Below are 60948 nucleotides of genomic sequence, written 5' to 3' on the forward strand. Positions count from 1 at the left end.
CCAATCTGCTTCTCCACGCTTCTCCAACTCCGATTCTCCAAAGGTATCTCCTTTTATCTCTCTGTTGGGGTCGTTTTTGGAAATTGAGAACACCCTTAAAGCTTTGTGTTTTTTACTCTTTCCTTGAGATGGGTCTTTGGATTTGAATCTTGTTTGTTTACAAAATAGATCAATTTGGGGGTGATGACACCAATTGATATACGTTTCGATGAGGCTTTTAGGTTGGCTTGATCTGTGACATTAAGCTTTTGATTGTGTAGGCCAGGCTGAGTTCAAGTGTAGGCAAATCTTTGTCTTCGTATTTCTCTTTTGTTGTTCCTCAATCTGGGAATGATGATGATGATTTGGAATCATGTCCTCCTCTTCCTATTAGAACAGACAGCTATGAGTCTATTGAGAATTGTAAACCTGAACATGGGCAAGATAAAGCTGGGACCTTTGTATCCAATGGTGAAGATAAGGACTCAGATAAGGGCCGTGAGTTACGTGTTTCGGCGAAAGTAGAAAGCGGTAGCGATTACTTGGAAGGGGTGAAGCAGATGAGAGAATTAACAGAAAGCTCTGTTTTTATTACTGCTAACTTGTGTGAATTCTTGCAAGCGTGTCTTCCCAATATTGTCAGAGGATGCAAATGGTTCTTGTTGTATAGGTAAAGGAAGTTTATTTTTCTTCTGTTGTTGAGAGATTTTAGACTTGTTGTTTTGGTATTAACTTTTTTATTTCGGATGAAGGGCAGTACGTTGAAACATGGCATATCACTACGTACGCTTCTACGAAGAAGCGGAGAGCTTCCTGGTCCTTGTTTACTGGTTTGTTTATTTGACCTTTATGCTCTGTGGTTACATTTTGACAAAGTTGAATGGAACAGATCTTAGTTTGTGATGATTGTGTATGGTGCAGGTTGCTGGAGACAAACAAGGTGCAGTTTTTGGCGCTTTACTGGAATGTCCACTTAGACCTACTCCTAAGAGGAAATATCAGGCAAGCTAACTAATTGTCATAATAATTTTTTTCTCTTGGGGTGTAATTAGTTTCCTTATTGCTGATCACCTTCACATGTTTTTGTATGATAGGGTACAAGCCAGACATTTTTGTTCACAACTATTTATGGTGAACCACGCATATTTAGACCTACCGGTAACCAGATTCTATGTTATAATTAAGTACTAGTAGATTATTAGGCAACAAAACAGTGAGTTGGGAGTGACCTGCCATTAACCTTTGTATATGAGCCACGCCCAACACCACATGGCCCTTTTCATTTGGGCTGTTTCTTTTTCTTTTCATTCTCAAGAAATTGTATAGATAGAGGATGGATATATAAGATAAGAGTATAGAGAAAATTGAAAAGTAGATTTTGAGGAGAATGCTAAAGTTTCTTCAAAATTAGTTCGTAAGAATGTTTGGCAACGATTGATTTTATCGGAATTTTCCCTGGTTCTTGTCAATAGATTTATCCACACTTGTTACAAGAAGTGTGGAAGGAGGAAAATAGAGTAACGTCTTTTATCAATTGCCCCTACATTGTGAACCAGGCCCTATATACATAAAGCAAGCCCCTCAAGTATGTGTATAGCCAAGTAACCTCTCTTATGAACTTGTGTGCAGGTGCCAACCGATATTACCTGATGTGTATGAATGAGTTTTTGGCATTTGGAGGTGGAGGAAACTTTGCTCTATGCTTAGGCGAAGATTTGTAAGGCACAATCTGGTTCAATTCATTTTGAAACTTCCCCCATTTTAATCGTTTTGATGGTACTGAAACCAAACGTTTGTACATGAACTAGGTTGAAGGCAACAAGTGGACCTTCTGAAACATTTGGGAACGAATGCTTAGCTAGCAGCACGGAGTTTGAGTTAAAGAATGTCGAGGTATAGCTCTATACATATATGCAGTATGTGCTGATATCGAGTTTCCACCTTGTTCAACATATTATGCAATCTTACTTGGGTCTTGAAGTTAATCAGTGCAAGTTCACGTTGTTTAATGTGCAGCTCTGGGGATTTGCGCATGCGTCTCAATACCTCTCCTCCTGATCTTGGAAATCCCTTTCTTTGTCAAGAATCAAGATACCTCAATAGAAAGCAAAGATAACCGTCTTTTTTATTTTTTCAATCCGTTAATTGTTGCAAAGTTATGATTAGGCTTAAGACAGTTTTTTTCAAGCTTTAATCGGTTGAAACTTGAAAGAGTGACAATATTACATGTTTGTATCTGTGAATTACTGAATCTCAGTTACAGTAACTGAGAATACTAATTCAGCTGGGACCTTATTGGAGATTAATTTGACTGAATTCAAAGATAGCGCTATTGTTTGTTATCTAAATCAGATTCACTTGGTATAAAATAAAAGGAGGTCTCAGGATGGCACATACAACGTTCAGGTAAGTTGAAATCTACTTGCCGTGTTGTTTTTAAACTCTGTGAAATCTGAAATTCTATATTTCGTTTGCGTGTATTATGGCTTTAAATGGTTGGTGCATACAATCCAAAGTTAGCTAATAAATTCTCAAATATCTAAACTATCGACTAAATTAAAAAGATGAGATTAGAAAATTAAACTTACTAAATGAAATAGAATAGTTGATTCAGAAAGAAAATAGCTTCCTAAGATTGAAGAGCTTGAATGGTAGAAAAAAGTTTTTCTCTCGTCGCTCTGATTTTTTTTCTTTTTTAGAATGTGATTTTTTAAAATGTCATCATCTATATTAACATTTTTGAAGTACATTTTGGTTTTGCCCTTAAAATTTATCTTATTTAATTTGTTTTTTTGCAACATTAACCCCTACAGATTTTCCGAAAATAACATTTCTACTTAATTAACCCATATAGATTTTCCTAAAATAACATTTCTACTTAACTCCATTAATGGAACTATATTAATCGATCAAATTTATTTACGTTTATTGCCATACACAGCATAACACCATCATTTAAGAGATCGAGAATAAATGCTCAAAAATTATTTTAATACATCTTTATGATAGTTGAATGTAAATCGAGGGACTTTGAGAAACAAAAGATTACATTCTCAATTATACTTATGACGAAGATAACGTTTATAAACACGATAACCCAAATTAAGAAAATCAAATTTTAGCAAATATATAACTTTGTAAGCAAGAAATACATTTATTTCTATGTATATCTCCTTTAGAAACTGAATATTGTTCCGCAGGATATTTTTGAAGTACAATTTGGGTTCTGCCCTTATAGTTATGATTATTTTTTTTTTTTTTTTACAACTTTAGTCCTTAGTGTGATATTTACACACCTAATAAATATTATTTCCGCAATCATTCAATTATAGCAAACAGACACTAATAAACTCTAGACAATATAGCCAATGGAAACTAATTAAAAAAAAAACTGAAATCAAATCTACATTTCTTATTCGTATTATACATTAACTAGATATAGTATAGAAATTAATTACTATAACAACTTAATGAAATATTTGTTGCTTTAATCATAAACCTTTTGCATTAATTCAAAATTGCCATATATATTTTTAGATTTTTTGCTTGCTTACCAATATATTTTCGATCTCATATCACATCTAATTTTACCATTTTCAAAGAACTATATAAATAACGTCTCAATAGCAATACAAAAATGCATCAATTCATATACTTCAAGTAACCTTCCCGGTTGAGACACTTGATTTGGTTTTGGCGATCAACAGGTGCACACTTATTCCTTTATTAATTTATTGGTACGAAATGTTTATGCTTTCTTTATTTCATCTCTAAAGGCATCTAGCAACAAATATAATAATAACATTTGTCCAATATATTTTGTTTCTAAGAAATATCAACTTATATCTAAATACATATTTGATGAATTCATATTTTTAACAAAAAAGCCATTGTAGTATATTTGTTAAAATCCAAAATTATGTTTGATAAACATAGCCTTGTATTCCGGGCTCAAAGCCTGGCAGCGGAATATTTTTGTTGGTGCATCGTTCTATCTCATGTCTTCTACTATGGAAGAAATCTAACAACAAAGTTATGATATCATAACGTTCGTCCTACATCTTTTGTTTCTAAGAAATATTAACTTATATCTAAATCTATACTAATAAAAAGTAGGAGCTATAATCCTAAAGCCGTCCACATAGGATTTTAAACAACCAATAGAAATTTGACATATCACTTATTAACATTTTATACAACTTCCAGAATTTTCTATATTAAGAATTATTTTAAACAACCTATCATGATTTGATATGTTATTCATTAATATTTTTTAAATTTACAGAATTTTTTAGAGAAAGGAAAATTTTAAATTTACGGAAATCAAAGAACTAAGCACAATATCCCACATCGGCTAGAAATTTTTTAGGCAATGTTCAGAACCAGTATAAATAAGATTAATATGCTTCCAACAACGAATGAGTAAGAAGCTTGATTTATCAGGCGTCCAAGTTTAAAATTTTTATTTGGTTGATCTGGTTTTTTATTTGATCAAATTAAAACTTTAAACAGTTTCAAAAAAATGTTATAATATTTAAAAATTTGAAAAGTTTAAATATTATAAATATTGAAACTTTTAAAAGTTCTTAACTTTTAAAAAGTTTTTAAATATTATAAGTTTTAAATTTTAAAAGTTTAAAATATTACAAATATTTAAAAAAATTAAAAGGTTCAATTTTATATTTCGAAACCTTTTAAAAGTTTAAAATATTATATAAATTGATGCAAAACATAAATTATCTTATTTATCTACATTTGTGCTTTCTATTTCTTATGAGCTGTAAAACATATTTTTGTGTATGATTTTATAGATGAGTTGATATTCTTTCATTGATTTTATAGATGAGTTGATATTCTTTCATTAATTTTTTATTTTTGGGTCTAAGGAAGAAGGATTGACATCGCAAGACCTTAATTTGATTTTTGAGTCAAATTTTGAGGTTTAAAGAAGAAAGATAGACGACAAATACACATGTTTTATTAGATGTACATAGGCATGACCAGAGTTACGGTTGTCACGGTTAAGGTTTATTAACCATCGGTTATGGTTTGAAATTTTTGTAACCTTAACCAGAACCGTTAAACAAACGGTTAAACGGTTACGTTTAAATACGGTTACGGTTCAAGCGGTTACTGTTATATACGGTTACAGTTATTGATAATATGATACGGTTGATATTATTTGATGATATAATATAATTGATATTATTTATTTATAATTAATATGTTCTTATAGTGTACTCATATTTCTATATATCATATGATTAATATTAAATAAATAATTATTAGTATATTTTATTATGTTTTTAAATATTATAAACCAAGTAAGGATTTTGGTTTGAGAAGTTTCTAAACGCGTGGATCCAAAACCAAATAAGTATATGGATAAAATTGTCAATAATTGGGTGCATTGACTATGCTGGTAATCATGAATTTCACAAATTTTATGAAAAAAGAAATGATTTTGTTCTTGGAGTTTGATGGGTTAACAAGTTGTGTGGTAGTCTAAAAAAAGGTTTTTCATTGGAAGAATGTGAAGAAGTTGACGAGGAAGAAGAACAAAAAGAGTATAACGAAGAACCAAACGGTAAAAGTTATGATGAAAATTAACACAAATTTGACAATGAAAATGACAAGAAAGAATATGAAGAATAAGAAAACATTGAATAAAAAACACGAAAACATAGGTGGTAGCGATCAATTAAATATGAAAACGAGTTAAATTCATGATTATAAAATTGTTTCGTTTTTCTCGTGGTCAAAGAAAATGGTTTAGGATATGTGAGGGCATCAGTTTGATTTGCCTCGCCTCGACGTCAAGTTAAATTTATGATTTTTTTATCAGATTTGATTTTATAACACAACTGATTTTTATATTTTAAAAAATTGTGTATCTGAAATTTAATTTTTTTCCTTAGTTCTAATTTTAATTTTTTTATGAGATAATATTTTATTATCGTAATCAATCATATATAATTTTTATCAAAATATATCAAATAAACTCACGCGTAGCGTGTGTTCAAAACCTAGTATATTTAATGAATTCATATTACAACAAAAAATCCGTTGCAGCACATTCGTTAAATTCCAAAATTATGTGTCAAAAACATGGCCTTGCATTTCAGGTTCAAAGCCCATCAGCAGAATATTTTTATTAGTGCATCAGCAGAATATTCGTCCCATATTTTTTGTTTTTAGGAAGTATCAACTTATTTAAATATTTATTTTATGACTAGCAATGTTTTACTGACTCAACTCTAGCAACCTACCAGAAACCAGACAATACATCAACGAGCCACTAGAACATCCTCCTCTTCATCAACTTGATTGTACGATCACACTTTGCCTTTACCTGCATTACAACACATATGAGATGCGTGAATATTTCATAAATACTCAGTGAGGCAATCCTCGCATCTACCAGGCTATACACACAAGCAATTGAGATAACTCTAACCATCAAACAACAATCAACAAACAAACAAGGACATTGCATCGACCGACGCCAACCAATGCATCGACCGACACCAACATGGGTTGCATCGACCGATGCAAGCCTGCATCGACCAATGGAAGACTCACCTGCAACGACTTACACGAACACCGCATCGACTGATGCATGCTCGACATTTCACGAAATCCCTAATTGCATCGATCGACACGTCCACATAGCATCGACCGATGCGCCTAGGTCAAATCGTGTCGTCCTCACATTGCATCGACCGATGCACAAAATGCATCGATCGACGCACATGCCGAGCATCGATCTTCCCCAAAAATTCTTGCTGGATCTTCGTTCCTAAACCATCAAAACACGATCCAAAGCAACAGAGAAGCCTCACAAAGACCCAAGTGTCTCATAAACAGTCTAACAAGCCAAGGAAACAACCACATAACAAATAAACGCGAAAATCATAGAAATCTCAAGCTTAGATAAGCCATGATCCTGCACTCACCTGTGCCAAAGATGGTTCTGACTCTAAAACTACAGATCTACACCCCTATTAAGCTCCTACAACGATCTCAACTACAAATCTCACCAAGAACAGCTACAAATCTCCCAAAAACTCACCAAACCGGCCTAAGGGTTTTCCTAACCCAAAAGGCAGCGTTTAACTTACTCGCTTCGCGACCAAACCGGCCTTGCATCGACCGATGCAACACCTGCATCAATCGATGCACATCCCAAACCGGAATTCCGGTTCGCGGATGTTACAATTCTCCCCCATCAACATAGATTTGTCCTCGAATCTCGAACAACCATCAGCCAAGGACTCCCGTGCAACCGTCTCCATGGTCTGCACTCCTCCGACCGGTCTATGAAAGTCACCTCTAGGTGATAGATTCACGTTCCAAGCAGGCATTATTTGCTCTTGGCTTTTGGATTTTCCTTGACTCATAGGTCTGTGGTATTTTTGTTAATTAACTCAAATCAAAATTTGTGTTCCTAAAATATGTGTGTGTCCTTAGGTGCAAACAAATATTATTTGATGTGTATGAATTGAGTTTTCGGCTTTCAGATGTGGAGGAAATTCCGCTTTGTATCAATTTCAGTATGAAAGATTTCCCTTTGATGGTTCAAACTCAAACCTTTGGGAACAAATACTTAGCTAGAAGAACAAAGTTTTAAGTTAAGAAAATGTGTCGGGGTGAAGCTGACAAGCTTTATGTGCATAGTATGCTGTTCATACTTTGATCTTAATACCTGTCCTGATTTTAAAAATTCCCTTTCTTTGTCGAGAAACGAGAGATACCTCAATAGAGAGCGAAGCGTGCTGTCTTTTTCAATCTCGTTTTCTTGTTTTAGAGTAGTGATTAGGCTTGAGACAGGTTTCAGGCTTTTTAATATGTTGAAAGAGTGACAATATTACATGTTCTGTATCTGTGTTAGTGACAATACTATTTCAACTAAGACCTTATTGAACGTTAGTGAGAATACTAATTCAACTAAGACCTTGTTGAACATTCTCATTTGTTTGCTATATATATAAGATTCATTTGATTTTAAGAGTGGTATCTAAGTATCGCAAACACAACTATCAGATGAGAATGGCAGTCAAAGGGAATGTAATAAAAATGAAGATTATAGGTTTGAACAAAATACATCTAGACAAGAAGAAAAAGAGGAGAGTGAAATGTATACAGAGGAGAGAACACGAGAAAGATTTGTTCTTTTTAAGACCTAAGCGAGGAAGCCAAGCCTCTCTCCGTTCTTCTTAGCAAGCCTGATTAGCCCTTGTCTCTGTTTAGCATCTGCACCAATCGATTTGCAGAACTCTGTGATCACCTGAAAGAATAAAACCCAAATTCCACAAAAATCATGGTTTCTGCTTTCTTGACTAGTTTTTTTTTTTTAGATCTACTTTTCAGACAGAACAGTGAACATGGTCTAACTGAGGACACAAACAAACCTGAGAGTGTAAAGCAATGGCTTTTCCTCTAAGCTGATTGAACCTCTTCTTGCCAACTATGTTGCGTGTGACAACAACTACTGGTGCAAATAAGCCTTTGCCTTCGTTTACATTCTTCATCATAGGAACTGCTCTGATGGCCTTCCGTGAGACTCGGACCTGTTGCGGCGGCGCAACCGTCTTGGAGAGCAAGTTTTGGTAATCTTCGCCGGAGATGGAACTTCCCCAACCTCCGTAGAAGGAAGTTCCTAGCAAACCTTGATTACATCCTGTTGCAGGAAGTGAAGCAGCAGCCATAATCGAATTAGCTTCTCTTTGACTCTCCGATCGATTCTAATGGTAGAGAGAAAGAGAAAGAGAAAACTGATTTGTGTGGTTTTGGTTTTTGAGTTTCACATTATTTTGGTGTGGACGAGGTTTTGGGTGTTGTTTTGGTTTGGATGGAGAAACCATAGCCACAAATATGATTCTGGTCTTACGCGTTTTATTATTATTGCGTTTAGGATTTTTAAGTTTTATTTCCTACATCAACCTTTCTCCACCGTCCGATCATTTATTATTTTCTTTTTTACTTTGTTAGTTATATTAACTTATTACTGCTTTTTCTGAATTGATATACGAAGAATCTTTAAAAGGAGATTACAAGAATTTGGTAGATTTGATAAATAATGGGTATACACATCTGTATACAAAGCAATTGGACACTGCCAAGGTAAAGTTTGAGAAGAGTGGAATCACAAGGATTCAACATACTAGTGAAAAAAGCAGGCCAATATTAGCACATGAATCGATTCGACGAGGACACTAATTCATGTTATAATTTTCAATAACAAATCTTAATCAATGTTCATCTATATAGCGACTAGGAATGAAATAAAGTGTAGCATTAAGGGAAAGAAAGAAACACCATGAATGGGAAGAGCTTTGTCATGTTCATAACATAGCATGCAAATTATATGCAAGTTTCAAAAGCTTAGTCCAATGTCATAAAACCAAGAGACATGCAAAGAAATTGACAGACTGTACATTGATAATCCTTGATGCATCATCCCACACATTCCAAGCGCATTAGAAGAAGATCCCAAACGTGTTCTCGCCACTGTAACTCATGTACAGAAACCCGTCTTCATCTTTGTGCTCTTCATAAATCGCAGACATTATAGCCGCTGCAATAAGAAGGATAACGCTACTACTATTAGTTCCACAATGACATAAAAGATATGATTCCTTGAACTGGAAAAGTAGATGATTAGGGAAGGCGTGCTTATATCTAACCAGTTGGTGGTAGAATGTTCTTCACAAAAATGAATATGGCTTTCTCAGGACTGAGCTTGATCCGCTTCCGTACAACATAAACAAACTGGCCAACAGTCAGATCAGCTGGAACCAAGTACCTGAAGTTTTGCCCAATAAGTCAGCCAAATTCATTATCTCAACAAGGCATAAAGAACCCTAAGCAAATAAACCATGAAGATACAGAATCTCTCAAGCAAAGCCAAGACTTACTTTTTCTTATCGATGTCAGGGACATCACTCTTCTCGGCTTTTTCACAAATGACCTGCACAAATTAAAGACAGAATAAGGCAAAGGTTGCTATGCACTTTCTTGAAAGAAGATAGAGAATTATCATTCATACAGGTATTCTATCTGGATACTTCTCCCTGATACGAGCTGCTTCAGCCTGTCTCTTTTCTGTAACATTCAAGACCAGAAAAACACACGAACCGATTAATATTTCCAACAGATTAATCTATTTGCATCTATCCTCAGCAAAAACAAAAACGAAACCAGCAGAGAGACTTCAACATCAATAATCATCTCCACCTGAACAGAGATTCTAATGTATTTGCATCCTCAACAAAAACAGAACAATGTTCAATCGAGACTATGTTCAGGGACTGATATAGCGTTTCTAAGCCCGTGAACAACAGACAAAATCAAGAGAGATATACGTCAACCTTATTTCATCTTCGACATCAAACATTCTTATCCACTTGAAACAGAGAATATAATGTAAGTATTTGCATCATAGAACATGTTTCAATCACGATTGCTGTAACACTAATCCAGGAACTACTACACAGACTCGGCAACGAAATCAAGAGAGACAAGTGAATCATATCATCGTCAACAAAAATTTAGAACGCAATCAAAAGAAAATCAGATTCAAGGAACAATTCATGCAGAATCAAAGCAATTGTAATCGAAGAAAACCTGAAACTAAGAAACCAGAATTTGGGAATTTTTAAAAACCTACTCGCTAAAAAAACCCTATACGATGAGAGAGAGAGATACACAAAGATTGATCGATTAAGGTTAAATCGATAGATAAAAGAGATGAGTAGAAAGGGGGAAAAATCAAACGAACCGAGAGGATGTTCATGCTTGAAGGAGCTAATCGCCATGATTTTCACGAGTTTCGCAGTCGCAGCGACGAAGAGAGAAGACAAGAGAAGCAAGGGTTTGTTGTTAACGTCGAATTGGGATATCGAATGAGATATTTAGGTATTTATATATATATATACAGTAAAACCTCTATAAATTAATAATGTTGGGTCTATTAATTTTTGTTCTTTTGAGATCCATACTGAATATTTAAAATGGTGAATTTCTTTATTATTTTCATAATAGAAAAATGTGTTACGACCATTACCGATCTCACAAAGTATAAATTCAGCTACTAATGGTCTCAACTTCAGAATTTTCTGCCATAACTAAAAGTTCAAAATAGACTCCTTAGCATTTCTTTTTCGTATCACATACTGACGAACCCAAGCCATTCACAAAAATCCATAGTCAAAAAAGTATTTTGCATATCAAATTTCGACCAAAACCCCAAAAAACCTCATCAAGTCACTGAATTCCTAGCCACCCTCTTCCTTGGGTACACATACATCCTCCTCAGCTACCTTAGCCTTATCATATATATTTGAAGAACCACTCCAAAGGAAGGCTGAGCACATATTTTCTTTTTCCTTAGAACACTTCTTCAGTGGTAATGACTGATATTTAACGAGCTGAACCGACTTGCATCAAAAATCAGTAATGTTTGCAATGACTGATATTTAACGAGCTGAACCGACTTGCATAAGTTAAATGCCGACTAGTCCAACTCACTAATCTATTTAAGATCTTATCCAATAATGGCTCATAATCAAGCTTAGTCGTTGCTACCTGCCTTGGTAGAAAAATAGTAATTTCTCATATGAAAATAAAATTATTACAACTAACTTTTATAACCACGAAGTTGTGGCCTAGTGGTTCTAGCTTAGTGGAAGAGTCGCCATGTTGGTCTGGCCACTAGACCATAAATTCGTGGCCGCCCACATAGTGACTCTTCCACTAAGCTAGAACCACTAGGTCATAACTTCGTTGTTATAAAAGTTATCAGCTTTATCTCTCTACCCATATGGATATGGGCCGCCCGATCCTATCCATGCGTTACCCTTTCTCTATGTATTAGGATCGGACTAACTTTCTTATTAGTATGGTAACTCAAAATAGAAAAAGTTTCATAAATATATATACCAGTTATAATAAATAAACTTTTTGATAGTCCAAAAAAACTTTATAGATAAATTTTTATTCTGTTATATTACATAAACTTATTTTCTTAAGCAACTAAATACAAAATTTATGTATATTAGTAAAGTAACTTATATATTTTTAAGATATTCAAAATATAAAATAAAAAATTCCTATATTCTTAAAAAAATTAAAAAAAGATATAAAATACTTGAAAATGAAGCATTTGAAATTCCGAAAATAAATTATCTTAAATTTTTTAATTTTTTGAAACATTATAAATTTAACAAAATAATATAAGTTTCTCAAAAAACTTACAAGTATTAGGTAAATTACATAATTTTAGATGATAAGAATTAGTAAACTCTAATAATATTAATATTAATAGTATTAAATAATTTTTAATATTACAATAAGTCATTAAAATATTTGACTTAAATGGCTACAATATGTTACTAAGATATATATATACTAGATAAGGCCCACGTTATTACACGGGTAAAAATTAAAATTATTTAGAATAATTAAGTAGTAATATACATGTTGTAGAATTTATCTTGTAAAATTTTAATATTGAATATAAACCTCTCATATTTCATTTTAATACTCTCTCAGTTCCATTATATAAGAATTTTAAAGCTTTCTTTTGCTGTATTTTATAATATTTTCTCCAATTTCTACGTACAATTTCTATTAATATAACAATTTATGAAAAGTGATATTTTTGAAAATCACCCTATTTTTAAATGATTTTTTTAAAGATGATACATATTAATATTTGAAAAAAAAAATGAACTTAAATAAATTTCATCGTTAGACATTCAGTTTAGTAATCACATTACTGTCTATTCCATCGTAAACCCATAATTCACTTCTTCATGGATTAGAGTTAAAATTTTAATAAAAAATAATATGAGCATCGTATGAGATAATATGTATATTGGTTAGTTTTTTAAATTTAACAATAAAAATAATCAGTAAAAAAATCAGTTAACATCCACAAAAATTTTGGAAATCCAAAAATATCCTAGATATTATTCTTCTATATGTCATAATTTTATAAGTAATACTTTTGTCAATTCTCATTAATTAACCAAAATATCTTTCCTACAAACTCAATTTTTCTATTATTTTTTAGGTTTTTCATTTTACTACATGCATTAAAATCTTTAAGATAAAACATGTAAAACTATAGTAATACACATCATGTATTAAAATTTTTTCTTTTTAAGTTTATATTACAACGATAAATATAATTAATATCTGACTAAAATTATCTTAATAACTTATGTTATTCTTTTTAACTTTGTTATTCATTATTTATTGATTAATATACATGCTTAATAAATTATGTTTTTGATTACACATGTCAATTGTTATCAAGAACACACATATAATATAAGTAGCAAACAATGGAAATATATTGATTTTGTTAGTTTTCCTTTTTGATTTAGAAAATAAATTTTTAAAATATAAACATGTAAAATTCTGTAGATATAATTAAGTTGTCTTACTACGTTTATAAAAAAAAAATTGACATGTGTCAACATCTGAATGATACAATTGACATGTGTCACGATCTCGTTAATTCGTAATTTTCTCATCGAACTTTATATAATAAGATATATATATATATATATATATATATATATATAGGAGTAGATAGATACTATATTTTGTTAAGATTTTGTACAATATTACAAAATTTTCATTAAAGGTAGAATATACAAATCTAAGTTTAATATATTAAGAAATTAGGTAGAATATATTTTCATATATGGATATCCTGTTTCAAAAAGGTTGAATATATTGATTTTTTAATAATTAATATCATAAATATCTTAATTTGATTTGTTAAATACATCCTAAAAAGTGTGTGTGTTGGGTTTATATACTATCAAATTTGAGCCATTAGAATACTTGACTTAAATGGCTACAAGATGTTACTAAGATATATACATTGTTATATAGGAATAGCTAGATACTATATTTTGTTAAGATTCTGTCAAATATTACAAAAATCTCATTAAAGGTGGAATATACAAATCTAGTTTTAATATATTAAAAAAATAGGTAGAATATATTTTCAAATATGGATATCCTATTTTAAAAAAGATTGAATATTTTGATGTTTGGGTATATATACTATCAATTTTGATAAAATAAAAATATGCATTTCAAGATCAAGAAAAAAAATATACAAAAAAATAGAAACTATTTCATCAGTTTTACTTTTGAATCATGAAATCTGCTACTTTATTCATGTTTTTATGTGTTTTTGTGATCTCTGTTATGAGTCATGCTCAAGGTAATATAGTCTTCTTCTTTCGATTGATGAGATATTCACATAATATGAAAAAAATGATTGTAGTTTATAGCAAAAACTGTTGTTATGATATATTTTTTCTCCATAATTTGTTAGATCATCAATTCACAATCTAATTTTTCTTTTTTTTTTTGTTATAAAATAGTTGATGTCAGCGAAAATAAAGATAGCATTGTTGGATGGTTTCCTGGATATTGTGCTTCTTCTTCAACATGCAAAGAAGCCATCGGAAAGAAAAAATTTCCTCATTGCCAGTGTCTGGATACAGCAATGCCGAGAGGACATTACTGTTATTGTTTCCGTCATTAGTTTACGTTGATAATGTTTACAAAGAGTGTAGTCCAAAGATTCAGATTAATTTACATAAAAATTATTAAAAAAATCTATATTATTCAAATTGAAATTTTAAAAATTCTTAAAATTTAATAAATGACAGAAAATAATAATCAAATCTCTTATCAATTTTTTCGTTACTTTTTATGTTTAAATTGGATTTTTTAGTTGAAATTCCAAAAGCCTATTCTCATTTTACAACTGAGATCGACTAGAATTTCAATATCATATCATAACAAAATAACAACTTACTTCCTAATTCACTCAAAAAAAATACACAAAACTCATAATTTGAAAAACCCGGTTTTACCCTTAATTGTTGCCCAAAAAAAAAAAACAAAAAAAAAAACTCAAAAAACAAAATAAATATTCCCTTGCAGAGGAAAGATTGACTTTGTGGCACTCAGCCCTAGGCCTCTTTCGTTTCGTCTCCACACGCCTCCAACGTCAGATTCGTTATTCATCAGCGCCTCCATGATCGCTCCCAATTGAATCAATCAAAACCCCTTCTCCCGTAAATCATTATCCTTATCCTCTGTCAGTATCTGAATCTGCATCTGGAAGCGTGATTACATACATCATGTATATAACTGCTTCATCTTCCGCTACTTCCTCGATCCTTCGAGCTGCTTCTTCTCGCTCTTCTTCTCTCTTCTCCTTCCGATCGTTATTGTCCCCCTCCGTCGCATCTCATTCGTCTCTTCTCACTCGAAGATCTTTTGGTACCATTTCACCTGCTTTTCGCTCACTTCCTCGCTGGAGCCATTGCTTTCACTCAAAACCGTCTCCGTTTAGCCTTACCTCTCAGATCAGAGCCGTTTCTCCTGTCTTAGACCGTCTCCAGAGAACCTTCTCTTCCATGGGTAATTTCTTCGATCGGATGGATCTAGCTTTAATTTTCCGATTTATATAAGCTTTATGAAAATTGAGATTTCTGTGATTGTTTTGCGATATGGAACTGATGGTTGTTACTCTAGTGATTACCATTTCATTTGTTTTTTTGTTTTGTTTCAGCGTCTGAGCATCCGTATAAGGGGATCTTCACTACTCTTCCTAAGCCTAGTGGTGGTGAATTCGGAAAGTTCTACAGCTTGCCTGCTCTGAATGATCCACGGATTGGTAACGATTTTAACATCTCTGTGAACAATTTGATTGAAAAAAGTTACAGAAGGATCAGAATCTAAGAGAAGTGCTCTGTTTGTAGATAAACTGCCATACTCTATCAGGATTCTTCTTGAATCTGCGATTCGTAATTGTGATAACTTCCAAGTAACCAAGGAAGATGTTGAGAAGATTATTGACTGGGAAAAAACATCTCCTAAACAAGTCGAGATCCCGTTTAAACCGGCTCGTGTTCTTCTACAGGTAAACTACTGTTTTGTGTAGGGGATGCCAAAATGAATTGTCTCTTATTTGTTTTCTTAACCATTTGTTTTGTTCTGTGGCAGGACTTTACTGGAGTCCCAGCTGTTGTTGACCTTGCTTGTATGCGTGATGCGATGAACAAGCTGGGCAGTGATTCCAACAAAATTAATCCCTTGGTACTTTTTTTTTTATTTCCCACATATCGATGCTATCTGTTTAGCTTAGGGTTCTTCTAGATTTCTTATGTGTACAGTGTCTCTCAGGTTCCGGTGGATCTTGTAATTGACCACTCAGTTCAAGTTGATGTTGCTCGGTCTGAAAACGCAGTGCAAGCAAACATGGAGCTTGAGTTCCAGAGGAACAAGGAAAGGTTTGCTTTCCTTAAATGGGGTTCTACTGCGTTCCAGAACATGCTTGTTGTGCCTCCTGGTTCTGGTATTGTGCATCAGGTAACTTTTTTTGCAGTACGCAAGTCCATTATTTGTTTCTAAACTTGTTCTAACATTGATATATAACCTTTTCAACCACATGATTCCAGTGTATTGAAATGTTGCTTTCATTATTATCTTATTTTTGTCTGACCTATTGTTTGTATTTGGATTTTTTGGCATTGATTGTCTCAATTTAACCCCATTTTGATCATTCAGGTCAATTTGGAATATCTTGGAAGAGTTGTGTTCAATACCAAAGGCCTTCTATACCCAGACAGCGTGGTTGGAACTGATTCACATACCACTATGATTGATGGTTTGGGAGTTGCTGGATGGGGAGTTGGAGGTATTGAAGCTGAGGCAACAATGCTTGGCCAGGTAAACTAGTCTGATTATTAACATTACCCCTATCCTATGCTGGTGAATCTGGAGACTATGTTACTGAATATATATTAGATCACTATATTTTACGTCTCTTCTGCTCCATTTTAGTGAGGCTTGTGAACCTTTCTTATGCTGCAACTCTTTTTGCTGACAGCCCATGAGTATGGTATTGCCTGGTGTTGTTGGATTCAAACTGTCCGGAAAAATGCGCAATGGTGTAACAGCTACTGATTTGGTTCTAACAGTGACTCAAATGCTGAGGAAGCATGGTGTTGTTGGAAAGTTTGTTGAATTCTATGGTAATATATATCCTTCTGAGCTCTTGTGTGTTTTGTGTGTTTTCGGAAAATGATAAAGCCTACTTTTTTTCGTCTTAGGTGATGGTATGAGTGGGCTCTCCCTAGCTGACAGGGCCACAATTGCCAATATGTCTCCCGAGTATGGTGCAACCATGGGTTTCTTCCCTGTGGATCATGTTACTCTACAGTATCTCAAATTGACTGGAAGAAGTGATGAGACGGTGAGTGTTTGGCTATAATCTTCCTTCTATATATATATATATATATATATATATATATATATATATATATTCAGATATCTGGTCTGATAAAATATTTTCATGGCAGGTGGCCATGATTGAAGCATATCTTCGGGCAAACAATATGTTTGTTGACTACAATGAGGTAAATCAGCCTCATACGTAATATTTTTGGGTTTTAAGTTTTTCATATCGTTTCAGGTTTTTATTTGACTTTGCTTTGTGAATAAATTTCAGCCTCAGATAGACAGGGTTTATTCGTCATATCTAGAACTGAACCTGGATAATGTTGAACCTTGCATTTCTGGACCAAAGAGGTATGGGTTCTGTTAGTTTTTGTAATCACGAAGCTTATTGTCTGGTTAATTGATCATGACCGTATTATCGATATCTTCTTTGCAGGCCACATGATCGTGTTACTTTGAAAGATATGAAAGCTGACTGGCATTCATGTCTCGACAGTAAAGTTGGGTTTAAGGTATGTAACTAGATGTTTCGTTTTGTGTAGGACTTATATCTTAAGCATTTACTCGTTCTTTAGACTGGCTGGCTGTTGGTGCACATTTTAAGTACCATTGTTTATTCTTGAATTTACATTTTTTACAGGGTTTTGCTATACCTAAAGAGGCACAAGAGAAGGTGGCAAATTTTTCGTTCAATGGACAACCAGCAGAGCTTAAACATGGAAGTGTTGTGATTGCTGCAATCACAAGCTGTACTAATACATCAAATCCCAGCGTCATGCTTGGTGCTGGTCTTGTTGCAAAAAAGGCTTCTGACCTCGGCCTACAGGTTGGTTTTCCGAGATCAAACTAGAAATCGATCTGATTCCTTGACTTTTCTTGATCTTTTACCAAAAATTTGCCTCTTCAGGTTAAGCCTTGGATAAAGACAAGTCTTGCTCCAGGCTCAGGAGTTGTTACAAAATACTTGTTAAAGAGGTATGTTGTAGTTTTTCAAGTTCTTTGTTGTTAAAGGCTAATTCTTTCTTTTGTGCGGGAAATGTGAAGTGTATATTATATTCCATGCAGTGGACTGCAAGAATATCTGAATCATCAGGGTTTCCATATTGTCGGCTACGGTTGCACTACCTGCATTGGGAATTCTGGAGAAATTAATGAATCAGTGGGAGCTGCTATTACTGAAAATGGTATTATTGAGATTCACAACTAGACTTACTTTGGACCTTCTTATATTATTATTATTATATATATGTGGTTAACTGTATGGTGTTATTGATTCAAAGTTTTTTGTGCTTGTTAGATATTGTGGCGGCTGCTGTGCTGTCTGGGAACAGGAACTTTGAGGGGCGTGTTCATCCACTAACAAGAGCCAACTACCTTGCATCTCCTCCTTTGGTGGTTGCCTACGCTCTTGCTGGCACGGTAATAAATCACGAAAACTTGTCAAATGTTTTTTTGTATGTGATAATGACACATAACTCATCATCATTTTGGTAATTTAACATTCTTCTTTCTTATTTTCCAGGTTAACATTGACTTTGAAACGGAGCCTATTGGCACTGGAAAGAACGGCAAGGATGTCTTCCTAAGGGATATCTGGCCAACCACTGAGGAAATTGCTGAGGTATATAGAACTTACAACCAAAGAACAAATTTACTTCTGGTACACAAATATTAAATTAGTCTTTTGGCGTATGGATCAGGTTGTTCAGTCCAGTGTTTTGCCTGACATGTTCCGAGCAACATATGAGTCAATCACCAAGGGTAACCCCATGTGGAATAAGCTGTCTGTTCCTGAAGATTCCCTCTACTCATGGGATCCCAACTCAACTTACATTCACGAGCCTCCATACTTTAAGGACATGACCATGGATCCTCCGGGGCCACACAATGTGAAGGATGCTTACTGTTTGCTCAACTTTGGAGACAGTATCACTACCGATCACATCTCTCCAGCTGGGAACATCCAAAAGGACAGTCCCGCTGCTAAGTTTCTCCTCGAGCGTGGTGTTGACCGTAAGGACTTCAACTCATATGGAAGTCGCCGAGGGAATGATGAGATAATGGCCAGAGGGACTTTCGCTAATATCCGTATCGTTAACAAGCTCATGAATGGTGAAGTTGGCCCCAAGACAGTTCACATTCCATCTGGAGAGAAGCTCTCAGTCTTCGACGCAGCCATGGTTTGTGTTTATCTAACTTAATTTTGTATTACTGACTGTACGTTGATCAAGTCTAATGTCTCCTTATCATAATGTTAACTGTATCAGAAATACAAGTCAGCTGGTGAAGACACAATTATTCTCGCTGGAGCTGAGTATGGAAGTGGTAGCTCACGTGATTGGGCTGCCAAGGGACCCATGCTACAGGTTCAGAGCCACTTCCCTCGTGTTTTTTTCCGCATAAACCTGTCTTACTGTTTTATCTGAAACAAAAAAATTTGGGATTGGCAGGGTGTGAAAGCAGTGATTGCAAAGAGTTTTGAGAGAATTCACCGAAGCAACTTGGTGGGAATGGGAATCATTCCGTTGTGCTTTAAGTCTGGGGAAGATGCCGATACTCTTGGATTGACTGGTCACGAGCGCTACACAATCCATCTCCCAACCGACATCTCAGAAATTAAACCTGGCCAAGATGTTACTGTCACTACTGACAACGGAAAATCTTTCACTTGCACAGTCCGCTTCGACACTGAGGTAAAATACTTCAATCTCCAAAAATGTGAACGCGAGCAAAAAAAGCATTACAATGTTAACTAATACTGGTAAACAAAATGTGCACAGGTGGAATTGGCTTACTTTAACCATGGAGGCATACTTCCATACGTCATCAGAAACTTGAGCAAGCAATAGTGAAGGAAACGACTCAATTTATGGAAAGCATAAATAAAAGAGATTTTTTTTCTCTGTTGTCATTTTAAAAGGCAGATAATTCTGTCTAAGAGGGGTTAGGTGAAAAGGTGAGAGGATCTCAAGCAATATGATATTTCTTTTGTACGGTTTCAGTGGTTTACTACATGTTTGGGCTCTCCTATGTTTAGCAACTTGCATCCGCTGAATATTATTTGTTTTGGAAAGGAATAAAAAGCGGATCTCTTTAAATCTTCGAATTTAAGCGAAAAAAACCTAATGACTCTAGCTTGTTTTTTTTATATAAAATTCCCAATAGAGATATTAGAAAAGGAGTTCAACTCTCAAGTATATGAAGAATACTAATGACTCTAGCTTCTTTTTTTTTTAATCTATTGGCTCCTTCCTACTTGCTCCCTCTTGGATGAGGTGGTGCTTGAATATAGAGGTTTTGAATGGGAGGACATAAAAAAAGCAGATCACTCTTTAATGTATTCTTCCTATCACTAAGGGTCTGACTGGTTCAAACGCTGCGGTTGCGGAAGATTGCTGAAGCGGGTGATTGCGGTTTCAAGCGTTATTAAGCGTTTTGAATGACTGGTTTAGCGGTTTAAAATTGGTGCATTTGCGGGAGGTTTACGACTGGTTGACCAGCGGGTGCAATAGCGGTTGGAACATAATAAATGTGATATCTAATATATAAATGTAAAAACACCAAAAATTTTATTAAACTTGATTTATAATTAAAATGCATTAAAATAATAATTATTCAAAAAAAATTCATATTGAAATACTTATTCCTTTATGCATTTGGTTTTTCACCAAAATTTTAATCAAGTAATTTGATAAATGAGAAAGCATATGCTTTAGATCGTAGATCTTTTCTCTTTTCTCTTAGATCGTGGATCAGTAGTTGCATCGGTAGGAATGGTCAAGTGAGAGTTGGGAAGAGTCATTGGTGATTTGTTTTAACATTTTTCACAAATAATCTTATTTTCTTAAATTTCTGATGAAATATTATATTTATTTAGATTTTTTTGAACTTATGTGCGATGTGCCATTAAATTTACATCAAGTTTTCCGGGTTATTGTTAGTTGGAATATTTTTTCTTCTAATTGTTTATTTTATAATCTCTGCAATCATATACCTACTTCATTTTCTCCCATCCTTAATGAGTAAAATGGTTAGATAGAAAATATAACAAAAAAAATTTCATTATTATTGATTTCTTTTATGTTTTTTTGCAAAAAAAAAAAATCCAACCGCAATCGCCCGCAACCGCAAACGCTTGCGGGAAGCAGCTTTTGGAATTCAGTGGTTTGGAGCGATTGGGAGCGATTAGGAGCGATTGGAAGCGGTTTGTATGATTGGTTCTAATCGCTAGCAACCGGTACCACCCGCAAACGCAGCGTTTGCGGGAGGTAGCGGGAGAACCAATCAACACCTAAGTCACCATTCAAAAATTTTTATATTTTTAAAAGTTAATGCAGATGAACTGTGTGCAGTTTAAGTAGTAAATGTTACAACTCGTGACTTTGGTTCCTCTACCACGCACAAGTCTCGAGATATCCAAAAGTAGTCATTCTTTTCAAAAGAAGTATATCTCACCAACTCTTTTTGTCTAAAAACAGAAAGTCTTCTTCGTTTTCCACTTTGTTTCCTAGGTTTCGACCGAAGGTAATTGATGTGGGCGTAAGATTGGGTCCTCTTTAGCTCCAACTGGTGACCAGTTTTTAGAAAAAGAATGGACAGGAATGTGTTGTTCTTCTTTGTTCCTCATTTTTGTTACCATTTACAAGTAACATATCTTCCAAATTCTGAAACATGGACCCCACACTATTCTTATACGTTCTTTTTTTTTTAGGAATCACAGAATAAATTTGTTCCTCTTCAATTTGTTAGTAGAACAAACAGGAAAACAAATTAATTATTATTTTAAAAAAAAATAATTCATGCAAAATCTAATAAATTGTAAAAAAAATTGATGATAACGTTCAAAGGAAAACCTCACGATAAAAGAAGGTACATGATAACGTTAAACTCTTCTAAACTTATATCTTTTGATTCAACTAGTTCCACAACTTATATTTTAAACAATTTGTACATATCCAATATCAAATTCAAACTCATCTTGATCTATCTCATAATTATCTCATGAACTGTTTAATAATTTAAGTCTTATAAAATACAACTATAAATAGTCTTCAGCACAAAAGGCCATCATATAGTAAAAAAACCCTACGATCGAGAGACGTAAAGGTGAAAAAAATAATCATACAATATTTTTTAGCATGACTTCTTTTGTTTTTTTTTGTGTTTTGCTTACATTCTTGTGTTTGGTTTTATTAATTTATGTATTTGATTTTGATCTTTAGAAAAAACTTGGATTATGGCAAGTTCCCAAGAGAATAGTGGATCATCACGGCGTGGAGGTCTTTGAAGAAACAAAGGCAAATCAACCACTGCATTAGGGATCGATACCGAAGAAAAGGTATATATGTTTTGCATATAATTATTTATTAAATTTCAATGCATATAGGATGAATGAATTTAAACGAAACATGATTACTGAGTATGTATATATTATAGTATGTGTGGAAGGAAAGACATTGTCAAATTATGCTTGAACTCGTTATTACGGAGCTAAAATCAAATGACCACTCGAGTAAAATGCCGAATGTTGCTGGTAGAAAAAGAGTTGAAAACAAATTATTTGAGTTGACCGGAGAGAAGCTTGTTTGGGATAGTAAGATAAAGAGCAAAATCGAGTACTTGCATAAGCTTTGGCAAATTAATAGGCAACTGATGGAACGCACGGGTGTTGTTGTTGATCCGTCCACTGGACAAATAATTATGTCAACATCTTGGTGGAATGATCGAGTTGCTATAAGTCTCTTTGTTATCATTTATAATATTTTTATATGAATAGAAAATTTTATTCTAATATGTTTTGAATCATTGACAGGAATTTGGAAATAAAGATAAATTTGTTCGGGTTTTGAAGAACAAGCCTTTGCCCTTCAAAGATTTGTTGGACCAGATATATGGTCAACATGATGCCGATCAAGATGAACATTACTCTCCGTTTACTTTTGGGGCACATCTCCAGGAGACACAATCTGCTTTGGCAAACACGGATGATGTAGTAATACCAGAAACACAAGAGGATGCATCAAAATCAAAAAATTGATGAAGATGATGAAGTGGATGATGAACCAGCAGCTGAAGAAACGAGATTAAATTGCTGAGCAAATATGATATGTAAAAAGATGTGGTTCTCAACGTCTATAGTTGATTATTTTTTATAATTATCATATTAGTATCACGGGTTACCAAAAGTTCCAGCAATTCATGTTTATGTTCGTGTATCATGTTCGTACGTGGGTTTGATGCTTGTTTTTGATTAAATTTTTTTATTTTTATTTTTTTGCTTGTTCTGGTTTTTTTTAGTTACCATTTACCATACCATTTGTTCTATTTTTCCTCTGCACCCATTCCTCTTCATTTCTTATTTTTAAATAATTTTTTTCTTATTTGTTCTCTTTTATTCCTGTTCCTTCTCATTCTTTTTATTCCTCGATGGGTTACCAGTAGGAGCCTTTGTTTCCTTTCCACTCGCAAGTCTTCTAAAAGGAAACCTTGACGACTTCCCTTGATGTCATATCTTGGTGTACCCATCTTGTAACTGTTCTTCCTGATGTCTTCATCAGAGTGATTGCTTTCTCAACTTCCCAGGCCTTGTAAATACTCCATCTAGTAGGTTCTCAAAAAATCCAAGATAGTGCAAATGGGAAGGAGATTTCTTATTTCTTCTAACCTTTGGTGTCTTTTTCTGGAAGACGTTCCTGCCCAGGCAGTGTTCAGCAATTCTTGATCTAACTTGTAAAAGTAGTAAACTCTCTATCTTGTAGCTCAGACCGGTGATAAGCTGAAATGGCTTCTGCTTTACAACCGGTAGAGTTCCGCCACGGGCGAGATTTGGAGGAAGAAGACGATATTGTCATACTGCCAGAGGTGGATAATTCTGCTCTCATTGAAAGGTACAAACGGAGTCTCGTAGGTCGTATGTTCCACCGAGGAAGAAGCATCCCTGCTATGATAGCCCTTCTGCCAAAACAGAATATCTGGAACGTTGCAAGTAATGTAAGAGGCATTTCTTTGGGAAAATCAAGATTCCAATTTGACTTTGAGTCAGAAAGAGATTTACAGAAGGTCCTAAACAAGAGACCATGCCACTTCAATGAGTGGTCCTTCTCCCTTGAGAGGTGGGAGCCTCATATTGGTGATACCTTCCCAAACACCATGACTTTCTGGAACCAAACAGAAGGTATTCCCAACCTCTATTGGTTGGAGTCTACTCTGAGGAACTTTGGGAACTCCTTTGGTGTATGTCAAGCTGTAGATGCCCCTATGGGACGAATCTAGGTAACTGTAAGGGTTGATGAGCCTCTAAAATTCATGAAGAAAACTCAAATACCATATGGTGACATTGTTTGGGTCTCTATGGTGTATGAGAAGCTGTATAGGTGGTGCAAGCTGTGTCACCGTATCTGTCATGAGCAAAATTCTTGCCCACTGAATTCTGGCTCTACCCCAACAAACTGCTCTGGGGACAATCCTTTGAACATTGTCGAAGAGAGCCTCCAATCTGAGAATGGTGGCATTAGTATCTCTGGTGAACCACCCATTCCAAAAGCCGGAAGTAGCAGATCCCACCCTTTATGGTGGAGACCAGATTTAGTTATAGATGATCCAAATGTCAAAAATTCTAAGGCGAATCGCCGGGAGAAGAAGGAAGGGAAGAAACATGTTTCCAATGAAAGTATCGTATGTCATAGGTTGGAGAAACCACATCATGAGCCCTATCGTCTCATTGCGGGGCTCCACCGCGATACTAATCCAATGTGGCAGTCCCGCAATGAGAAATCTAAGCAACCTGAAAGATGGAACACAATGGAACTTCGTCCTGGTAATTCACAGCGAGGAACAACCACGCATCGGTCTCTCCCATCTTCTCATAGGGTAGCAAGGAGAGACTATGCCTTTCCAACTCAGAGCAGCCGACGTAATAGGAGATACGATGACACCTTTGGGCATCGCAGTGATGCTGAGGGGAGAAGGAATCCAGTTCCACCTCGTCGAGAAAGCAACCATCCTCGACAGTCCACTAGATCCCTGGACGCTATAACCAACCAAGTCGACTCCCTGATAACACTTTCCGACCCTCTGGTTGCGACTTTCCGAGCAAAGCAAGTTCTCGTCTCTCCTGACCATGCTCGAGAGAGGCCTTTTTGGCTCAATCTGCAAAAGAAATCTGCTGCTAGTTCCTATGAGAGGGGCAAAAAAGGAGATTTCAAATAACGAACCTCTACACCTGGTACAAGATCTATGGCAAGGAAAAGCTTACTGTTTGAGGCGCAGGCTCCGTCTATGCCTCCGATTGCTTCCTCTGGAAAGGACATATCTCCGACTATACCTCCAGAATTGGTGATTAAACTTAACAAAAGCTGGTATGAGGAGACTTTATCAGAGGAAGAAGCAGAAACACAAGGAACTCCTCTTGATGATAGATTTAGTAATCAGATCCGGATTGAGGATCCGAGACCCATCTTAGCCTCTCCGAAAAAAGAGTCAAGGGAGCCTCCGACCAAACAGCTACCCTCCCCGCAGATTCCACTAGAAGAGATAGATGGAGGAGTTGATGATTATCCCCAGGAGGTAGAGCCCGACGGTATGGTTTGGGATTCGAACATCGATGACATCGATGACCTAGCCAAAGTTGACGTCGACTGGATGGAGGAAGATGCGGAAGCTTACTGTGAAGCAGTGGCGCCCGGTTGGGATCCCTTGGAAATGGAAGAGGATGATCTGCTGGGGGATGAAGCTCAAGAATCGGAAGGGGTGAATAAAGAGCCGGTGAAAACTTTCCCTTCAGAGTTAACAAGGCGGAGAAGGGGAATTGCAGTCGCCCACCAATTCCCCCTGTTTCTGTGGGCCGGACCAGAGGCAAAAATAAGAAAAAAATAAAATAAGTTAAAAGACCCAAATGAAAAAGAAAAATCCCACTCTAATGGGCCTTTGGGAAACCATGGAGCAGCCTCTAAAAAGCTGCTCAATCTGAAATTTTCCCCTAAATGCCAAAGCAAAACTCTGGTGCCGTCAAAACCAAGGAAAGCCAAAGGCAAGGGAGAAAAGCCGCATTACAAAGAGAAGGCATCGACATAGTTTATGGATACAGGAAAAAGTATGGAGGAGGATATCGGTCCATCCGACTCCATACCATGAGAGAATCGCCTCGACCGTCATAAGGGACAGTAACCCTTAGGCCTACCTTCGACTGGAAGTGTCTCAATCTCCAGGTCTCTCCTCCCCCCCTCAACCAATGGGTTGTCAGTTCTGACCTCTGTTATAATCTCATGAGTACGAATTCATTTGAGAGGAATAGACGTGTAAGCCGAGACCTTTTAGTCTTTCTCAATGGCACTCCGGTTAAAAGTAACCGAGAAAATATACCGGTGGCAGAATTATTAATTGCCTGCTATCGGAACCTATTGGCTCTGGAATCAGTTTCTTTTCCTCTCCGCTTGAGTCTTATGGAAGGCCTAGTACCGGCAATTGAAGTTTTTTGCAGCATTACCTTCCCCCCAAGTGTCTTTCAGGGATCTTGGATCACGAGACTTCGGTCTTGTCCAGCGTGTAACCCCCCTTTCTAGGGATTTGCGGTGCATGTTCAGAATTTAAAAACCGCGTACGTTCTTATGCAACGATGGCGGCATTGGTTATCAAGGTGGCTGATCATGCGGAAATGGTCGGTCATCCACCACCATGAGTGGCCTCACATAACGAGGGCACTCTCTATCTTTAGGACCTATGGTCCCCTTTATTTATATTCTCACCATTATGGTTGTAAGTCAAGCTTTAGAGCTTGTTTGTTGTATGTTTTACGGACAATAGCTCTTGTTTATTTTTCCTCCTATGTAAGTTTATTGGTGTGTTTGGTTTCCATTCAAAGGAAGCTTGTAATATTTTAAATTATATAATGGAGTGTTTGTTGACAAAAAAAAAAGAACTGCGTGCAGTATATATTTTTTTGTCTTTTTGTGGTAAATCCTGGAGAAATATATGCAAATCTGGTCTACAGCTTTTTGATGATGTTCACCCTTAATCTGCACTTGAACAGTCAAATCTATTTGATCCACTTTTGTTCTGCTTGATCTGCTTGATCTGCTCTGCCCGATACGCTTTCTACATTCGGTGCCAAAGTTAATCATATCAAAGGGTGCGTAGTTATAATTTCAACTGATAAAAAAAATAGTAGGCCTGCGACTTCGGTTAATTCGGTTTGGTTTTTCGGTTATTCGGGTAATTCGGGAATTGAATCGGTTCGGGTCAACTACATGTTCGGTTTTTTCGGGTCGGACAGTTCGGTTACTATGTCACCCAAATACCATGGACTCAAAACACACAACACAGAACGATCTAACATTAACATATTGATTCATGACATTAAGCATCATATAATACAAGTTTTGCTTACAAAAAACAACAACATTAGTCAATCCTAGTCACATACATAGGACTATTGGAGACAATTTACAAAAAAACAACAAGTTCAAAAGGCAATCCTACAGTTGGATTCCTACTTGTCTCGTCTCAAGTAAAGAGACTTTTGGAGACAGTTCACAGTTGTTCCAAAAAATATTGTGGGGAGCCAAAAGTTAGAAGAGATCATCAGAAATGACAAAATACCAATGATCCTTTCCTCTTACCAGGATGCATTTGGTATATTGTCATTCAAAACTCCATGCCAAAAAAATAGGTAGTTAATAGTTATATTAGTTTTTTCAAAATATATAGAGAGTTACTTGTGTTCATCTCTCGATCATGGATATCCGGATGGGTGTCCCTCACTCTGTGAAGCTGCACAATGTAAATGATCGTCAGTTAGTGAATGGTTTAAAGAGAGTAACACAAAAAACTTAAATAAAAGAGAAATGAGTTACCTAAGGACTCATGAAACTGCAATTCCTCAAACATCTGAACTAAGCTGGCTAATTTCTCAGCAGAAATGGTATTCCTCAGCCATTGTTGAGTGCAAACTAAAGTTTCAACCATGTGTGGTGACATAAAGCTTCGATAAGGGTCCAAAATCCGACCATTTGTGCTGAATGTAGATTCTGAAGCAACGGATGAAGCTTGAATGGCGAGGACATCTCTAGCTACCTCGGATAAGACTGGGAATTTTGAACTGTTACGCCTCCACCAAGATAAAATATCAAAGTCCATTCCTAAAGCAGCTGGAGTTCTTATCACACGTTTCTCCAATAAGTAAATATCAAGCTCACTGCTACATTCCTCATTTGAAGTTTCAGCAACCATCTCAGAGTACAACGTATCCATCCTCTCATAACCATCGTCATCTGACAAATCAAACAGATCATTGGTTGTCACTCCAGGTTCAGTTACGGTTCCACCATTGGTTGAGTTTCCAGGCTCACTTCCGCTCAGCTTCACCACATACTCTCCATACAGCTCCTTCATCACACTCTTAATAGACGAATGTAGATGAGTACTTTCCATACTGTCTTTGCCATAAAGCTTGTCAAAGCAAAGACCAGCAAACTGCATTTTGTTTCTGGGATCAAATACAGAAGCAATGATCACAAGCGGATTCATGTTGTTGAGACCATCCCAATACTTTTCAAACTATGCCCTCATAATCATAGCTTCAGTCTTTAGTAGCAAATCACCATTAATACTTAGGTTGATCAGATTCCTCTCAATGATTACCAGCTCATTGTAACAAACAGGAGAGGTCACTGTTTTTGTAGCCGAGAAGGACAAAGTGCAATTGAAAAAGATCTTCAAGAATTTAACTAACCTCTTCACCTGCTCCCAATCAGCAAAAGTAGGTGGACCAACACGCTTTCAACCATTCTCACACGTATGCCCTTCAGCATTCTCTTCAGTCTCCATGAAGTACTCGTTATAGAGCTTGTCTTCAGCCAACATCTTTTCAAATGCAACCCTAAACTTAATTGCGGCTGTGAGCATTAGATAAGTCAAGTTCCACTTGGTTGCAACATCAAGACATAAGCTTCCTCGACCTACGTTCCCTGTCTCAACCCGCAGAAGAAACGATTTCAGCCTGTCTCTGGATGAACTCACATACTTAATGGCATTTCTGATAGACACTATACTCGTTTTTGCCTTAGATAAGCCATCCCTCACAATCAAGTTTAGGATGTGAGCACAACACCGCATATGAAGATAATCTCCATTCATAACTAAGGCATCAGGTCCTTTCATCATCAGAGCGCCTCGGAATACACTTATAGCCTTGTCATTCGCCTTAGAATTATCCACAGTTACTGTGAAGACCTTCTCGATTCCCCATTCTTCTAGACAGCCAATCAAGTGCTCAGAAATCGTATCACCTTTGTGATCTGTGATAGGCTTAAAAATGATGATCCTCTTCTGTAAATTCCATCCTCTATCAATCCAGTGTGCGGTTATGACCATGTAGATACAAGAAGTAGTGGGAGCTACCCAGATATTTGTCGTCATAGATACTCTCTGCTTTTCCTTAGCAAACAGTTCCTTCAAAACAACTTTCTCTTTCAAATACATACCATAAATATCTGAAGTTGCTTTCTTTCTGCAGTGGACCGTGTACATTGGAAGAACGTTGCTGCACAATCTCCTAAACCCCTCCGACTCCACAAATGCAAACGGAAGCTCACTAAGTACAATCATCTCGTTGACAGACCTTCGAAACAAACCCTGATCATACTTGATTGCTGTCATTACACCATTGCTATCACCAGCCAATACATTCTGAGTACCACTCTCTTCGTGCATCTTGAACAACTTACACCTTTTATGTGATTTTTCATGGCACTTGTTCCATGTATCACTGTGTCACAACCGATCTCCTGACCACAGTACGACAGTTAGCAAGTGCAGGCTCATGCACTTTTTGAATGAAATGCTCCCACACCGGAGATCTATGGCCTAGCTTTTTCCTCGGTTGGGACGGAAGAGGAGAAGTCTCTTGCTGAGTTCTTCTTCTTTTCCCTCGAACGGAAGCACTTGACGGAGCATCTTCTCCATCAACCTCACCAGGCAGAAACGGTTCGTTGTTGTGTTCACCAGCAATCGTGAGACATCGGAGACCTGTTCAAAGAAAACACAATTAGACAAACATCCAGAAGAAGTAACTACACAAACGAAGAAGACAAACAACACAGTCCATTTCTGTCGATTAAGAATACAATTCGACTACTAAGATTACTATGAACTATGACTATGAATCATAGACTGACAGCAAAATAAATCTCAAAAACATGCTTTAAACCACTATAGCCAAGTAAATAACAACAAAACGTCAAAGAACTTGGAGAAGAAATAGACAAGAACTTGGAGAAGATTTAGAGAGAAGAACTTACCTTGATGATTAAGAACAAGGATGATCTTAGTTTAAACGCAAAAATCAAAGAGGAAATCGAAGAACTCTCTCAATCGCACTCGGAGTCGCAGCAGTCGAGAGCAAAAGGTATTTAGGTTTTTCGATTAGGTTAGAACTAATAAAACCGGTTTATTAGCTTATATATGTAGGGTTAATTTTCGGTTACCCGTCGATTTACCCTCTCCGAACCGAACCGAATATAAAACCAAAAAAAAAAATCTTCTTTCCGATCAGATCACAACCAGATATATAACTGAACCGATTTATCCAAATTTCGGTTTGGATCGGTTCGGACAAATCGGTTCGGTTCGGATTTGCAGCCCTAAAAAAATAGGATACACTATTTTCCTCTTTTTCCGTCACTTTCCTAAAAAAAGGTAAACAATTTGTTTTCCGTCATTTTACCCTCTTAACTTATCTTCGTTGCGGTTCTTTTTTATTTTTGTTTTGGTTAGTGGATATATTTGGGGAAAATTATAAATAAAGGATATTTTTTCAAAAATTTGGCCATCTACACTTTTTTTTATAAAAGTTTGGTTAAATAGGATTTTGGATATAAAAATAGCCAATTATACCCTTAGTTATATTTTCAGATAAAATTTGTTGATTTTTTGTCTCCTGAAATTTTAAAAACAGTAAAATTAAATCGAAATAAGGAAAATTGAGAAAATAAGTATAATTATTATGTCAATCTAGTGGGCCTAATTTTCCGTAATGGGTCTTGAGAAAATAAGGAAATTGTGATTTTGTCCTGACAAAGTAAGAAAACAAAAGGGATCGAGAAATTTCTGATAGGGTTAATCGAGAAAAAACCGTTCCGCCGTATCTCACCGTCGTCACCATCTCTCGTCTCTCACCATCGTCAGCATCTCACCGTCGGCTCTCTCCATCGTCGACATCTCTCTCCAGCTTCACCATCTTCCACCGGTTCGATTTGTTCACCGTCTTCCACCGTTTTTCCATCTTCACTGTCTTCCGCCTTCTATCCATCGACGGCTTAGTCGGTGGTCTCCTCTTCACTAGCTCAAGGTAAATCCGGTTGGATTTCTCTTCTCCATTGCTCCTTGTCAATCGAATTAGGTATTTTAATTTGTGTATTTTTTTTGCATGTTTAAATTTTTTCCTTGTTTAATCTCGATTTTAACCTAGAATTGTATAATTATAAGTTAATTATCAAATTTTCAGTTTGGGATTTCTCTTAACCATTTATCCATGTTTATAGAATTTGGTATTTATAATTGTGGAATTTTTTTGGGAGTGTTTAACTTTTATTCTTTTGTAATCTCGATTTCAATCCAGAATTCAAATGAACATCAAAGTTTTAGATCCGTTTTGCATCTAGACCATATAATTCTTGATTTTTTTGCACTTAATAATGTGAATACGTTAAGTTGAAGCTCTTCGTTTGTTTTATTTTTAGTATTATATTGACTTTAAAGAAAAAAATTGTGTACCAGGGTTGATGTAATTTTTAAAAAACTTGATTTCTTTTTTTGATCTTCTTACTTCAGAAAACCTGTCTATATCAGTCATGACTTACCATGGGTGAGAGCAGAATTGGATCATAAGTTGCAAATGTCAATGTCCTCAACAAAAGCACCATCAGATTCTCATACAAGTAAGAACCAAAGTACAGTCTTTTTTTTTACAAGTCGTATCTAGTTTGGTTATAATACTCTTATTATCTTTTTTTTTTTTTTTTTTTTTCAAGTTTCTGTTAGCAGCTAAATGATTAGTAGTCATAGTTTTCTTGTTATTAAATCATACTTTTAGTAATCTGTTTTTTTTGTTTTGTAAAATTGAAGTCTCATATTTTTGTTGATTTATTTCAGTTTTGGCTAATTTATACTAATTGAAGTCTCTTCTTCTTCTTTCCCGATACTTTCTTCTTCTTCATCGTAAAAACTGATAGGAGCCATGAGCCAACGTTTTTCGGGTGGATCGTCAGGGTTACCGTCGAGAAGTTCTCAGGTTGGAGTTCCGTGTAGATGCTGGTGTGGTGGAGAGATTAGAACCTACACCTCAAAGACGGAAGAGAATCCCTGTAGGAGATTTTACAGATGTGTTGTTGGTGTGAAGGTAATTTACTTTTATCAGTCCTTATTCATCACAATAGCTGAAATTTATTAAATATTGTTATCGAAACAATGATTTTAGGAGAAGAAGGAGAAACACATGTTCCGTTGGGTTGATGATGATGTTCTAGAGGAGATTAGGATGGTTGAAAGCAAACAAAACCAACTCTTAGAGGACCTAAAAAAGATGGTAACAAACAATGTGGAGCTCCAAAAGGAGATGGTGAAGGAGATGGAAGAAAAGATGGAGAAGAATATGATTGAGATCATCAGGCAAGAGCTAATGGTTGCAAGAGAGAGTATGGAGAAGTCGAACAAGCAGAGGATTTGTGTACTAGTCGTATTGGCAGTTTCAATGGCCTGGCTTTATAAGAAGATGATATGATGTCTTTGCTTTCTGTATTTTGTTGTTATGCTTAACACTTTTTGTTAGTCTTGTTTTTTGTACTCTGGTTTTAATGAAAGTTTGATTGAAAGAAAATACCATCAAGGAATTTCAAAACACATGAGTATTATATTAGTCTTAAATCAACACCATCAACGAATTTCAAAACAAATGAGTCTATTAATCGAAAATAAAAACCATCAAACACCATCATTCATCACAAAGCAGCTGCCGTGAAATCAAAAATTCAAAAACAGGAATCTTAAGTTGATGCACAAACCATTGTTATATCACGATATCATAGGTCGTTCTGTTATGCCCTTCTTTGCCACACCGCGCACATTTATGTCTCTTTGACCCTTGTGAGTTTTGTGATGATTTTATCTTGTCTTCAGCGGATTCATATCTTCTTTTTCTTCGCCGTCTTGGATGTCTTCTTGTTTCAGGTGGTCGAACTTTTGCATCTTCAACATACTGTGGGACTCGCCATTCTTCTTCAGGAACACCTATTGGATTAACAGTTTCCTCATATTGCGATCTCCATGCAGTAGTGGTATACACATCATCAGCATAAGGATATAGATCCTTGCCTATATCAAAAGCTCCTTTTATAGCATGTCTACAAGGGAGTTTTTGGATGCTGAACTTTCCACATGAACAAGTCCTTCTTTCTAAGTCAACAATGTAGTCTACTCCATTACCTTTAACCTGGATCTGCGATCTGCTCATCAAATAACCGTTCATGAATTTACCTTTCTCTATTCTTCTTGAAATCTTTTTCTCCACCTCAACAGTTAAAGGATCTTTATGCTTTGCACTTAACTCTCTACTCTCATAAAACCAGCGTGTCATCATTTCTCTGATGCTGTCTAACAAAGGAATTATTGGATACTCTCTAGGTGTCCTCAAAGCAGCATTAATTGATTCAGCTGCATTGTTGGTGTTAATATCATACCTATAACCCGGAAAATGACAGCGAGCCTATTTTGTCACATCAGCTTCCTCTAGATAACTTCCAATAGCAGGACTAATATTGTTAATTTGCCCAAACTCTTTCTCAAACTCAGCAACTCTATAAGCTTTTGATGCTTTTGCAACCTTACCAGCGACACCTCTTCCCTTATGATATGTTATCACATTGCTAAGCAAGTGGTGGATGCAAATACCATGTTTAGCCAATGGATAGATGTTTCCAATTGATTTAGCAATCGATGTATGTCTATCTGACACAAATGATAAACCTTCTTCATTAGCTATAACCATCTTAAGTTGCATAAAAAACCACTCCCATGAACAATCATTCTCAGAATCAGCAATTCCAAATGCGATTGGATACAAATTGGAGTTACCATCTACAGCTGTAGCAACTAGGAGAACCCCTTTGTATTTATTCTTCAAAAATGTACCATCAACTACTATCACTTTCCGCATTGACTTGTAGAACCCTCTTGTTGATTGACCAAAAGAAATAAATAGATATTTAAATCTTCCATCAAAGTCAATTTCATAATTCGTGAACGTACCAGGATTCGCTTCTTGTAGCATGTGCAAGTATTTTAGAATCTTAGCATAACTTTTCTCAGGAATTCATCTAACTTCGTTAACTGCATACTCCCGAGACTCCCAAGCTTGGTGATATGTTAGCTCGCAGCCGTACCTTGAACGAATAATATTAACTATATCATTCGGTTTAGGACCTTCCTTCACGCCCTCATAGCTTTGCTTAATGAGATGTCCAATTGTTCTTGCAGATGGAGTCCTACAAAATGATTTTTTTTTGAAGGGGCACATGTATGATTACCCACAAACTTGTTGATTTTGAAATATGTAGACGCTTGTAAACACTCAGCCCGGAGACGCCAATTACAAGCACTATCAATGCAGCGTATACACCACCATCTCTTATCTGATTTTGTAATCCTATAGTCGCAGTTATATTTCATTGCATACATTTCCATAGTAGCCTGTAAAGCTTCCTTACTGCTGAAATATTCACCATTTTTTACCATTGAATCTTCCAACTTTAAACCAGCAGCATCACCAAGATTAGCATCAGTAGGCTTTTCTAATACATCATTAGTCGGCTTAGGTGAATTCCTTGAAATAATACCTACTGATTTTCCCACATCAACTTCCACATTACAACCATCGCTACTATCAACTGGCAACTTATTCAGATCGAACTGGACTTTACTCCTATCGCCATCAACTACTCTTTTGAATGTAACACACAACCGAATCATGTTTATCTTTTTCAGATATGCAAAAAAATTATTCATACCTCTATCATTTGTCAATACAACAGGAGGACAATCAACTTTAACCTTTGTGGGTAGATAACTGAATTCCACATCAAACATATTTTGCTCTATTTCATAGTCTTCTGAAACCATCACCTTCAACTCTTCAAGAGATGTAGTGGGTTGCAAAATCAGTAATCTAGCACGTTTTTCTTCATCATCAATAAATCTCCACTCCTTCTTGGCATCCAGTGTCCATACACCACAAGTAACATAGATTTGCATCATAAACAGGTAAGTGAAAGCTTTTGTGGAAGGTGGAAGAGATGGTGACCGATCACGTTAAGGTATAATGTCGATTTTTCTTAATTTGTTTAGCTTCTAAATTATTTAGAATATGTATTCTAAAAATTATTAGAACAAATCTAAACAAGAATTACGAAATCTTAACCATAAATTAAGAATATTTAAAAAATATTTTAAAAATATTCACTTTCCTTATTTAATTTATTTTCTTTCTATTTAAGGGTATTCTAAGGTTTACAGATTACAAATTCTAAATTTTCTATGATATATCTTCTACTTCTTTTAGTATATAGGGTAAAACGTAGAAAACGAATTCTGAATTGAAGTAGAATGAAGAAAAATGTAGAATTCATATTCTTAATTTTGTAGAACATACAAAATTCAGAATATGAAATTTTTAGAACAAATCTTCCGTCTAAACTTCGTAGGACATGTACAAACTGTAGAATGAACAATCTAAATGTTTCACAAAGAGAAAAAAATCGTAGAAAGTCTATTCTAAACAATTTAGACCAAAAATCAGCAAATTACAAACTGATTTTTGACATCCAAAACATTTTTTTTTCAAATTTTTTTTTACACAGTTGTATACTAACATGGGTTTTCTGTTTGTTTATTGGTTCAAACTCCTAAAAACTTCACTATTTTTATTAATAGGGGCATTTTCGTCACAATTGACAATCTAAAAAAAAAGTGTAGATGGCCAAATTTTTAGAAAAAGATCCTTTATTTATACTTTTCCCATATATTTGTGGTAGAATAGAGAGATTTGTTATTACTCCGGAAAACTAGCAAAAGAAAAGAAAAACGATGAAATTAATTTTCTTTTGTTGATAATTATACCAACTAATTTTACCCTCTTTAACTTATCTTCGTTGTGATTTTTTTTTTTTTTTGTTAGTAGATATCTTTGTGGTGAATAGAGATATTGTTATTAATCCGAAAAATTAGCAAAAGAAAAGAAAAATGCAATAAAATACTTTCTCTTCTCGATAATTATACCAACTAATGAACTAGTGTAACTACCTTTACGCTCAGCTAGATACATTTTTGACATTACTACTTGGGAAACAAGAAACTCTAAAGGGAGAACATCTAAACTTCACGAGAACTCTACAGACGGAATCAATTAATGGCGACTCCTCATGCAGTGATGGGTGTGGTGAGGTCAGTTATGCCTGGTTTTCGCAATAACAACGACAAAGTAGCTTTCGTAGTTCACGCTTCTTTCGCAATTTCCGGTTTCATCCTCACTGCCACAGGACGTCCTGCCTTCGTTCACGACGCTCTATCGTCATCAACCACTAAGAGTTAGTATTCATGATTTCGTTTTAGGGTTTTCTTTTGGTATACTATTCTTTCTAGGGTTTTTAGGATTCTGATTTGTTCGATTCTCGATTTCTAGGTTTGGTTGGGAATTGGGATTGAAGGGTGGAACGAATTCGACCAGGAGTATGCGTTTGTTTATAAAAAAACCGGTAAAGGGATCAAAGACTAAAGTGAAGAAAGCTCTGGTTAAGTGCTTGGTGATGAATGATAAAATTCTTGTTGTTGTCATAACTGAGGATGGAAAAGAACCTGCTCATCTCCAAATAGAGTATGTCATGGTTCTCTTTACTTTTGCTTGAGTCTCAAGGTACTCAAAACTTTCCTTTTTTAATTTTTCTAAATTTATTTGACAGAGTTGGGAATTATAATGATGAGCCGAAAGAGGAGAGGGCTTACGTTGCACAGTTCAAGAATTTGAAGAAGCTAGTGAACGATTTGAAGAGTGAGATTCTGTTTAAGCTAAAACATGTTTCTTCTGCAACCAAGTCAAAATCAGCTAAGACAAATGAAGAAGAGCCTAGAGATCACGTCGGAATGCTTGATGATCCATTAGGTTCTACGAATGACACAACAATGTTTGGAGTTCCTCTTATGCCTGCTCAGCTAGCACCACGTCACCTGCCGCCATATTTGATACAACCGCAAGCGGGTCAGGGTGTGGCGCCACTTCCTTATGTCCCACTCGTTCATCCAGATTACAATACATAGTACATACTGGCCTCCTATGTATTATTATTGAAGAAACAGAAGAATGTATGGGTGTAATTTCATTTCTTTGTTCCTTTTCAGGAACTATTCAGTATTCATTAGCTGTTTTGTTTTTGGTTTTATTCCCCAACTGAATGTTCAAACATCTTTTTTAACTTTTGGTTTAATTTGCTTTTGAACTTCCTTTTGGTTTAACGTATTAGGGAAAGTTTTATTGTTCATAGAAGTAAAGTTTTAGAGCACGGTTGGCTGGAAAAGCAACAGATGGTGTGTAGGACATGATGGTCTGCCTCTTAGACAACAATTTGATGGCAATGCAGTTCCAAAGAAAAATATTTGTACAGGACACTCTAATTCAAGAGCATTATCCAACGGAGCACAAATCACTCTATACCATTTTCAAGAGCAATAACTCTGTCAAAGTGTCAATGCTGAAGCTTCAATCAGTCTTTGGCATTGAGCTTCTCCAGGAGGATCTTGTTCAGTAAACCTGGGTTTGCCTTGCCTTTTGACATTTTCATAACCTGTAACAAAGCATCTAAGAGTTTGAACTGGTTCACAAGGTACAAGTTTTTTAAAAAATGCAGACGGTAACTGCCATACCTGGCCAGCAAAATAGCCTTGAAGCTTAGTTTTCCCACTGCGGTACTGCTCAAGCTGCTTCTGGTTCTCGGAGACCACCTTAATTACCATTTTCTCGATCTCTGCAGGATCGGTTATCTGCAGCGTGTGTCACACATAAGCAAAAATCATTCATGATCTCTTTACAATAGGTTAGCCGAGTCACTTCGGATTGCTACTTTTAATTAACTACCTAGCTATAGCAACATTTCTTAGCTATTCCCCTATCCCTAAGAACCATGAAGATATATACTGCTGACGTTCCTATGGACTGACCCCATCTAGCAAATAGATTTTATGCAATGTCCCACTACATAATCTTTTTAGTCTTACAAACCATATTTCATAAAATATGATCTGAAAAATGAAGCTTCAAGATACCCATTTCTTCAGTTAGAAATATGTAATTCTCTGAATTTAACTCTTTTATGGTATAGCATGGACTTGCCTGAACCAAATCTTTTTCCTTTATCATTCCTTTGACGGTTCCACCTTTGGCCAATAGCTCAAACAGTATCTGCAAAAATAAAAAATAAAAGGAATAACTTGCATTGATCTAAACGAAAGATGATGAAATTTTAACCTGAAATGAAACTGACCTCCTTTCCAATCTTTCCGCTAATGGTTCCATCTTTGATGGCAGCTATCAGCTCAGCCAACTCTTGGGTAGTGAGTTTCATATCATTGATAGAAAGTTTCTCATTTTTCAAGTAAGCAGCAATATCTCCCATTATCCAATTTGCTGCCAACTTCACTTCAGCGCCCTTACCGATGACTGCATCGAAATATTCTGCAACCTAAGAGCCATTCATTCAAATAACAGTTAACTTGTCTTGCTGTTATTCAAAAAATATCAATAGTTACTCTTTTGCTCTCAGCATTTTGTGAAGATAACATGAAACTAAAATATCATCGACATAGAGTAAGTAGGACTTACACTGACGTCATTAGCGAGGAAAAGCACATCTTGCATGCCTAGACCCATCGCCTCATACCTCCTGCGCTTTGCTTCAGGAAGTTCTGGTAAAGAAGCACGGATGCTATCAACGTATTCTTGTGTAAGGATAACTTCTGGAAGATCTGGTTCTGGAAAGTAGCGGTAATCAGCAAGCCCTTCTTTTTTCCTCATTGTTACCGTTTTCTGAACACCTACTCAAGTTAGTTTCTGATGGATATGAAAAAAAAAAGACAGATATTGATATTACTGCAACCTAATTAATCTTAGAACCTGAGCGCCTTCATCCCAAAGCCGAGTCTCGGTTACAATCTGGTCAGCTTTGCCTTGATCGTAGAGAAGTGCCTGTCTTGATATTTCAAAGTCAATTGCTCTGCTCATTGCTGAAAATGCGTTCAAATTCTTTATCTCCACCTGTATCAGCAGCCAGATGAAATAAAAAATGCAATGAGTTGATCCATCCCTTTCACTGGTTTAACTAAGAAGAGATCTACAAATGACAAAGAAAGAAACCTTGGTGCCAAACTCAGCTTGCCCAATGGGACGGATTGAGATATTGACATCACAGCGAAGAGAGCCTTCTTGCATATTCCCATTACTAACTCCCAAATACCTCGCAATCCGTTGCATTTCACAAGCGTATTCAGCAGCTTCTATACCACTCCTCATATCAGGTTCAGAAACTATCTCAAGTAAAGGAACCCCTGCTCTATTCAGATCTACCTGCACCACATAATAATACACCAAACCATAAGTAACACAAACATCTAGCCTGGAAACCTAAAACCCTTGCAAGAATCTAATGAACTCATGCCTGAGAGTAATCTTCAGTGTCTGAATGGAGTGACTTGCCAGCATCTTCTTCCATATGAACTCTAGTGATACCAAATCTCCTATGGCCACCACCAAACTCAAGAGGAATATCCAAATCCACATAGCCACCAGATGCAATAGGGATATCAAACTGAGAAATCTGATAACCTTTAGGAAGATCTGGATAAAAATACTGCTTCCTATCGAATTTAGACTTGAGAGACAACTCACAGTTCAAAGCTAAACCCAATCTAACACCAAATTCAACAACTTTCGAATTCAAAACTGGCAACGCACCAGGCAAACCCATACAAACTGGACAAATACTTGTGTTTGGATACGACCCGTAATTGTTAGAGCAGCTACAAAACGCCTTTGTCAATGTAGAGAGCTGCACATGAGTCTCTATCCCAATTACAGCTTCGTAGTCTCTCAGAATCTCATCAAGCTTGTTGCTTTTATGGTTTTTCGGTGCAACCCTCGACGGAGGAGTCTGTTTAGCTTCATGGGTCGTCGCTGTTTGGCTTCCACAACACCTCACGGAGACGTTGTTACTCCTCCGTCTAATCAAGGCAGTTCCAAGAAGTGAGAACTGGTTTAGCTGAATTGTCCTTAACAATGTCGTCGACATGTTTTCTAAGAATGTTTCAAAGAATCAGAAATGAGGAGCTTAAAGCAGACAGAACCTGCTCGCATCACTTCTCACCGGAATCGTATCGGAGGAGTAGAGCCGTCGACTTATCTTTTCACCAAGGTGTAATCCGAATTGGGCTTAATTGAGTTATTGGGCCTGTTATGTCTTTCTTTAAGCCCAATTAAAATCAGACTGTTCTAGTTTAGTGGTTTACTTTTTTATTTAACCGTTAACGTGGGTTCTAACGGCAAACGTCAAAAACAATGTATACGGAAGCGTCGTCTCTTTGACTTTTCGTTATCTTTCCGTTTTGTCTGTTAGATGTTGATTTCGTAATCATGGCTTCTTCGTCTCCGGAGATCAGAATCGCCGACGAACACCTCGCCCTTGAGCTTACCGTCCGCGATCTAGATTCTCCGGTGTCAGACGGCGTCTCCTCGGCCCCTGTATCATCTTCCGACGAAATCATCCCTCTCCTGAATCAAAACCAAAGACCTAGGATCAACATCTTCTCCGCCTCCTACACTCGGCGCAAACCAAGAGTAAGAGCGACTCCTCTAGCTTTTAATGGATTTGATTCTTCTTTAGTTCGAAATTGATTCGATGAATTTGCCAGTGGCTTCAATTTCTACAAAATTTATGTTGTTAGAATTCGAGATTTAGGTTATTGACAAGAACTGAGATCAGATTTTAGTCTGAATTTGTTGGATTTGATTTGGAACTTGTATAGGAGCAAGTGATTAAAGTGACTGAAACTGAGATATCACCAGTGACTCAGTTTTCTTCATGGGTTTGGAGTGGGTCTCGTTACTCTGGCTTACTGTGTATGGCCTTGTCATCGATACTGTATCTCATCATGGAGTTAGTTTCAGATACTTTTTCTGGTCAGTACTTCTTTGTCTCTCCTCTATAGTGGTATCTTGTGATTTCGTCCTTGTGTTTCAGTTTCATGGTTTTGTGTAAGATGATGATAAGTAGCTTTTATGGGAAGACGAGAGAAAATGTTGAAATTACTTTTGCTGATGCTCTGCTTCTTGTCCTTTCTTCACATGGTGGGAGAGAACTTTTTTGTTTCTTGGACCTGTTTAATAACTTGTCTTTTCTAGTTGTAATGGAATCTCTGCTTAGATGAGTGCAAGTGCTTACCTCAATCTGTGTCTTCCTTCAGCGTTTTAGTGTTGCCTTGAGCTGGCATGTGTATTATATAGTGTATTGATTGATTTTTTTTTCTCTCTAATGTCCTTTGTTTATGACAGTTCAGCCCATTCCTTTGTTTGAGACCGCGTTCATGAGATGCACAATTATCTTGATACTATCATACCTTTGGTTGAAAAGAACTGGACAACCAGTTTTTGGACCTGCGCATGCCAGGAAGCTTTTGGTTTCCAGAGCCCTTGTGGGTTACCTTTCATTGTTTAGTTTCATCTTTAGGTAATTATTACACATCCGTACTCTGCTCCGTCTGTAGACCTAAACAGCCTGTTAAATTTAAATTGAAAACAAATGCATCATTTAAAATGAAGTTGCTATTAGCAACTGTGTCTATCCCCCACTAATCAATCTGTCACTGGTAGCAAAATAAGACTTCTAACACTGTTTTTCACTGTTATTGACATTCAGCATCCAAATGTTGCCCTTGTCCCAAGCTATTGTACTAAGCTTCTTGAGTCCAGTTATGGCTTCCATTGCAGCACGTGTTGTTCTGCATGAGAAGTTGAAAATAACTGATATTGGAGGTACAGAGCTTTTTCCCTTAGCTTTAATTAACTCCTGAAATGAATTGTGAACTGACAACAAAGCAAGTTCATTTTATGACTTCTTCTTTATGTTTTCATTTTGGTCTAGGTCTTGCTTGCAGTTTCTTTGGCGTGCTATTTATCTTTGGCCCAACACTAAGTGTCCAAGGTACAGAAGTGAGTTAACAAAATAGTTCTCTATTTTTACTTTTCATAAACTGCTCCTCGCTCTCTCCTTTATGCATGAGGAAACAAAGACGTCATGCTGATTTCACTTATCTTTCTTGGCAGTTGGATCAGAAGCAAAGAATGAAAATCTAAAAGGGAACCATCATATTTATGCGTTCTTGTTGGGTTTATTTTCATCAATTACTGGAGGAATCACTTATTGTCTCATAAAGGCAGCTGCTAAAGCATCGGAACAGCCAGTGTGAGATTTAAGATCCAGATGTGTCAATTAACCCACATGTTTTGCTTCTTTAGCGAAAATTCTGAAGTCCGGAAAAAATCATTAAATGGTGTGTACTTTTTCAGGATTACTGTCCTCTCGTTTGGTTTGGTAGCTTGCCCTGCTGCAGCAATTTGCATGTTTTCCTTGGAGGTATGTTTTGTGAATATATATGTGGCGGTTGAAACGGAATATGATGAAGTTTTAGGAAACCAAGAAATGCATCTACTGCACCAAATGTTGGGTGACCATTACTCAAAACTGATGAATTTTTTCTCATACAGAGCTTTGTCCTGCCAGCGTTTGACACATTCATTAGCATGATTGTACTAGGGTTACTGGCATTTTGCGCAGAGGTGAGGCCATTCAATAACATTACGTTTATGCACAGTTTTGATTTTTGTTGGCAATTCAAGTAATTAGATTGCTGAGTAAGTTTTCTATTGTTTAAGGTGCTTTTGGCACGTGGGCTTCAGCTTGAGAGAATCAGCAAAGCTGCAAACATATTGTACATGGAGGTATACTTCCACTTCCATAGAATAGTTGGGTTTAGAATAAGAGCCTCTAGTCCAATTCTCAGTTGGAGTTTTTTTTTTTTGGGTTTTCAAAACATAGAATTGAATCGTGAATACTGAATACCATTCGGTTTCGTTTTAAAGGGTGGTTTATCCGTATGAATTCGATTTTAGTGAACTTTTTCTTTAACTCAAAAAGATTTTAAAAGACATCAAAATTTGATCGGTTTATTATTTTCTTTCGATTCGGATATGAAGTTTATTTCTATATTGTTCATTTGTTTTGAATCGGTTAAACAGAATTAAACATAGTGATGATGCAGCAAGACTTTGTTTTCTGATATGTGTTTCTCGTATTAGGTGGTGTTATCGCAGTTATGGACAGTAAGCACGGGAAAAGCAGAATCGTCAGGTTTGTTTAGCCGACTTGTTGGGTGTTTGCTCATTATCATATCAGTGAGCTACACGGTTTATATGGGACCTGCTAAAGATACTGAGTAACCCAATAGCATAGCACTGTTCCATTTTTTGAAAATTGGATTTTGTATTTTTGGCTCGCTTCTTGTTTGGTGCAATGCAAAGTTGCAACCCCCCCCCCCCCCCCCCCCCCACCACCACCTAGTTCCAAATTTGGGTATCAAATTTCATTGATTTTTATTTGCCAAACCCAGTATTTAAGATCCACGTGCTGAAAATCTAATTTCATGTCCGGAATTATTCTTGAATAAACTGCACCATTGTAGAAGAAAAAAAAACAATGAAAACATTTTATTTTGGAAAGTAGAAGATGAAAGTGGCAGAAAGGGCAAACAAAAAGTGTAACACAAACGAGGTGGTGTAATGGTAGTCGTTAGACCATCTGATCTTAGTGCATCCCGTTCCATGCTCAGTCACTGCAAATTAGTCTTTCGTAGTTAAGGAAAGAAGTAATAACTAAAAGCCATACACTAAAAACTATAGTACAGGAATTGATATTTGGTTTGGCACAAACAAAAAAAAAATCACAAATACTTTCAAAAGATATTGGCTCCAATCCAAAGGGTTGCATATACTGTATACTGTCCATTTTTATAAATAGTAAGGGTAAAAAGGCAAAATATCCATTATAAAACTAATTTGAAAATTTATATTACTAAAGAAACAAATATTCAAAATCAATACTAAAGTTTTTATTGTATGGCTTCTAGCTACTACACTAAATTTGAAAATTTATTATATTTTGCTATTTGGTATGCTTTGAAATCATTATGGAAATCCGGAATTTTCTAATTTGATTGAAAAATACCTAATTAAAACCGATGTGATAGATCATTTGTCCAACGTAAAAAGTAAGACAACAGTTTGGTCATTTGTTGTGTTAATTAGTTTTGGGTAATACCAGCTACATAAATAAACCATACCCATTAAGTTTTTATACTAGTAGTTTTTTAGTTGTTACTTAAAACACTTTTCAATCCAAGAGAATCGAATTTATTGTTTTGGTAATAGCCGAAGCATTTTACATTTTATCATTATCTTTCTCTCTCTCCCTCTTTCTTATTGATAAGTTTACATGTGGATCAGATTCCATGGTAGCTGTACGAAAAAGATGAATTAAACTCACTTGTTAGTGGTTTTCAATTCAAAAATATATATAAATAAATCGGAAGCATCTATTCCCTTGAAAAGTAAATATTTGTCGGAATCTTCTAAAAAAAAAAAACAGTCGGTGGCCGCAAAAAGGACCGACGGGCTGGAAGAGAGCGTTGTTCTTCTTCCCATATTATTATAAAAATGGCTAGTCATGAAAGAGAAACTGATGATATTTGAATTGTTTGCTCATCAAGTTTGCTTCGTCCTATGGTCGAGTTGTGTGTGTGAGTCTACTTCACCCGTTCTTCCTTTTTTTTTCCTTAGAATAATTCACGTGAAAGGTGTTTTAATGTATGACTATACTTTTTCTTATTTATGTTTCACATGCTTTTCGTTTTTTTAGTGATGTTTTAAAATGTATAATTCACGAGGGGAAATGGTCTAATCTTTCACAAAACTATTATTGTGATTTGTGAACGTGAAGATTTTGAGTTATTTAATTAGTTTAGAGTACTAACTAATTAAAGCCTACTCATATAAGCCGAGTTATAAGATCATGCAAAAATATTATTGACTTGCGCGCATGTCAAAATAATAATATTATTGACCTAAACGCCTTTCAATCCTTTAGTGTGTGGTGAGCATTATAGTAATTAAAACGAATTGTTTTAAAATGATTTATTCAACAAACCGAACGATGTTGTTTACTTGTTTATGGTATGAGATTTTCTTAACATGTCAAACCAGGTGGTTTGGCGAAATATATATATATATATATATATATAAATATCTAAGGTTAAGTTTTTCATGTTGTCGGGAGTAACCTATTACCGATCGATCGTGAGCTTCATCTTGTCCGTCGAAGATCTACAGCAGTTGTGTCTTGTGATGAGGACTAAAAACGCATGGATCACATGAATTCGATGTAGTAAATTTAGCATTTGCATTTTATTCGAATATTACAAAATGTGAATTGGATTATGCTCGCAGAATTATTATTACAATTTGTTCAAATGGACTGATGATCAATGGTGGAAGAGATAATGAATTAGAGATAAAAAAGAAATTTAGAAATTGACACATGTACTTGTGAAGCTGTTGTCCATGAATGTGAAAAAGAGATACGATAATTTCATGTTGGAAGAATGCATGTTGGAGTTACGTCCATTAGCTTAATTAGAAAATATGGTTTGTGTGTGTACGTAATTAATGGTTCTCTTTTATAGTTTTTTCTTCTCATACAGTTTCTACAAGTTCAACACTAAAAATCTATATTCTATAACATTTATAATACACAAAAAATAAAGAAAAAAAAAATCATCACTAGCTTATAAAACACATGAGTCCAAATGTCCAAAATGAGCCAACATGTAGTGTTTATATGCAAGAGAAAACGAGCCAAAACTGGAACTATGTAAAGTTTTACTCCATAGTTCCAGTCGATCGATCCACCACTACAAATGGGTTTGTTGTGATATTTATTCATGAGATTCTTTTATTAAATGTGACAATGAGTAAAAATTTACTTTATAGGAAAGAAGTAGATTTTCTCTACGCTTAAACCCTGATTACATACACTGTTTAAGAGAGAAATTAAACTACGTACCCACATTTCTCTTATGATAAAATTAAAGAGACCAGATGTTTAAGACAAGAATTTGATCATTAACGAATCAAATTCAAAATAAATTCTTGAGTAAGCTAAAAAGGATTAAAATTCCTTAGTTACAAACCTTGCAATCTATGCAGATCATAAAGCCCTATATATATATATATAATTTTAAAAAGAGTTAACAATACAGTATATTAGTTTTACTCAACAACTCATACTCTCTCTTTAATATTACCCAGAAACAAGAGAACAAATAAAGGCAGTTTTCCTTAAGACATTAATGCATTCTTTATTCTTGTTACACCAAATTGTTTTCTACTATTAAAAATGTAAAGATTTTTATTGTCTGTGGTATGTAAATCTGTGGTATCAATAGTCACAATTAAGGAAGATAACACGTGCTCCCACACAAAAGACAGAAAAACCATATGCCTGCCGAAATGATATTTATGTTCTGTCCAATGGTTTGCGAATTTCAACAATTTAATTTTTGGCTCTTTTTACCATAAAAAGATGAGAGATCTAAAGATCGAAGCATGCTGATGAGTAGATTTTTTTTTATGCAATCTTTGACATTTATTAAAATTCGTATTATATTCTACTAAAGTTCGATTATGAATGATTTAATCGAAAAACCCTCTGTAATGTACGAACGTATATATATGATTAAATAACAAAATTAATTCTTACGAAGATAAATAATTTTTTTTTAAGAAAACAAAAAAAAGGCCAGAAGAATCTTAAATGTGTAGGTAAGGAAAATGAACTTATCTATAAAATAAAAGAAAAAAGAGTTAACAAATAAGTTCTATAAATTAATATCTGATAAACTAATAAATATTACAAAATTGTAAAATTATCCAATCTCAAATCGGGTTGGTATAAAAATTAATAAAATAATAAGATTTTTTTTTTAGCATCCTTATGTAAAAAATGTATTTTTTTTTCATTATTATCATACATATTAAAATGTCAAGTACATATATAAATAATTATTAATTCATGCTATAAATAATAAAATATATCAATGAATAAAGTATCATAATTTAAACTAAATTAATTTTTTTTTACATATTTTTGCTGTATTATTCAAAAATTTAATGAAGTTTGAACCAAAAAAAAAGAAGAGTAGATTTGCATTTAAGAGATCTCTCTCATGCAATGCAAGTGCCAACAAACCTGAGAAGTGTGAGAACTAAAAAAAATTGACTCCGTTATAAGAACGGGCCCCACCTCAGCAGCACTTAATTGGTGGAACAGGCAAACGAATCAGGGGCAAATCTGTAATATCCCAAACAATTAATTCAAAAAAAAAGAGAGAGAGAAGAAACTCATCAACAGTTCAACACCACGCCAGAGGAAAGAGAGAGAGAGAGAGAGAGAGAGAGAGAGAGAGAGAGAGAAAACAAGTTTACACTTACAGAGGGAAGCTTTTAAATTCTCTCTCGCAGTTCATTTTTTTTTTTCTTCTTCTTTGCATATTCCCTTTTTTTTTCCCTTTTTTTTTTTTTTTCTTTTTCTCGCTACTTTATATCTCTCTCTCTCTACTTTACCTTTTTTTTTTTTTGGTTCTTCTTCTTCTTCTTCGTCTTCCTCTGTTGTTTGTTCATCGGAAAAGGAAGGTTTTGTTTTGGTGACTCCAATGGCGGAGATAACTCATCCTCCTATGGAACAGCTTCAAGACCTTGAATATTGCATCGACTCTAATCCTCCTTGGCGTACGCTTCCTCTCTTCTCTCTTCTCTCTCTGTGTATATATATGCGACGTTTCAAAACTATATAGTTTATGCAATGGAATATTATCTTGTGTTTGTTTATGGGACTAATTAATTAATGACCACCTTAATTTAATTCGTAATTAACCAAAACCGGAGTTTATGGGACCTCTTTGATTTGCCTTTTTGTTTTTTTTTTCCGTAGTGCAAAATTAGCTATGATTGATTGATTGATTAACACGAACTCATTTTGTTCTTCTACTACATACATTTTTGCAGCTTGAGATATAAATTTTTGCTGATTGTGTCTTTTGAACCCCTTTTGTTGCTTGTAATGTATTTAGTAGTAGAACACAATTTTTTTTATAAAATTGAACCTCTTGGTAAACGTTTTCATTGCAGCTGAAACGGTGTTACTAGCTTTTCAAAACTACATTCTAATGCTTGGATCAAGTGCTTTTATACCCGCATTGCTTGTTCCAGCTATGGGTGGCTCTGATGTAAGCCTTTTAATATAATCTCTCTACTCAGCTACGGCTGGCTTATCAGTATCTATGTTGTTCAATCTAATTCCTTGTATCTTTTTTTTTTTTTTTTTTTTTTTTTTTTGTGTTCAAAAGGGGGACAGAGCTAGGGTTATACAGACACTACTCTTTGTAGCTGGTATCAAGACACTTCTCCAAGCTCTTTTTGGTACCAGGTTGCCTGCTGTTGTTGGTGGCTCTTTTGCTTTTGTTGTCCCCATTGCTTACATTATCAGCGACTCTTCCTTGCAAAAAATCTCCAATGACCATGAGGTACATAAAAAGAAAAGCCTAATGAGAAAACACAAGATCATTTGTTTTTTCCTCGTACAACTGTCTCGTTTATACATAGTAACAATGTAGTATGTTCTTGTAGAGGTTTATTCACACGATGCGAGCTATACAAGGGGCATTGATCGTCGCGTCTAGCATACAGATCATTCTTGGCTACAGCCAAGTATGGGGTCTTTTCTCAAGGTATATCATTACTTGTGTTGTTTTTTGTTTTTGAAAGACACATTCATTGTCTTAACTATACTATGAGATTCTTATCCAAATTCATTACTTGCTTTTCATCTTTTTCAATTTCAGGTTTTTTAGCCCTCTTGGTATGGCACCAGTTGTTGGATTGGTTGGTCTCGGTATGTTCCAGCGAGGATTTCCCCAGGTAACTCATACAAAGCCCCACTCCACAGACCACACCATGACTTTGCTTTAAACATTAATGAAATATCTCTTTTAAAACTTTGATTGTCTTGTTTTATAGCTCGGGAACTGCATTGAGATTGGACTACCGATGCTATTGCTTGTCATTGGACTAACCCAAGTAAAACCTTTGTGTTGTTTTAGACTTTCTTTGCTTGCTCTCCAAGTTATTTCTCTCTTTGCTTATGCTATTTTCTTTCTTTCTTGGCAGTATCTAAAACATGTCAGACCATTTAAAGATGTCCCAATCTTTGAAAGGTTTCCGATATTGATCTGTGTAACGATTGTTTGGATCTACGCCATTATCCTTACCGCAAGTGGAGCTTACAGAGGCAAACCATCACTTACACAACATAGTTGTCGAACAGACAAAGCAAATCTTATATCAACAGCTCCATGGTATTCAGCAGCTCAGTTTCCTCATGTATTGTGGTTACATAGTACATATCTCATTGTGCTTATAATGTGTCGTCAGGTTCAAGTTTCCATACCCTCTCCAATGGGGGCCTCCAACGTTTTCAGTAGGCCATTCGTTTGCTATGATGTCTGCAGTTCTTGTATCCATGGTCGAGGTAAAGAAGCAGAACATTGTTAGAGTCATTGCAAGTAACTTAAGTTTAATTGTGTTAGGGGGTCTGAGATGATTAATTTAATGAGTTGTGCAGTCTACTGGAGCTTACATGGCAGCTTCAAGATTAGCCATAGCCACGCCACCTCCTGCTTATGTATTGAGTAGAGGCATTGGATGGCAGGTAGTGTGATATAAAAAGACACATATAAATGCATATCGCAGCCTCTAGATTTCTCCTATATCTTATCTGTTATGCAATGTTTCTTGTTAAAAATTCAGGGCATTGGTGTATTGCTTGATGGTCTATTCGGAACAGGCACAGGTTCTACTGTTTTAGTGTAAGTAAAGTAACTTCTTGGAAGCTATCGTTTTCGCATATTCACTGCTCTTTAATGAAGGTGTTAAAATGTGTTTGCAGTGAGAATGTAGGACTTTTAGGCTTAACAAGAGTTGGAAGCCGTCGTGTTGTTCAAGTATCCGCAGGCTTCATGATTTTCTTCTCTACATTGGGTACAAAAACTTACTCATACTTGTTATAGGCTTTACCATTCATTCTATTGTATCGGATCCTACAGTTTAAAAGCTTTGTTGTTTGTTTTGATCAGGCAAATTCGGAGTTGTGTTTGCATCGATACCAGTCCCAATATACGCAGCATTGCACTGTGTCCTCTTCGGCCTTGTTGGTAAAGACCATCACAAAACTGAATACACAACATCATCTCACTGAAAGAAAACATTTGTCATTTGTTTTATCTTTATTGCAGCTGCGGTTGGTCTATCATTTCTTCAGTTCACTAACATGAACAGCATGAGAAACCTAATGATCACCGGTCTATCACTCTTTCTCGGAATCTCAATACCTCAGTTCTTCGTCAACTACTGGGACGCTAGACATTACGGGCTAGTTCACACAAACGCAGGATGGTTCAACGCCTTCTTAAACACAATATTCATGTCTCCAGCAACAGTTGGTCTAATCATAGCAGTGTTCATGGACAACACAATGGAAGTAGATAGATCAAAGAAAGACAGAGGCATGCCTTGGTGGGTCAAGTTCAGAACATTCAGAGGAGATAACCGTAATGAAGAGTTCTACACTTTGCCTTTTAACCTCAACAGATTTTTCCCTCCTACATAGTAGTAGTTCAAACTTTGATTCCCGATGATTCTTTTTTTTTTTTTGGTAGCGGTCTTTATATTATGACCCTAGTTGGAAGTAAAATTCAAAATTTTATTTCTTATGTAGATTCAATAAGATCATTTACATTGTTCATATTTCTAGATTTTTTTCCTTTCCATTAGAATTATGTTCGTGTAAGCGACGAATTCATTATGAATTCCAGTTATTAAACAAACTGGGCTCTGGTGAAGACAATCACCATTATGTTCCATATCTTTCGTGTTCAAACCATGTCATAATTATTACAGTCATTAACACCATCCCAAATAACAGTTAATCTTGGCTAATGGTTTAAACAATAATTTCAAAACATGATTCGAAGGAAATAGCTAAGATTGAAAGTTAAAAACTTCAAAAAAATTGGGAAGCCTCAGTAAGCCAGCGTTTTTCACATCAAAGAGTATAAAACTCAGACGGTAATTCCATATTTTAGCAATAATCATCATCGGTAACCTTCCCAATAATCAAAAAATGGTTTTCAAAAATCTAAAATGTAATCGCCGAAATGGCTCCGTAGATCGTGTAATAATCGAGATCCACAGGTTCCTATCAGTAAGCGAAACACGTACATCTGTTTATGTCCAATGTAGCATCGAGGATCATAGCCACATAAGAGCTACCGTCGACGTGGCATCGGACAATTTTAATAAATCAAGAAAAAATAAAAACCCTCAGCGAACCCTTGTCAAATCACCCACACAACGAACACAGAACGGTGGGAAGTACGGTGAAGACCCGGCCGAGGAGTCAAGTACTCGACCGTAAACGGATCCGGGTTTGGGATCCGGATACGAGCCGGGTTAGACTGATCGGGGGATGGGTAATTCACCGGATGCAATCCTCGTTCAGTCCGTTGTTGTGTAAAGTGTCATACGGCACTTCCTATCTATGGGATTGCTTCTTCATCGGGAATTTAATAAAAAAAAAAAAAAAAAATTGAGAATCGAAAAACTAGCAACGAACTGTGTAAAAATTAGGTTGAATAAGCTACAAAAAAGTGGATGATGATACGAGAGAGAGAAGAGAATCTGAATTTATATAGAAGGGGTACGAGTCGGCTTAACTTTAAAACCCTAATCTCCTTCTCGTAAACCCTAGCGTTTTGACAGAGTTAACATATGGCCCAATAATAGCCCGTATGTATATGTGGGCCGGAAGATATACTAAATCCAAAGGGCTTTCCGAAATGACTTTTCCATAAACCTATTCTAAAACCCCAGTGACGTAACAATTCCATGACTGGAGTAGCCCATTCTATTGGTATTGGGTAAGCCAGAACTTAAAAGAAACAAGCAAGATTGGTCTTCATGGTTGTGGTCCTGTGGACCTTGCGGTTCTCAAATAGTTTTTCAATTCTTTTATTTTATTTTATACCTATTAAAGATTTTGAGAAAAATAGTTTTTTAAAACCAAGTTTGTGGAATCAAAATAAAATATGAACATGTAGACAATACATATATTTTTTTTAGTCTGATTCTTAAAAAGTGAATGCTTAAAGTGGTTAAAATTTCAACTTTTTGCAATTTGATTTGGAAAAAGATTATAGAATTCAATTAGTAAATGATTGCTGTGGATCTCTTTGTATGTGGAAAGTCAAATATTTTCGTAAAAAAGTTACAATTTATGAATAGTAAACAAAAAGTAGTCCAATCCATATATGGTTTTGTATTTTTCATTTGATGCAGCCATTCAGAGTTTTACCCAAAGATTTAGAGATACATATCTCTTTTCTTGAGTTAATTACTAGATATATGGACTTATTTGAGGGGTATTTATAGGTTTTGCCATTTGTCCAACAAACTTTCAAAAATGTCATTTTTTATATCTACGAACACAAATTTATACATAACGTTTGGATTTATTAGGTTTCAGTGTTTTTTAAGATATAGTTTTTGTTATGAAGTATGTGTTTTATGAAAAAAAAAACTCTAAAAGATTTCATATTTAAAAATGGCAAGATTGAAAATTATTGAGACAAATGGCAAAAACAAAAGATTTTAATCAAATAAATGGCATTTTGTGTAAGAATCCCCTCTTTTCTTTGTTCTTTGTAAACTCACAAATTAGAATAAATTCTATAAGTTTCTTTCAGTATTCTCTTGATAACACTTTTGGAACCCATCTACACATTTATTGACCACATAAACCATCGAAGGGGAAATATTTTTACTAACAGACGCCCATTGTCACAATACGTCAAGTTCATATGATTTCCATATGTACTACAATATAAATCATGGTCCACTACTTTTTGTTTTGTGTCAATTGTCTGAAAATTCTTCATTTACCTTAGCAAGAATGCTTCTAAGCTAATTTTGACGTTTAGAGTCTTTCCTTTCCTTACTCTAAACTGTATTTCAATAATCACGAAAAGAAAAGCAAGAATTTTTTTTCAACCAATATAAAAGGAGATCCAAATAGAAACACTTCAGAAACCGTATAACCATTTGTTGCACATTTATTTCAGCTATTAAACCAGAACCGGCTAAACCGATTTACTCCATTAGGCTATGTAACTTTAACAGTACAGGCACGAGCACACACACGTGTGGAAGGAGACAAGAGCGAAGAGGGTTAATGGGACCGGAATGAACAGTGAGACTACGTGTGAGAGAGTCCTAAGGCACGAGGCATCGTGTTCTGCGAACGGCTCATCTTCTATCATGTGGGTGCCACTCTCTTTTGCCCACTATCTCGATCTCTTCAAAATTTAGCAATTTCAAAGTCTTACCATTTTTTGTTAAATTTGTGTAGCTAGCTAGCTCGTCAGGAATCTTTAGACATTTTTGTAACTTTTGTCTTCTCACACCTTAAAGTCTGTCTACAAGAATTTTTGTACTTTTATCTACTAGACTTGTATTAGGAAATTGTTTCACAAAAAAAATAGCGAGTGACTCTAAATTTTGAAATTATTTTGATATTTTCTTTCTAATTTCTACGGTTGGAGACTCATCTCACAAACTAGTAGTATAAAGAATTTTACAAAACATGGTAGGGTCGGCGTGCAATGTTACCTCTATTATTGTCTTTACTTATTTTTGTTTTCTATTTTACTTCAAAGGAAGGATCTATAAGAATTTTTATGACAGCTAAATAGAGGTAACCACTATTTACCCTACACACTAAATAAAAAATACTAAACAGCTAACCACTAGTAAATAAAGTATTCAACTTTACGTAAAACAAAAACAAAATGATTCAGATTCATAAAAACCCCATCAATTCTACTCATGATTAGCTGTAAACTCTAAGCATATACATACAAAGTTTACAAACTGCAATAACATGTGAAAGATGGGATCAATGGATCATAGGGGAGAAGGTGATGCAAATTATATGACATTGTCACATGTGAAATGAATATTGAAATACTCAAATACACTAGATAAAAAAATCTGTCACGGTCAGCTGATCAATCTTGATAAATCTTCTATCACTTTTGGTAGCAAAGTGGACAATTGTGTCACGGTTCAGATTCAAGGAAAGTTGGGAATTGTCAAAGAAGGAGGAGCAGGAGTCTATCTGGGCTTACCAGAATGCTTTAGCAGCTCTAAGGCAGATATGTTAGCCTATATCCATGACAAGATGAAAAGCAGAATGTCTGGTTGGTATGCTCGCACTCTGTCTTATGGTGGGAAAGAAATTTTGCTCAAATCTGTGGCAATGGCAATGCCAGTCTTTGCAATGTCGTGTTTCAAGCTTCCAAAAAAGACCTGTGAGAATCTGACATCGGCTATGTCTGCCTTCTGGTGGGATTCAGTAGAGGATAAAAGAAAAATGCATTGGCTTGCATGGGATAAACTTTGTCTACCAAAACATTTAGGGGGTCTTGGATTTAAAGATATTCAAATCTTCAATCAGGCTTTGTTGGCTAAACAAGCATGGAGGATTATTCAAGAAGAAAACAGTTTGTTCGCTGCTTTTTTCAAAAGTAGATATTTTGATGAATCAGATTTTCTATCTACTGAACTTGGAGGACGACCTTCCTTCACTTGGAGAAGTATCTTGCATGGTAGGGACCTACTAAAAAGAGGTTTGAGACAAATGATTGGAGATGGTGAGTCCACCTTTGTTTGGTCTACTCGGTGGCTTTTGGATGGGGTTATGAGAGCTCCCTTAATGAAGAACATAATCTTTGATCTAGATATGAAGGTTAATGAGTTGATAGACGATTCGACTTTGACTTGGGATTTGACTAAGCTGAATCATCATTTCTATCCAAGGGATGTGGAGTTGATACAGAAAATCAAACCGGTCTCTTTGTCAAAAGATTATCTTATCTGGGAACATACAAAGAGTGGAGCTTATACGGTGAAATCCGGTTACTGGGCAGCCTACCAAAGAGAAAAGATTGAGTTAGTAACCAAAGCTATGATGCAGCCTTCTATACTCCACATAAAAGATCTGATATGGAAATGTGAGACTCTATTAAAGATTAAATCGTTTATGTGGAAAGCTGTGTCTGGTGGAATTCCAGTTGCTGACAAAATGGTAGCAAGAGGTTTGAAAGTGGACACACGATGTCAAAGATGTGGCAATGAAGGAGAATCGTCAAACCATGTCCTCTTCTCGTGTACGGTAGCAAGACAAATTTGGGCTCTATTCAATTTCCCTTGCCCTGAAAATGGGTTTGATTCTCAGTCACTATACCAGAACATGTACTACCTGCTATTGGTTAGCAAAAATCCAAAAGTACAGGTAGAAACTCGAAAAGCCTTCCCTTGGATTCTCTGGCAAATTTGGAAAAACAGGAATCTTCTTTGTATTGAAGGGAAAAGCTTCAGTCTTCTTGTCACGATCAGCAAAATCAGAGAAAATGTGCAAGAATGGATTCATGCTCAAGCTTTGAATGAAGTTACGGCTGAGCGGGTAAAACAACAAGGTTCCCAAATAAAAAAGCGTTGGCTTCGTCCATCAGTTGGCTGGGTTAAATGCAACCTCGCTTGGTCATGGGACAATGTCTCAAATGTAAGTGGAGCAGGGTGGGTTCTGAGAAATGATGCAGGTATGGTCTTACTGCATAGTAGAATGTCTTTTGGCTATGTGATTTCAAAGCAGGATGCGAAACTTCAAGCCTGGATTTGGACCATTGAAAGTATGTTAAGTCTCAACTACAACAAAGTTAGTTTTGTTTCAGAGGACAAAGATTTCGTTGAAGCTGTACTTAGACCAAAAGCATGACCATCTCTTAAATTTCAGTTCCATATGCTGGGAGCAAGTTTGGAAATTTTTTTGGATTGGAACTTGGTGTTGGAAGACAGAAACTCAAATCTTGGAGCTCACCTTATAGCTAAGAGCGTCACAAGAGAGAATCGGTGTCAATCGTATGTAGCAACCGGATATCCATCTTGGTTACAAGATCTCTTTGAGGAGGATAGGGCTAGTTTATAGTTTAAATCTTCAGTCAGTTTTTATTGGGATGGTTTTTTGTTAATCCGTCTTGTATTTTAGTAATCCAACATGTCAATCAATATATAATTTATTCAGTGAAAAAAAAAAAAAAAAAAAAATCTGTCACTAAGAAAGATTACGTAAGAACCTAATAATTTATTCACTTAGTAATAATTCCTTTTGGATAATAAGACCCAGTCTTCTTTACCTTGTTTACCACCACCACTTTAGTTAGTCCTCCCCTCACTCTCCCACAACACCACTCTCTCACAACCCTAAATCTCTCTGTGGCTCCTTCTTAAGCTCTCATCTCTCTCTCCCCAACTCACTTCTCACCAGAAGCTGAGTATGGATCTTCTCACACCTCTCGTCTTCCTCATCCTCCTCTCACCCATTTCTCTCTCAGGTAACAACATTACATTACATTTATCAAGAAAACATAACATTACATTACAAAACCACATTCTCATTACTCTGTTCTCATGTTCTGTTTTTTTTTTTCTTACAGATGCTGGTTCCATCGGCGTAAACTACGGCCGTATCTCCGATGAACTACCCTCCGCATTCAAAGTAGTCCAGCTCCTTAAATCTCAAGGAATCAACAGAGTCAAGATCTTTGACGCAGACCCATCAGTTCTCAAAGCTTTATCCGGATCTGGTATCAAAGTCACAGTAGATGTCCCAAACGAGATACTCTTCTCCGCCGCAAAGAGAGCTTCCTTCGCCGCTTCGTGGGTCAAACGCAATGTAGCTGCTTACCATCCTTCAACACAGATAGAATCAATCGCTGTTGGTAACGAAGTCTTCGTTGATCCACACAACACCACTATCTACCTTATCCCTGCAATGAGAAACATCCACAAAGCTTTAATCAGTTTCAATCTCCACTCCGACATCAAAATCTCCTCACCTCTTGCCTTGAGCGCTCTTCAAAACTCTTACCCTTCTTCCTCCGGATCTTTCCGACCAGAACTCGTTGACACTGTCATTAAACCAATGCTTGACTTTTTACGCGAGACTGGTTCAAGACTCATGATCAATGTCTACCCTTTCTTTGCTTACGACGGCAACTCTGACGTCATTCCTTTAGACTACGCTTTACTCAGAGAGAATCCAGGAATGGTTGATTCAGGCAACGGTTTGAGATACTTTAATCTCTTTGACGCTCAGATCGACGCGGTCTTCGCAGCTATGTCGGCTTTAAAGTACGACGACATCGAGATCATTGTGACGGAAACTGGCTGGCCGTCGAAAGGAGACGAGAACGAAGTCGGAGCCACCATAGCAAACGCAGCGTCTTACAACGGAAACCTAATACGTCGGATCTTGACAGGTGGTGGTACACCGTTACGTCCTAAAGCAGATCTAACGGTGTATCTCTTTGCTCTGTTCAACGAGAACAAGAAGCTAGGTCCGACCTCTGAGAGAAACTATGGTCTCTTCTTCCCTGATGAGAAGAAAGTTTACGACATCCCTTTCACTACTGAAGGGCTTAAACATTACCGTGACGGCGGTCATACTCCGGTTACCGGAGATCACCAGGTCACGACGCCTCCTATGAGTGGTGGAGGAGGTGTCTCGAAGAGTTTGAATGGTCAGTCTTGGTGTGTAGCTAACGGTGACGCTGGTGAAGAGAGGTTACAAAAAGGTTTAGATTATGCTTGTGGTGAAGGTGGTGCTGATTGCCGTCCGATTCAACCTGGTGCTAACTGTAACAGTCCTGATACACTTGAGGCTCACGCTTCCTTTGCGTTTAATAGTTATTATCAGAAGAAAGGACGCGCCGGTGGGAGTTGTTACTTCGGCGGCGCCGCTTACGTCGTTAGCCAACCACCAAGTGAGTGTAACTCCTCTTTTTTCTTGCTAATCAGTGTGGCGCATATTAAGAGTAGGTTTTGGGGCGTTCATGCTAACCTACGCTGATTAGGGTAGCGTAGTTTTAGGGTAGTGTAGATGTGGGTTTAATTATATGATGTGTGGACGACAGAGGTCAAATGTTCCCACGTGAACATATATAGTAGACCACTAGTGTTTTAACTTGTCGTGGCTTTACGTCATCTTGGTGTTAAAAAAGAATCCTATGATATTTATTTTTAGATATTTTAAGTTTGATTTGTGAATCTAATCTCAAAGAAGCTGATTGGTTTTTGATTTAATGTGAATATGCAGAGTATGGAAGATGCGAGTTTCCGATAGGATACTAAGGAAGACGATTTAGAGATTAATTATATATATATATATATATAGATATATATATTCGTATCTTGATGTATTTTTGTTTGGCCGGAAGTTTTTAGTTAATTTTTGTAACTTCTGACTTTTTAAATGTTGTGTTGTTAATATCAACTGAGACGCGCGATGTTCTTGATATTAAATATTTAGGTAATGGAATTATTAATGTTGGGTAAGCTGCAGAAGTAGAGAAATGTTTGTGACAGTTTTTGTGGTAATTACTATGACTAGGTGAGAATACCCGCACTACGTGTGGGTTTTTATCTATTAAAGTACTTAAAAAAATTATATTATATTGAGTATAACCAAAATTTAGTTATATTGTTGCATTTTGAAAACCAAAGAATTTTCGTTTATTCAATTTTGTTAATGTTATTTTTTTCATTTTTATATACTTAGAACTTTTAAAGATATTTTTTACACTAAAAAAAATAAAATACAACACAACATTACTAACATATCTCAGCATTTTCTCAAATAGATGTTCTTTGATTCATTAATTTTACCACTAACATATCCATATATTATAGGAGTTAATTAAGAGATCGGCATTTTTTCCAAAGGTATTATAAGAATAGGGCTTTCTACCCGTACTCACAGAATTAGTCATTTTTAAGAGATTGAAAAGACAAAATTGTCCCTTCTCTCCAAAGAATCGAATCGATTGTCTCTCCCCCTCTCGCAATCTGTAATCTCTCTGTTCTGATCTTCTTTCTCAACTAAACAAACAAGATCGCCCCAAAAAAATCTATACTAGTATTTTTGCACCACTTTTTGCTCAAAAATATGTTTATGGAAACATTTATCATTGAATATTATTTAATGCTTATATTCATATTCAAACAGTTTAGTTAATTCTCTCTACTATCCTTATAACCAAACAGAATTAAAATAATTTAAATATCTATATAGATAATATTCTGTAATTAATATAGATATTTAGAAGATTTATTCCATATTTAATAAATTTATTTTCTTATCATCTTTTTTTTTTTTTAATTTAAATGTAGTGAATAATCATATAATACATAAAGTTAATAAAAACATATATTTTTTTTCCTGCATATATTGTGATTCGAATTTTTTAAAACGAACATATATTACTTAATTAATATAAAAAGTGTGTGTTCAACATACATATATAGTAAATTTACGGTAAATAGTAAATTATATAATTTAAAAAGTTTTTAATTTATAACTAATATATCTAAACTTAATAAAAAGTTTAACATATGAATATTTTAAACGTATTAAATTTTCAAAATAACGCAAACGAGTTATATTATATGACGGGTTGTATGACATTACATGGTTGAAATGATAATACTAAAAATAAGATATCCTTAATATGATACTTCAATACAGGTTAAAACCTTATTTTACTATTTTAACAACAGTAATATAAATATGTCGAATCAAACTGATTTAATTAAGATTGTATTAAACAAAAATTGTTGTGCAGTATACCACAAATTATATACTAAATCACTAAAATTCTACATTAGCAAAATCAGTATTAAAATAGTATAATAACAAAACAAAAAATCAAAAAATAAAACTTGCTCTGCGGTACACCGCGGGTCATAATCTAGTTAGCTAAGAATATAAATAAAGAGATCTGGAGAAGTTAATTTCAATTTGTAGGGTTTTAAATTTTTCTGAAAGTTTCAATTTCCCCTTTGTAATTTGGAGATTGGCTGAGGAGAAGAGAGGGAGAGTTTCGAACTATCAGGTTCGTTTTTGGCATGCAACTTACACTTCATTTCTCTCTAATTCAAAGGTAACAAAAATCCCAAATTTTTTCCATTTTACAACAACGCTTTCATCTTCTTTGATGCGTCTCTGTATCGCAGGAAGCATTGTGAGAATTGCCAGAAGTTGGAAGGTATGTGAGCTCTCTTTATGTGTCATCTTTGAATGAGTTGTAATTTTTTTTATCTGTACTCCAGAAACGAATCTAATGGGGTTTTAATCATGTCCTTTACAATATGTGTGTTTCATATGTTGTTTGGGTTCCATCGGTTTTAGTTCCTTAGGGTATAGTGCTTCTTAATTAATAGTGTGTTTAATTTGTTACTTGGGTTTTGTTAGTTGTAGTTCTTTAGGG

At 35.6% G+C, this 60948-nt stretch overlaps 10 protein-coding genes, 3 non-coding genes and 2 pseudogenes across 16 annotated transcripts in view; 7 read left to right on the plus strand and 8 right to left on the minus strand.

Moving 5' to 3' along the window:
• The window catches only part of LOC104699029 (uncharacterized), a 2721-nt gene extending 418 nt beyond the window's left edge, over positions 1-2303 (plus strand). The window contains exons 1-8 of one of the 2 annotated variants that reach the window (XR_015563151.1): positions 1-43; positions 261-649; positions 732-809; positions 901-981; positions 1074-1137; positions 1609-1696; positions 1788-1872; positions 1996-2303. The exon at positions 1-43 is cut by the window's left edge and continues 184 nt beyond it. Coding sequence is in view for 1 of the 2 variants with exons in the window: in XM_010414385.3 (XP_010412687.1) it covers positions 1-43; positions 261-649; positions 737-809; positions 901-981; positions 1074-1137; positions 1609-1696; positions 1788-1872; positions 1996-2037 (865 nt within the window). In the remaining variant the exon portion in view is untranslated. The remainder of the gene's footprint in view (positions 44-260; positions 650-731; positions 810-900; positions 982-1073; positions 1138-1608; positions 1697-1787; positions 1873-1995) is intronic. The other variant, XM_010414385.3, reaches the window with a different exon arrangement.
• Positions 2304-8029: 5726 nt separating this feature from the next.
• LOC104699036 (protein PROTON GRADIENT REGULATION 5, chloroplastic) lies at positions 8030-8876 on the minus strand. The gene is made up of 2 exons (XM_010414392.3): positions 8391-8876; positions 8030-8266 (listed from the first exon to the last, which is right to left on the minus strand). The coding sequence occupies exons 1-2, from the start codon at positions 8685-8687 to the stop codon at positions 8162-8164; spliced, it is 402 nt and encodes a 133-aa protein (XP_010412694.1). The 5' UTR covers positions 8688-8876; the 3' UTR covers positions 8030-8161.
• Positions 8877-9259: 383 nt separating this feature from the next.
• LOC104699045 (autophagy-related protein 8d-like) lies at positions 9260-10953 on the minus strand. Its single transcript, XM_010414402.3, has 5 exons — positions 10760-10953; positions 10028-10083; positions 9897-9949; positions 9666-9784; positions 9260-9556 (listed from the first exon to the last, which is right to left on the minus strand). Exons 1-5 carry the CDS (start codon positions 10794-10796, stop codon positions 9459-9461), a joined length of 363 nt encoding a protein of 120 aa, XP_010412704.1. The 5' UTR covers positions 10797-10953; the 3' UTR covers positions 9260-9458.
• A 3938-nt stretch (positions 10954-14891) lies between these two features.
• Positions 14892-20359, plus strand: LOC104699062 (aconitate hydratase 3, mitochondrial). The gene is made up of 20 exons (XM_087460440.1): positions 14892-15438; positions 15590-15694; positions 15780-15940; positions 16024-16116; positions 16204-16389; positions 16588-16749; positions 16910-17054; positions 17133-17275; positions 17382-17438; positions 17531-17610; positions 17696-17771; positions 17900-18085; positions 18167-18234; positions 18325-18443; positions 18557-18678; positions 18782-18880; positions 18960-19439; positions 19527-19625; positions 19710-19952; positions 20040-20359. The coding sequence occupies exons 1-20, from the start codon at positions 15156-15158 to the stop codon at positions 20106-20108; spliced, it is 2976 nt and encodes a 991-aa protein (XP_087316566.1). The 5' UTR covers positions 14892-15155; the 3' UTR covers positions 20109-20359.
• A 3680-nt stretch (positions 20360-24039) lies between these two features.
• LOC147950055 (uncharacterized) lies at positions 24040-24531 on the plus strand. The gene has a single exon (XM_087512145.1). The coding sequence runs from the start codon at positions 24040-24042 to the stop codon at positions 24529-24531; it is 492 nt and encodes a 163-aa protein (XP_087368271.1).
• An 8788-nt stretch (positions 24532-33319) lies between these two features.
• On the minus strand, positions 33320-34579 carry LOC104709670 (uncharacterized). Its single transcript, XM_087449629.1, has one exon. The coding sequence runs from the start codon at positions 33887-33889 to the stop codon at positions 33320-33322; it is 570 nt and encodes a 189-aa protein (XP_087305755.1). The 5' UTR covers positions 33890-34579.
• Positions 34580-36712: 2133 nt separating this feature from the next.
• LOC147950056 (putative proteasome inhibitor) lies at positions 36713-37641 on the plus strand (annotated as a pseudogene).
• Positions 37642-37816: 175 nt separating this feature from the next.
• Positions 37817-40780, minus strand: LOC104699069 (glutamyl-tRNA(Gln) amidotransferase subunit B, chloroplastic/mitochondrial). The gene is made up of 8 exons (XM_010414422.3): positions 40008-40780; positions 39707-39916; positions 39467-39607; positions 39176-39379; positions 38838-39035; positions 38687-38755; positions 38221-38337; positions 37817-38141 (listed from the first exon to the last, which is right to left on the minus strand). The coding sequence occupies exons 1-8, from the start codon at positions 40635-40637 to the stop codon at positions 38061-38063; spliced, it is 1650 nt and encodes a 549-aa protein (XP_010412724.2). The 5' UTR covers positions 40638-40780; the 3' UTR covers positions 37817-38060.
• Positions 40781-40886: 106 nt separating this feature from the next.
• On the plus strand, positions 40887-43935 carry LOC104699078 (putative transport protein YPL264C). 3 transcript variants are annotated; one of them, XR_015563172.1, is made up of 10 exons: positions 40887-41182; positions 41371-41524; positions 41897-42071; positions 42261-42376; positions 42486-42553; positions 42668-42806; positions 42911-42977; positions 43109-43180; positions 43277-43342; positions 43700-43935. XR_015563172.1 is itself a non-coding variant. In XM_010414431.2 (10 exons), the coding sequence occupies exons 1-10, from the start codon at positions 40979-40981 to the stop codon at positions 43838-43840; spliced, it is 1194 nt and encodes a 397-aa protein (XP_010412733.1). In that variant the 5' UTR covers positions 40887-40978; the 3' UTR covers positions 43841-43935. The 3 variants fall into 3 exon arrangements, 2 of the variants coding, with proteins under 2 accessions (XP_010412733.1, XP_087316556.1); XM_010414431.2 differs by having other exon boundaries at positions 42486-42545; XM_087460430.1 differs by having other exon boundaries at positions 41902-42071; positions 42486-42545.
• A 3927-nt stretch (positions 43936-47862) lies between these two features.
• LOC104709685 (nucleobase-ascorbate transporter 1-like) lies at positions 47863-51429 on the plus strand. Its single transcript, XM_087460443.1, has 13 exons — positions 47863-48241; positions 48641-48738; positions 48859-49035; positions 49139-49239; positions 49354-49429; positions 49529-49588; positions 49679-49866; positions 49943-50039; positions 50133-50219; positions 50318-50376; positions 50457-50548; positions 50644-50721; positions 50803-51429. The coding sequence occupies exons 1-13, from the start codon at positions 48166-48168 to the stop codon at positions 51174-51176; spliced, it is 1563 nt and encodes a 520-aa protein (XP_087316569.1). The 5' UTR covers positions 47863-48165; the 3' UTR covers positions 51177-51429.
• A 157-nt stretch (positions 51430-51586) lies between these two features.
• Positions 51587-51667, minus strand: LOC147950057 (small nucleolar RNA snoZ7/snoR77). The gene has a single exon (XR_015565641.1). It is a non-coding gene; the product is annotated as a small nucleolar RNA snoZ7/snoR77 (small nucleolar RNA).
• Positions 51668-51707: 40 nt separating this feature from the next.
• LOC147950058 (small nucleolar RNA snoR2/U65) lies at positions 51708-51858 on the minus strand. Its single transcript, XR_015565674.1, has one exon. It is a non-coding gene; the product is annotated as a small nucleolar RNA snoR2/U65 (small nucleolar RNA).
• A 206-nt stretch (positions 51859-52064) lies between these two features.
• On the minus strand, positions 52065-52129 carry LOC147950059 (small nucleolar RNA U49). Its single transcript, XR_015565686.1, has one exon. It is a non-coding gene; the product is annotated as a small nucleolar RNA U49 (small nucleolar RNA).
• A 1607-nt stretch (positions 52130-53736) lies between these two features.
• Positions 53737-53873, minus strand: LOC109132252 (uncharacterized; annotated as a pseudogene).
• Positions 53874-56815: 2942 nt separating this feature from the next.
• On the plus strand, positions 56816-59017 carry LOC104699088 (glucan endo-1,3-beta-glucosidase 12-like). The gene is made up of 3 exons (XM_010414435.3): positions 56816-57015; positions 57118-58446; positions 58779-59017. The coding sequence occupies exons 1-3, from the start codon at positions 56958-56960 to the stop codon at positions 58811-58813; spliced, it is 1422 nt and encodes a 473-aa protein (XP_010412737.2). The 5' UTR covers positions 56816-56957; the 3' UTR covers positions 58814-59017.
• Positions 59018-60948: the final 1931 nt, after the last annotated feature.

Source organism: Camelina sativa, chromosome 1 (genome assembly GCF_030686135.1).
Source record: "Camelina sativa cultivar CO46 ecotype springtype chromosome 1, ASM3068613v1".
Lineage (NCBI taxonomy): Eukaryota > Viridiplantae > Streptophyta > Magnoliopsida > Brassicales > Brassicaceae > Camelina > Camelina sativa.

Bases quoted from the DNA above. Each gene is read 5' to 3' on its own strand.
- LOC104699036 (XM_010414392.3), bottom strand. From the start codon at position 8,687: ATGGCTGCTGCTTCACTTCCTGCAACAGGATGTAATCAAGGTTTGCTA. The intron at 8,267-8,390 runs GTTTGTTTGTGT...TTATTCTTTCAG, and splicing joins CCATTGCTTTACACTCTCAG to GTGATCACAGAGTTCTGCAA.
- LOC104699045 (XM_010414402.3), bottom strand. From the start codon at position 10,796: ATGGCGATTAGCTCCTTCAAGCATGAACATCCTCTCG. The intron at 9,950-10,027 runs GTATGAATGATA...TAATTTGTGCAG, and splicing joins AGTATCCAGATAGAATACCT to GTCATTTGTGAAAAAGCCGA. The intron at 9,785-9,896 runs GTAAGTCTTGGC...GCAAAACTTCAG, and splicing joins CCTGACATCGATAAGAAAAA to GTACTTGGTTCCAGCTGATC.
- LOC104699062 (XM_087460440.1), top strand. From the start codon at position 15,156: ATGTATATAACTGCTTCATCTTCCGCTACTTCCTCGATCCTTCGAGCT. The intron at 17,611-17,695 runs GTATGGGTTCTG...TCTTCTTTGCAG, and splicing joins TGCATTTCTGGACCAAAGAG to GCCACATGATCGTGTTACTT. The intron at 19,953-20,039 runs GTAAAATACTTC...AAATGTGCACAG, and splicing joins CAGTCCGCTTCGACACTGAG to GTGGAATTGGCTTACTTTAA.
- LOC147950055 (XM_087512145.1), top strand. From the start codon at position 24,040: ATGGCTTCTGCTTTACAACCGGTAGAGTTCCGCCACGGGCGAGATTTG.
- LOC104709670 (XM_087449629.1), bottom strand. From the start codon at position 33,889: ATGATGACACGCTGGTTTTATGAGAGTAGAGAGTTAAGTGCAAAGCAT.
- LOC104699069 (XM_010414422.3), bottom strand. From the start codon at position 40,637: ATGTCGACGACATTGTTAAGGACAATTCAGCTAAACCAGTTCTCACTT. The intron at 39,380-39,466 runs GTTCTAAGATTA...GTAGGTGTTCAG, and splicing joins TTTGGGATGAAGGCGCTCAG to AAAACGGTAACAATGAGGAA. The intron at 38,756-38,837 runs GTCAGTTTCATT...TTATTTTTGCAG, and splicing joins GCGGAAAGATTGGAAAGGAG to ATACTGTTTGAGCTATTGGC.
- LOC104699078 (XM_010414431.2), top strand. From the start codon at position 40,979: ATGGCTTCTTCGTCTCCGGAGATCAGAATCGCCGACGAACACCTCGCC. The intron at 42,807-42,910 runs GTGAGATTTAAG...GTACTTTTTCAG, and splicing joins AAAGCATCGGAACAGCCAGT to GATTACTGTCCTCTCGTTTG. The intron at 43,343-43,699 runs GTATACTTCCAC...TTCTCGTATTAG, and splicing joins CAAACATATTGTACATGGAG to GTGGTGTTATCGCAGTTATG.
- LOC104709685 (XM_087460443.1), top strand. From the start codon at position 48,166: ATGGCGGAGATAACTCATCCTCCTATGGAACAGCTTCAAGACCTTGAA. The intron at 49,036-49,138 runs GTACATAAAAAG...ATGTTCTTGTAG, and splicing joins AAATCTCCAATGACCATGAG to AGGTTTATTCACACGATGCG. The intron at 50,040-50,132 runs GTAAAGAAGCAG...TGAGTTGTGCAG, and splicing joins TTCTTGTATCCATGGTCGAG to TCTACTGGAGCTTACATGGC.
- LOC104699088 (XM_010414435.3), top strand. From the start codon at position 56,958: ATGGATCTTCTCACACCTCTCGTCTTCCTCATCCTCCTCTCACCCATT. The intron at 57,016-57,117 runs GTAACAACATTA...TTTTTCTTACAG, and splicing joins CTCACCCATTTCTCTCTCAG to ATGCTGGTTCCATCGGCGTA. The intron at 58,447-58,778 runs GTGAGTGTAACT...GTGAATATGCAG, and splicing joins CGTCGTTAGCCAACCACCAA to AGTATGGAAGATGCGAGTTT.